Below are 72,089 nucleotides of genomic sequence, written 5' to 3' on the forward strand. Positions count from 1 at the left end.
ATAAATGAATAGGACATAGTGGGACAGAGGACACTTGCCTTCACCAAACTGCTGCTCAGGGACTTCCTCTGCAACTGCTTCGGGAAACACAGACTGCTCGTTGTCTACGCAAAGCAATCATTCACACTATGCACTTGGGGAAAATAACAAACAAAACAATATACCAAACATATGCAGCAGAGAGGGGTCACAAGTTCATAACAGAAAAGGGGTAGGCACTCTAGTGTTCCCTAGGTCTGGGGTAGAGGACTACACAAAGTGATTAACTATCTACTAATCAGGTCTAAGTTAGTGGTGGGATTAAATAATTATCTGGTTTAAGTTCCTAAACTTCAGTGTTTAAGTCTACAAACTTAAGTAATCCAACTTTTATTAAAGTCTACTCATTTCCAATTATCTTAAATAAGGTTTCAATAGCCTTAATTCTATCCTAGTGATTAGCTATTAATTAATACATGGAAACAGCAGGGAAACATTGCATAAACAGATAGATAATAATATTATGAACATTTTGCAATTTGAAGCACCTAATTTGGAGTTCATATGACAAAGTTATGAATTTTACAAGTTTAGGGGTTAAAATTATACCCTAAGGACCTATTTTTAATTAAATAAAAGGGCCAGGGACTTAACTGCGAGAAACCAGGGACGGCGGGCGCAATTTCCAGAAAACAGGGGGGCTCTTTAAGAAAATGCGCGGGCGAAGGGGTATCGGGCGCCTACAGCCGTTGGATCTCAGATCGACGGCTAGGATTAGATCCTGCGGGCGGGCGCTCGGGCGCGCGGCGGCGGGAGCGGCTGACAGGCGGGGCCGGGCGGACAGCGCGGGCGCGAGCGACTGGCAGGCGGGACCGGGCGGGCAGAGCGCACGGGCGGACTGACGGGCGGGGCCGGGCGGACAGCGCGGGCGCGCGGGCGAGCTGACAAGCGGGGCCTAGCGGGCAGAGAGACGGGGTGAGGGGGCAGTGGGCCTGGGCCGCTGGATCGCTGGCGGACGGCCAGGATTGGGTTTGGCCTGATTAAAACGAGGCCGCCCGATCTGGGATGGACGGTGGGGATCGGGTGGCCGGCCTGGGCTTCCCCTACGGCTAGCTGGGGCGGCGGCGCTCGTCCCCGCGGCGGAGGGCTCGCCGGAGACGAGGGGCGCGGGCGACTGGCGGGGCTTTGGGGCAATCCGAGTGGTCAGGGAGGTCGGGAAGGGCGCGGGGAGTTCTCCGGTAGGGTCTGGGTCGGGGCAGAGGCACCGGAGGGGGGCGGTTCACGGCGGGGCGGCTCGACGGCGTGGCTATTCTACTCCGGCGAGCAATCAAGAGCAACAGAGAGCAAAACAAGGGGCGATAGGGGCGGGAGAGGTCCGTTACCTCAAGGCGGGCTCCGGGGACTCCTCGGCGGCGACGGGGACGCGACGGGGACCCGGGGCGACGGTGGCGGCTGCACGGCGGACGACGGGTGAGCGCGGGCAGAGAGAAATAGGGAGGGGGAGAGGGAATTGGGGTGCGTTCCGGGTTGCGGACGCCAGAGCGGAGCTCACCGGGGCTAAGGGCGCGGCGGAGCTCCACCGGCGACGAGAAATCGAGCTCGGGACGGCGGGGTTATGGCGGCGGTGCTCTGCGTGCGCGCAGCGAGGGGGAGAGAGGGTCTACTGGGCGCAAATGGGGGAGGGGGGTGAGGGCGAGTGGGGTTCGGGGCTCAAGTGGCCGAGGGCGAGGTGGGGGCGAGTTCCACGTGTGACGTGGGCGCGAGGGAGGTGGGCGCGAGCAGCTCGGCGGCGGTTACGCGGGGACGACGGGGCTGACAGCCCGGGCCCACGGGCAGAGAGAGAGCGAGGGAGCGGGCGCGCGCGGGGAAGGCGGGCGCCGACGGGTGGGGCCGGGCGAGCAGAGAGAGAGAGAGAGGCGGGTGCGCGGAAGGCGGCCGCGCCGACAGGCCGGGCCCGCTGCGCAGAGAGAGAAGGGGAGGGAGGCGCGCGCGCGAGAGATGGGCCGGCTGGGCCGAAAGGCCAAGGGGGCGGCTGGGTTGGGCCTCTTTACCTTTTTCTTTTATTCTGAATTATTTCTCCCTTTTCTTTTATTTATTCTATTTGATTCAAATTCAAATGAGCCCCAAATTCAAATTAAACCTTTTGAGAATTATGCACCAAACAAAAGTGAAATCTAGGGTTCAACATGATGCAACAATTCATACTCCATTAGGGTTTAACATAATAAACTATAGTTACAAGTAAAATAAGCACTTAGCTCCTATAGAAATGAGAGAGAAAAGAATTAGGAAGGATGAGAAGAGGAAGTAACACCTGAATTTGTGAATATGAGCAAAGAAATTTTATACCCCCAAATTCAGGGTGTTACAACAGCACGGAGTCCTCTGAGCCGCAGGAGGCGGAAGGATGGGTCGCCCGACCCATCACCCGTGACGCCGCTCGCGGTTGTCACTTCCACGACGCACTCGACACCTTGCTGCGCCAGGCTTTCGACCGGCACACCTGGTCGATCGAGTATCGTTGTGTAGTCTACCAGCACAGTCGCGGGAGGTACCCGGACCGCTGGGAGGCTACCTGCCTAGTTCGCCGTCCGGAGGATGATCTCCGGGGTGCGGAGGCCGTTTCGGAGCATTACTCTATCTCCGAGAGGTACACTACAGAGGCGGCTATGCAGGATGCAGCACGGCGTGCACTCTCCCAGTACTGTTCTTTGTTCAGTGGCGTGGCCGACGGTCTTAACCTTCGGTACTACCCCCGCCGTCCTACTGGCAGCACAGAGAGTGTGGTTGTCTCACCTGTTGGTGAGGCTAACCCTAGGTTGAGCAGCACAGTCAACCTAGTCGCGATGCTTAACACTGAGCTGGATCACTCTCTAGACGAGCTAAGCAGGGCTCGAACGGAGATTGCGGAGTTGCGTGCTGAGCTGGCAGAGCGCCATCACCAGGAGGGTGGTTCCCCCGCTCCTGTTGGGACTCAGCACCCATACCGCTCGCCGCCACGTGGTCACCACACTTATGGTTCCCCTGTCTGTAAGACCAGGATAGATCTGGATCCTTAGATCGTTAGCGTCGGAGTTTGTAATAATTCTTAAGTCAGATGTCTCAGTCTTAGGTAGTCAGTTTAGTTTGCTTATCAGTTGTTTCCATTTAGTTTAGTTTGCTTATCAGTTGTTTCCATTTAGTTTAGTTTGCTTATCAGTTGTTTTCATGCTTGTTATGATGAACTTGTGCTGGATTTGAATCTTTGTAATGACTGTTGCCAACCTGTGGGTTTCCCCTGCAGTTTGGCCTAGCTAGTAATGTTAATGGAGTCAGTTGCTTAGTTGGGAAACCATTTACTCCTACTTTCCTTCTTATCTGAGAAGCTGTGTTGAATCATAATGAGGATCAGTGAAGCTCTTTGTTCACTCAGTGTCATGAAGAATTCTGTATTCTCTTTTCTTATGCTGAAGGGTTGTAAGATCAATGCTGATGTATGAATGTCTTCCACAGATGTCTGACAACAGGCGCCGATGCAACAGGCGTGCTCAGCATGAGCAGCATGACCAGCAGGAGGAACAACAGAGGCAGCCTCCCCCACCACCCCCGATGTCAGTGGAGCAGATGTTCTTGATGCAGACCCAGGCAGTGTAGGCCATTGGGCAGACTCTGGCAGCCATGCAGCAGGCTCAACAGCAACCCCAACCCCAATTGCAAGTGCAGATGCCCCAGATGCCACGAGATAAGCGTGGTGAGTTCATGAGAGGGCACCCTCCTACCTTCGCCCATTCTGCCGACCCCATGGATGCAGAAGACTGGCTGCGCGCAGTGGAAAGGGAACTGCGCACCGCCCAATGTGACGACAGGGAGAAGGTTCTGTATGGCCCCCGTCAGCTAAGGGGAGCAGCCCAGTCCTGGTGGGAGTCCTACCTCGCCACCCATGCTGACCCCGAAGCCATCACCTGGGAAGAATTCAGCGAGAGTTTCCGCAGGTACCATGTGCCAGAGGGACTGATGATCGTGAAGAAGGAGGAGTTTCTGGCTCTGAAGCAGGGACCCCTGTCTGTTAGTGAGTACAGAGACAAGTTTCTGCAGCTGTCTCGCTATGCACCCGAGGATGTCAACACTGATGCTAAAAGGCAGTACAGGTTCATGAGGGGTTTGGTGGATCCCCTGCATTACCAGCTGATGAACCACACCTTCCCCACCTTCCAGCACCTGATCGATAGAGCAGTTATGACTGAGAAGAAGCGTAAGGATATGGAAGATCGGAAGCGTAAGATGAGTGGACCCCAGTCCGGAGGCATCAGCCGTCCACGTTTCTCAGGCAGTTCATCTCAGCAAGGCAGGCCTGGCCACCCACAGGGATATCAGAATCAGCGTCCGCATCAGCAGCAGTTTTAGAGGCAGTACCCGCAGCAGCAGCAGCAGTATCATCAGCACAGCCAGCAGGGAGGTAATCAGTATCAGAAGCAAAACAACCAGGCACCTCGCCTTCCCGCCCCAGCAGCAAACCAGAACAACCAAGCAGCCCCAGCGCAAGGAGGAGGCAGAGGATGTTTCCACTGTGGAGAACAAGGCCACTGGGCGATGCAGTGCCCAAAGAAGATGGCTCAGCAGCAGACCAACCCCAATGCTCCAACAAGGCAAGGTGTACTGCAGCCGGCAGCAGGCAATCGTAACCAAGCGTACAACCGTGGAAAGGTGAACCACTTGGAGGCCGAAGCAATCCAGGATGCACCAGATGTGGCAGTAGGTATGTTCTCAGTCGAATCTCATCCCGCAAAAGTGCTATTTGATACTGGTGCAACTCATTCATTTGTCACTGCAACATGGGTAGAATTGCATAACATCTCAGTAGAGGCAATGATGCCGCCCATGAGGATTAATTCGGTTGGTGGCAAGGTGCAAACAGATAAAATATGCTCAAATATAATGGTGGAAATAAGGGGGATAGGATTCCCCAGTGACTTAATAGTAATAGACACCCCCGGGATAGATGTTATTCTAGGGATGAACTGGTTAATGAAGTATGAAGCAAATGTTAGTTGTGACAAGAGGACCGTAACATTGAAGTCCCCGTCAGGAGAACAGGTAGTGGCCGAGCTAAGGATGCCTAAATCAGAAGAGGGAGTCTGCCATCAGATTTCAGTTGATAGTAAGGAGCCCAACCCGCTCGAGGCTATCAAGGTTGTGTCAGACTTTCCGGATGTGTTTCCCGAGGAGCTAACGGGCATGCCACCCGAGAGAAAAGTCGAATTTGCCATAGAGCTTATCCCTGGTACCGCCCCCATTTCCAAAAGAGCCTATCGAGTGTCTGGACCAGAATTGGTGGAACTCAAGAAGCAGATAGATGAGATGTTAGAGAAGGGTTACATCAGGCCAAGCACCTCGCCTTGGGCCGCTCCAGTGTTGTTTGTAGAGAAGAAAGATGGTACCAAAAGGATGTGCATAGATTACAGAGCCTTGAATGAAGTCACTGTCAAGAACAAGTACCCCCTGCCAAGGATAGAAGATTTGTTCAACTAGCTCAGAGGTGCCAGCGTATTCTCGAAGATAGATCTGAGGTCAGGCTACCATCAACTCAGAATCCGACCCTCGGATATACCGAAGACAGCATTCATCACCAAGTATGGGTTATATGAGTTTACAGTTATGTCCTTTGGTTTGACAAATGCGCCAGCCTTCTTTATGTACCTGATGAACAGTGTGTTCATGGATTATCTGGACAAGTTTGTGGTAGTGTTCATCGATGACATTCTCATATACTCTCAAAGTGAGGAAGATCATGTAGAGCATTTGAAGATGGTATTACAAAGGCTTAGAGAGCATCAGTTGTATGCCAAGCTGGGCAAATGCGAGTTCTGGATTCATGAAGTCTTATTTCTGGGTCACATCATAAATCAAGATGGGTTAGCAGTGGATCCAAAGAAAGTAGCAGATATCCTGAACTGGAAAGCACCGAAGGATGTTCGTGGGATCAAGAGCTTCATTGGAATGGCTGGATATTATAGGCGTTTCATTGAAGGCTTCTCAAAGATTGCTAGACCAATGACAGCGTTACTAGCGAAGAAAGTTGAGTTTAAATGGACTCAAAAGTGTCAGGAAGCATTTGAAGAACTGAAGAATAGGTTGACTACAGCTCCTGTGTTAGTCCTGCCTGATGTTCACAAGTCATTCTCAGTGTATTGCGACGCTTCGTACACCGGATTGGGATGTGTGCTAATGCAAGAAGGAAGAGTGGTAGCATACTCATCTCGACAGCTGAAGATCCATGAGAAAAATTATCCCACACATGACCTGGAGTTGGCAGCAGTGGTTCATGCTTTAAAGACCTGGAGACATTACCTGTATGGGCAGAAGTGCGACATCTACACAGATCATAAAAGTCTGAAGTACATATTCACCCAGTCAGAGTTAAACATGAGGCAGCGAAGATGGTTGGAATTGATCAAAGACTATGAGTTGGAGATACATTACCATCCGGGCAAAGCCAATGTTGTTGCAGATGCTCTGAGCAGGAAGAGTCAAGTCAATATGTTGGCCACGTACCCAATGCCGTATGAGTTAGCCAAGGAGTTCGACAGACTGAGCCTCGGTTTCCTGAACAGTACGCAAGGAGTAACAGTGGAATTAGAGCCCACCCTAGAGCGGGAGATCAAAGAAGGGCAGAAGGATGATGAAAGCATCAACAAGATCCGGCAGCTGATCTTAGAAGGAAGAGGCAAAGACTTTCGAGAGGATGAAGAGGGGGTAATATGGTTCAAGGACCGATTGTGTGTTCCCGACCTCAAACCTATTCGGGAACTGATCCTCAAGGAAGCTCATGAGACAGCCTACTCCATACACCCAGGGAGCGAGAAGATGTACCAGGACTTAAAAAGAAGGTTTTGGTGGTATGGAATGAAAAGAGAGATCGCAGAATATGTCGCCATCTGTGATAGCTGTCAAAGAACCAAAGCAGAGCATCAGAGACCCGCCGGATTGTTGCAGCCGTTGCGGATTCCTCAATGGAAGTGGGATGAGATCGGGATGGATTTTATAGTTGGCCTACCTCGTACCCGGGCCAGCTATGATTCCATCTGGGTGGTTGTGGACCGCTTAACAAAGGTGGCCCATTTCATACCTGTGAAGACAACATACACCGGAGCAACGTTAGCTGAGTTATACATGTCACGGATAGTCTGCCTTCATGGTGTGCCGAAGAAGATAGTGTCAGATCGAGGAACGCAGTTCACCTCTCATTTTTGGCAGCAGCTACAAGAAGCTTTGGGCACACATTTGAACTTTAGCTCAGCTTATCACCCGCAGACAGACGGTCAGACGGAAAGAACTAATCAGATCCTAGAAGATATGCTGAGAGCCTGTGCGTTGCAAGACAAGTCAGGATGGGACAAAAGGTTACCTTATGCAGAATTCTCCTACAACAATAGTTACCAGGCCAGCTTGAAGATGTCACCGTTTCAGGCACTATATGGACGGAGTTGTAGGACTCCGCTGCATTGGGACCAGCCTGGAGAGAGACAGGTGTTTGGCCCCGACATCTTGCTTGAAGCCGAAGAGAATATCAAAATGGTTCGAGAGAATCTGAAGATAGCACAGTCAAGACAGCGAAGCTATGCGGACCGAAGGAAAAGAGAACTGAGTTTTGAAGTGGGAGATTACGTCTATCTGAAGGTGTCACCTATCAGGGGAGTCAGAAGGTTCGGAGTTAGAGGCAAGCTAGCACCCCGGTACGTCGGACCATATCAGATTCAAGCAAAGCGTGGAGAAGTGGCCTACCAGCTCAACCTACCAGAGAGCTTGTCAGCAGTGCACAATGTGTTCCACGTATCGCAATTGAAGAAGTGTCTGCGAGTACCAGAAGAACAGTTGCCAGTGGAGGGTTTGGAGGTCCAGGAGGATCTGACATACATAGAAAAGCCAACGCAGATTCTGGAGTTTGCAGACAGAGTCACCCGGAGGAACACCATCAGAATGTGCAAGGTCAGATGGGGTCACCACTCTGAGGAAGAAGCAACCTGGGAACAAGAAGATGACCTGAAGGCCAAATACCCTGAACTCTTTGCTGACCAACCTTGAATCTCGGGGCGAGATTCTTTTAAGGGGGATAGGTTTGTAACACCCTGAATTTGGGGGTATAAAATTTCTTTGCTCATATTCACAAATTCAGGTGTTACTTCCCTTTTCTCATCCTTCCTCATTCTTTTCTTTTTCATTTCTATAGGAGAAAAGTGCTTATTTTATTTGTAATTATAGTTTGATAGGTTAAACCCTAAGGGAGTATGAATTGTTGCATCATGTTGAACCCTAGATTTCACTTTTGCTTGGTGCATAATTCTTGGAAAGTCTAATTTGAATTTGTGGCTTATTTGGATTTGAATCAAATGGAGAAAATAAAAAGAAAAGGGAAAACAATTCCAGAATAAAAAGAAAAGAGAAAGAAGCCCACTCCCCCGCCCCCCTCAGCCTTTCGGCCCAGCTAAGCCCATCCCGCGTGCGCGCACTCTCCCTCCCCCGCTCTCTCTGCCCTGGCGGGCCCGCCCGTCAGCGCGGCCGCCTTCCGCGCGCCCGCCCCCGCTTTCCCCTCTCTCCCTGCTCGCGGGCCCGGCTTGTCAGCCCCGTCGTCCTCGCGTAACCGCCGCCCGAGCTGCGCGCGGCCGCCTTCTCCGCGCCCACGTCGCGCGTGGAGCTCACAACCGCCCCGCCCCTGACCACTTGAGCCCAGAGCCCCACTCGCCCTCTCCCCCTCCCCCATTTGCGCTCCAGCAGACCCCTCTTCCACCTCTCCCTCGCTGCGCACACGCCAGAGCGCCGCCGCCACAAATCCCCGCCGTCCCGAGCTCGTTTCCCGGCCGCCGTTGGAGCTCCGCCGTGTCCGTTGCCACGGTGAGCTTCGCCCCGGCGTCCGCAACCTGGGACGCGCCCCAATTCCCTCTCCCCCTCCCTATTTCTCTCTGCCCGCGCTCACCCGCCGTTCCCCGTGCAGCCGCGGAGGTCCGCCACCGTCGCCCCGGGCCACCGTCGCGCCATTGCCGCCGCCGAGGAGTCCCCGGAGCCCGCCTTGAGGTAAAGAACCTCTCCCGCCCCTATCGACCTGTGTATTGCCTTCTGTTGCGCTTAATTCCTCGCCGGAGTTGTTTCATGTCGCCGCCGAGCCGCTCCGCCGTGAACCGCCCCCCTCCGGTGCCCCTGCCCCGACCCAGACCCCACCAGAGGATTCCCCGTGCCCTCCCCAACCTTCCCGGCCACTCAGGTCGCCCCAGAGACCCGCCAAGCGCCCGCGCCCCTCGTCTCCGGCGAGTCCTCCGCCGCAGGGACGAGCGCCGCCGCCCCAGCTAGCCGTAGGAGAAGCCCAGGCCGGCCACCCGATCCCCACCGTCCGTCCCAGATCGAGCGGTCCCGTTTTAATTAGGCCAAGCCTAATCCCGGCCGTCCGCCGGAGATCCAGCGGCCCAGGCCCGTTTCCCCCACACCCCGCCTCCCTGCCGTTGGGCCCCGCCTGTCAGCCCGCCCGCGCGCTCGCGCTGCCCGCCGGCCCCGCCTGTCAGCCGCGTGCTCGCGCTGCCCGCCCGGCCCCGCCTGTCAGCCTCTCAGGCCGCCGCGCGCTCGCGCGCCCGCCCGCAGGATCTAATCCTGGCCGTTCGCCTTAGATCTGACGGCCGTAGGAGCCCGATACCCCTTCGCCCGCGCGTTTTCTTAAAGAGACCCCCGGTTTTCTGGAATTTGAACCCGCCGTCCCTGGTTTCTCTCAGTTAGGTCCCTGGACCTTTTATTTAATTCAAAATAGGTATTTAGGGCATATTTTTAATCCCTAAACTTGTAAAATTCATAACTTTGTCATATGAACTCCAAATTAGGTGCTTCAAATTGCAAAATGCTCATGATGTTTTTGTCTATCTATTTAAACAATGTTTCCCTGTTGTTTCCATGTACCAATTAATAATTAATCATTAGGATAGGATTAAGGTTATTGGAACCCTATTTGAGATAATTAGAAATTGGTAGACTTTAATAAAAGTTGGAGTACTTAAGATTAGGGACTTAAACACCTAGGTTTAGGAACTTAAAACCATGTAGTGATTTAATCCCACCACTGACTTAAACCTGATTAGTGGATAATGAATTACTTTGTATAGTCCTCTACCCTAGACCTAGGGAACACCAGAGTGCCTATCCCTTTTCTACTATGAACTTGTGATCTCTCTGCTGCATATGTTTGGTATGTTGCTTTTTGTTTGTTATCCTCCCAAGTGCATAGTGTGAATGATTACTTTACGTAGACAACGAGCAGTCTGTGTTTCCCGAGGAGGTTGCAGAGGAAGTCCCTGATCAGCAGTTTGGTGAAGGCAAGTGTCCTCTGTCCCATTATGTCCTATTCATTTATAACTTACTACCCCGCATTACTTACTTGAAACCTAAGGATTGACTAGCTTTACACTTTACTTTATCCTTGATGACCTTATGGGCTGTTATGGTTAGCACTCTGCTATTGCCTTAACTTAATCAATGAACATGATGTGACTATTTATGATACTGTTATCCTGATGATGTTGATGATCTTGTGATGCTCTAGGGGGCTCAGGCTGTTTCCTGAGTACCTCTCCGTAAGGACTTGTTCATTGAGAGACCACCCGGGATAACAGTACAACCATGAGGGTGAAATGGGATGCCCTTAGCTGATTAATTAGATGAACTAGAGGTGTAGTTGCTTAGCCGTCGTGCCGTCAATGGGGTCCAGGCACAGTGCTTGCTCTGCCGAGGCTGAGTGCCGAGGTTCTTTCGTTTTGCTCTTTGTTAGTCACTCTCCTGCGGGGAGGGGTACTGTGTTTATCAAACTGGAGAAACCTAACGGGCAGCTATGATCTCTAGGGAATCTTTGTAAAAGCTACGTAGTGATGCCCTGCCGGACCACCTAGGTAGTGGTCAATGGGGATTAGCTCTCCTCGGGTAGAAAGGGAATCATGGCTCATGGGTAAAGTGTGCAACCTCTGCAGAGGGTAGTGAAACTGGTATATCAGCCGTGCTCACGGTTAAGAGCAGCCTTGGGATCCTCTTTGATTAGAGATACAGATGGTTCGAGATACAAGGATTATGTTATGGTTTTGGTTCGACTATGATGATGTTGTTCCTCGATGAGGAAATGGTTTACGGGTTGGTTAATGCTAAAATCTGGCTTCTACTAATGATAAATACCTGACCAACTAAAAGCAACTGCTTGAGCCTAACCCCACATAAAGCTAGTCCACCTCAGCCAAACGGGACATTTGCTGAGTACGTTGATGTGTACTCATCCTTGCTTTACCACAAAACACCAGGTTGCCCGCATTGTAATCACTGCTCAGGAGAAGGTGAAGCCGTGGAAGGAGACTGCCAGGAGTTCCAAGACTACGACGAATTCTAGGTGTGGGTTGGCGGCAACCCCCAGTCAGCTGCCTGTGGAGGCCTTATCTTTACTACGTTTCGCTAGTACTTTGATTTACCTGTTAAGACGATGACTATGTGGATGTCTATGACTTTGTGATGTAATAAGTTAATACTCCTTTATGTTATTATTCGAGCATTGTGCGATGATGTTCATTTATGTAATCGCTGTGTACGTGAGTTCTGATCCTGGCACGTACATAGTTCGCATCCGGTTCGCCTTCCAAAACCGGGTGTGACAAAACATCGCCGTCAACAAGGGTCTTCTCTTCCCCAACATCGGCCACAAATGTCTCATGGCAAAGGATGGCAAGAATAAGAAGGTAAAATCAAGATCCTCCACTAATTATGCAACTTCTAGTGATGATGAGGACAACTTGCGTATTCTTTTTGCCAACCTTAACATGCAACAAAAGGAAAAAATAAATGAATTGATTAGTGATATTCATGAGAAGGATGAACTCTTGGATAGCCAAGAGGATTTCCTTATTAAGGAAAACAAAAAGCATGTTAAGACTAAAAATGCTTATGCTCAGGAAGTAGACAAATGTGAAAATTTGTCTAGTGAGCAAGCACTTGCCATGATGTTATTTCCAACCTTAGAAATGAAAATGCCAAACTAATTGCTAAGGTTGAGAAGTTAGATATTTGTGATGATTCAATTGTTAGTCTTAGAAATGATAATGCTAGTTTGATTACTAAGATTGACAATTTGAATGCATCGCTCTCTAGCCTTAAAATTGAGAATGAAAAATTAATTGCTAAGGCTAAAGATTTAAATGTTTGCAATGTTTCTATTTCCAATCTTAGAGATGAGAATGCTATTTTACATGCTAAGATTGTTGAATTCAATACTTGCAAATCCTCTACATCTACCGTTGAGCATGTTACTATTTGCACTAGATGTAGAGACATTAATGTTGATGCTATTCATGATCACCTAGCCTTAATTAAACAACAAAATGATCACATAGCTCAACTTAGTGCCAAAATCAATGAGAATGACTTAGAAAATGAAAATTTTAAATTTGCTAGAAGCATGCTCTATAGTGGGAGACGCCCTGGCATTAAGGATGGCATTGGATTCCAACAGGGAGACAATGTCAAGCTTAATGCCCCTCCTAAAAGATTGTCAAACTTTGTTAAGGGCAAAGCTCTCATGCCTCAGGATAACGAGGGTTATATTTTATACCCTGCCGGTTATCTCGAGCACAAAATTAGGAGAACTCATTCTAGGAAGTCTCACTCTGGCTCTCATCATGCTTTTATTTATAAGAGTGAGGCATCTAGTTCTAGGCAATCAACCCATGCTAAATTGTCTAAGAAGAAAACTCCAATTGCATCAAATGAACATAACAATTCATTTAAGACTTTTGATGCATCCTATGTGCTTACTAACAAATTAGGCAAAGTAGTTGCCAAATATGTTGGGGGCAAACACAAGGGGTCAAAGACTTGTGTTTGGGTACCCAAGGTGCTTGTTTCTAATGTCAAAGGACCCAAGACCGTTTGGGTACCTAAGAACAAGGCCTAAATTTGTTTTGTAGGTTTATGCATCCGGGGGCTTGAGTTGGATCATCGATAGCGGGTGCACAAACCACATGACAGGGGAGAAAAGGATGTTCTCCTCCTATGAGAAAAACCAAGATCCCCAAAGAGCTATCACATTCGGGGATGGAAATCAAGGTTTGGTCAAAGAACTTGGTAAAATTGCTATATCTCCTGACCACTCTATTTCCAATGTTTTTCTTGTAGATTCTTTAGATTACAATTTGCTTTCTGTTTCTCAATTGTGTAAAATGGGCTACAACTGTCTTTTTACGGATATAGGTGTTACTGTCTTTGGAAGAAGTGATGATTCAGTAGCATTTAAGGGAGTGTTAGAGGGTCAGCTATACTTGGTAGATTTTGATAGAGCTGAACTCGACACTTGCTTAATTGCTAAGACTAACATGGGTTGGCTCTGGCATCGCCGACTAGCCCACGTTGGGATGAAGAATCTTCATAAGCTTGTAAAGGGAGAGCACATTTTAGGACTAACAAATGTTCATTTTGAGAAAGACAGGGTTTGTAGCGCATGCCAAGCAGGAAAGCAAGTTGGTGTTCATCATCCACACAAGAACATCATGATGACTGACAGGCCGCTTGAGCTACTCCACATGGACCTATTCGGCCCGATAGCTTACATAAGCATCGGCGGGAGTAAGTACTATATAGTTATTGTGGATGATTATTCTCGCTTCACTTGGGTGTTCTTTTTGCAGGATAAATCTCAAACCCAAGAGACCTTAAAGGGATTCTTGAGACAGGCTCAAAATGAGTTCGGCTTAAGGATCAAAAAGATTAGAAGCAACAACGGGACGGAGTTCAAGAACTCACAAATAGAAGGCTTCCTTGAGGATGAGGGTATCAAGCATGAGTTCTCTTCTCCCTACACGCCACAACAAAATGGTGTAGTGGAGAGAAAGAATAGAACTCTACTTGACATGGCGAGGACCATGCTTGATGAGTACAAGACTTCGGATCGGTTTTGGGTGGAAGCAATCAACACCGCTTGCTACGCCATCAACCGACTCTACCTTCACCGAATCCTCAAGAAGACATCGTATGAACTCCTCACTGGTAAAAAGCCCAATGTTTCATATTTTAGAGTCTTTGGTAGCAAATGTTTTATTCTTGTTAAAAGAGGTAGAAAATCTAAATTTGCTCCTAAGGCTGTAGAAGGCTTTTTACTTAGTTATGATTCAAACACAAGGGCATATAGAGTCTTTAACAAGTCCACTGGACTAGTTGAAGTTTCTTGTGACATTGTGTTTGATGAGACTAACGGCTCTCAAGTAGAGCAAGTTGATCTTGATGAGCTAGATGATGAAGAGGCTCCGTGCGTCGCGCTAAGGAAAATGTCCATTGGGGATGTGTGTCCTAAGGAATCCGAAGAGCCTCCACATGCACAAGATCAACCATCTTCCTCAATGCAAGCATCTCCACCAACTCAAGATGAGGATCAAGCTCAAGATGATGATGATGAAGATCAAGAGGAGCCACCTCAAGAGGAGGACAATGATCAAGGGGGAGATGCCAATGATCAAGACAAGGAAGATGATGAGGGTCGAAGACCGCCACACCCAAGGGTCCACCAAGCAATACAACGGGATCACCCTGTGAACTCCATCCTCGGCGATATTCATAAGGGGGTAACCACTCGATCTCGTGTTGAACATTACTCCTTTGTGTCTTCTATTGATCCATACAGGGTAGAAGATGCATTAAGGGATTCGGATTGGGTGTTGTCAATGCAAGAGAAACTCAACAACTTCACAAGAAATGAGGTATGGCATTTAGTTCCACGTCCTAATCAAAATGTTGTAGGAACCAAGTGGGTCTTCCGCAACAAGCAAGATGAGCATGGTGTGGTGACAAGGAACAAAGCTCGACTTGTGGCCAAGGGATATTCACAAGTCGAAGGTTTGGATTTCGGTGAAACCTATGCACCCGTAGCTAGGCTTGAGTCAATTCACATATTACTTGCCTATGTTACTTGCCATGGCTTTAAGCTTTACCAAATGGACGTGAAAAGTGCCTTCCTCAATGGACCAATCAAAGAGGAAGTCTATGTTGAGCAACCTCCTGGCTTTGAAGATAGTGAGTACCCTAATCACGTCTATAAACTCTCTAAGGCACTTTATGGGCTCAAGCAAGCCCCAAGAGCATGGTATGAATGCCTAAGAGATTTCCTTATCGCTAATGGCTTCAAAGTCGGAAAAGCCGATCCTACTCTCTTTACTAAAACAATTGCAAATGATTTGTTTGTATGCTAAATTTATGTTGATGATATCATATTTGGGTCTACTAACAAATCTACTTGTGAAGAGTTTAGTAGGATTATGATTCAAAAATTCGAGATGTCAATGATGGGGGAGTTGAAGTATTTTCTAGGATTTCAAGTGAAGCAACTCCAAGAGGGCACCTTCATTAGCCAAATGAAGTATATTCAAGAGATACTTACCAAGTTTGGGATGAAGGATGCTAAGCCCATCAAGACACCCATGGGAACCAATGGGCATCTCGACCTCGACACGGAAGGTAAATCTGTAGATCAAAAGGTATACCGGTCGATGATAGGTTCTTTACTCTATTTATGTGCTTCACGACCGGATATTATGCTTTCCGTATGCATGTGTGCAAGATTCCAAGCCGATCCTAAGGAAGTTCACCTTAGGGCCGTAAAACGAATCTTGAGATATTTAGTTTATACTCCTAAGTTTGGCCTTTGGTACCCGAGGGGATCCACTTTTGATTTAATTGGATATTCTGATGCTGATTGGGTAGAGTGTAAGATTGATAGAAAGAGCACATCAGGGACTTGCTAGTTCTTGGGAAAATCTCTGGTGTCTTGGGCTTCTAAGAAACAAAATTATGTAGCTCTTTCTACCACCGAAGCCGAGTATATTGCCGCAGGCCATTGTTGCGCGCAATTGCTTTGGATGAGGCAAACCCTTAGGGACTATGGTTACAAATTAACCAAAGTTCCTCTTTTATGTGATAATGAGAGTGCAATCCGCATGGCGGATAATCCCATTGAGCACAGCCGCACTAAACACATAGCCATTCGGTATCACTTTTTGAGGGATCATCAACAACGGGGGGATATCGAGATTGCTTATATTAACACCAAAGAACAATTAGCCGATATATTTACCAAGCCATTAGATGAGAAAACTTTTACCAAACTTAGACATGAGCTAAATATTCTTGATTCTAGGAATTTTGATTGATGTTTTGCACACATAGCTCATATATATACCTTTGATCATCTCTTTCATGTGCTATGACTAATGTGTTCTTCCAAGTGCATTTTATGCTAAGTCATAGATTCAAAGGGGAAATGGAGTCTTCGGCGAAGACAAAGGCTTCCACTCCACTCCATCGAATTATTCATCCTTCGCCGTCGCTCCACACCGCTCTCCAATTTGGTATAATCTTCACTTCTATATTATTTACCAAAGGGGGACAAAGTTTGAAAAAAGTAAAGGGCTTATATTTCACTCAAATATCCATTTTTGGTGATTCATGCCAAAGGGGGAGAAAGTATTAGCCCAAAGCAAAAGGACCGCACCACCACCAATTTCAAAAAATGTAGCTTTCAAGTTTGGGTTAAGAAAAGATTTTTCAATTGGTATCTGTTGATATAATTTCAAATTGGTATACCCTCTTCGAAATTAATATCTAAAACCCTCTTGAACACTAAGAGGAGGATTTCATTAAGGGGGAGTTTTGTTTAGTCAAAGGAAAAGCATTTGAAACAGGGGGAGAAAATTTCAAATCTTGAAAATGTTTTTCAAAATCTTATTCATATACCTTTGACTATTTGCAAAAAGACTTTGAAAAGAATTTCCAAAAGAGTTTGCAAAAACAAAACAAGTGGTGCAAGCGTGGTCCAAAATTTTAAATAAGAAGAAAGTCATCCATGCATATCTAGTAGAAATAATTATTGGTTTCATTCCAAGCAACCTTTGCATTACCTTATGAAAACCAGTTCAATTCTGCACTTTTATATCTGCTTTGGTTTGTGTTGGCATCAATCACCAAAAAGGGGGAGATTGAAAGGGAAATAGGCTTACACCTTTTCCTATATGAATTTTGGTGGTTGAATTGCCCAACACAAATAATTAGACTAACTAGTTTGCTCTAGATTATAAGTTTTACAGGTGCCAAAGGTTCACAACAAACCAATAAAAGGACCAAGAAAGGGTTCAAACAAAGAGAGCAAAAGACAACCCAAAGGCAGCCCTGGTCTGGCGCACCGGACTGTCCGGTGCACCACCGGACAGTGTTCGGTGCACCACCGGAAAGTGTCCGGTGCACCAGGGAACCCAACTCCGAACTTGCCACCTTCGGGAATTCTGGGAGCCGCTCCGCTATAATTCACCGACTGTCCGGTGTGCCAGCGGAGTAACGGCTACACAGCGCCAACGGTCGACTGCAACGCTACAGTGCGCGCCTGCGCGCGCATAAGTCAGAGCAGCGCCAGAAGGCGCACCGGACAGTGAACAGTGACTGTCCGGTGCACCACCGGACTGTCCGGTGGCCTAGTTGTCAGAAGCTCCAACGGTCGGAACCCAATGGCCGGGTGACGTGGCTGGCGCACTGGACAGTGTCTGGTGGCGCACCGGACTGTCCGGTGCGCCATGCGACAGAAGCCCTCACCAACGGTCACTTTGGTGGTTGGAACTATAAATACCCCCAACCACCCACCATTCATTGCATCCAAGTTTTAAGCCATCAAACCTCATACAAGAGCTATAGACTTCATTCAAAGACACAACCAAAGAGATCAAATCCTCTCCCAAGTCCGGAATCACTCCAAAGAAATTAGTGACTAGAGAGAGAGACATTTGTGTTCATTTGAGCTCTTGCGCTTGGATTGCTTCTCTTCTTCCTTTTTTCTTGTGTTTAACTCACTTGGAATCAAAACAAGAGACACCAAGTTGTGGTGGTCCTTGTACTGGACTTAGTGTCCCATTTGATTGAAGAGAAAGGCTCACTCGGTCTAGGTGACCGTTTGAGAGAGGGAAAGGGTTGAAAGAGACCCGGTCTTTGTGACCAACTCAACGGGGAGTAGGTTTGCAAGAACCGAACCTCGGTAAAACAAATCACCGTGTCATCCGCTCTTATTCGCTTGTGATTTGTTTTCGCCCTCTCTTTCGGACTCGTTTATATTTCTAACTCTAACCCCGGCTTGTAGTGTGTGCTTAAGTTTATAAATTTCAGATTTGCCTATTCACCCCCCCCCCCCTCTAGGCGACTTTCAGCAGTCATGGCGAAATCCTTCATCATTGCAGTCAAAAGTGTAGCTCAAACTTGGTATTCGTCTCTCGGACCAGGGACAATCACATCATGGCAGAAGCTCAAGGATATGCTGATCACTAGTTTCCAAGGCTTTTAGACGAAGCCAGTCACTGCTCAGGCTCTATTTCAGTGCACGCAAGACGATGAGGAGTACCTTCAGGCGTATGTCCGAAGGTTCCTGTGTCTGAGAGCACAAGCGCCTATAGTGCCCAATGAAATTGTCATTGAGGCCATGATCAAGGGGCTTCGACCAGGACCTACGACGCAGTATTTTGCCAGGAAACCCCCCACAAACCCTGGAGAAGCTTCTTCAGAAGATGGATGAATGCATCCGGGCTGATAATGATTTCCGCCAAAGAAGAGAAGAAGCATACAGGTTTTCTGAGATGACCAGGGGCTTTGGAGGAAGAATTCACCCTAGGCATGTCAGATCGATTCATAATTCCAACCCAAGTGATGACAAAGGAGGTCAGTCTCAAAGGCATCAACGTAGCTCTCAATCTTTAGGGCCACCAGCCCCAAGGGGTAGAGGCGGCAGAAACTTCGGAGGAAGATACAGAAATCAGCCTAGAAGACTATATTGCTTATTCTGCGGTGAAGACAAGGGTCACACCACAAGAACATGCCAAGTCACAATTCAAAAGCAAAAGGAGATTGCTGAAGCTGAGGCACGACAGAATCAGCCGAAGCAGGTCCTACACACTGCTTTATGCTATTCTCCCTATGTCCCAGAGTATGTAGGTAATCAACAGCCTACAACCTCTATTGCTTCGGTGAGCCATTCTCAAGCTTCTTGGGCTCAGCCTGCACCACCACCACCGCTACTACCTGCTCTGACCCAAGCCAGCAGCTAGAAGGGCACCAGCACGCTCAACAGCAACGTGACTTCCAGGAGGAGTCTGAAGCTTGCACAGTAACAACACTGTGACTGAATCCAAGCACATCCACTAAGAAAATATCCTACTCTTGGTGTATCTTTATCTTTCCTACCATTTTATTTTTTGTATGAAAAACAAGCCACGAAGGATTGAATTTTAATTTCATGTAATAATTGTGCCAGTATCAACGAGTAAGATCTGCCTTCCTAACAGACTTACGAAGTTACAGAAGTCGTTCTTAAGGGAGCGCAGAGTAAGTTCCGAAGCTACAAAAGTCTTTCCTAAGAGAGCGCAGAGTAAGTTCCGAAGCTCAGAAGTCGTTCCTAAGGGAATGCAGAGCCAAAAATTCCACCGAAATAGAAGGTGAAGAAGCTCCAAAGTCGTTCCTAAGGGAATGTAGAGCTTAGATACCACCGAAATAGAAGGTGAAGAAGCTCCAAAGTCGTTCCTAAGGGAATGCAGAGCTTAGATACCACTGAAATAGAAGGTGCAGAAGCTCCAAAGTCATTCCTAAGGGGATGCAGAGCTTAGATACCACCGTAATATAAGGTGAAGAAGCTCCAAAGTCGTTCCTAAGGGGATGCAGAGCTTAAAGACTCCAAATACATCCCCAAGGGGATGCAGAGTCTTGGGTGTTTCAGTGTGGGTGTGTGTTCGACATAACCATCATATTGCATCATATCATCGCATCATTCTGCATAACATTACATCATACATCATATCGCATCAACAACGAAGATCGGGTACGAAGCAAGTCTTCGGCAATAACTTGAACGAAAATGTGCTGAGGCATGAAGGAAAACTTCGGAAAATACAATTTTATCAGATTTACCATAGAAGGGATTTCTTTCTTTACGAAGCATGAAAAGAAGGGAAGGTGTTTTTTTCGCCGAAGGCTCAAAAACGGTATGTACGTAAATTTCATGCATCGCAAAGAAATATATTACAACAATTTACATGTCTGATTAATTATTTTATACATCAAATGTTACATCATATTATTACAATAAAAGCCTAATCTTCCTTAAGGATCTTCTCGGTGGCTTCATTCCGTAGCTTATCGACGACTTCGTCGATGATGGAGTTAGCAACGCTCATTACATCCAACGCATCTTTCATGACGGGATCAGCTTAGGGGTCATACGACTCGGATAGCGGTGAGAGTTTAGCTGTAATAGACAAGTTATTAGTCCGAAGCTAGAAAATAGACACCGAAGCTAAAAATTCAAGAATAATACCTATACGCCTTGCGCGCTCGGCAGCCTCTTCGGCTCGCCTAGCTTCTTCTCGGGCGTTATGGGTTTCTTTTTCATTTTTCTATATGATTTCGTTGGCTAATTCTCAGCCACCGTTCACCCAAACATCGGAGTAAAACTTTCCACCCATCAATGTAGCTTCGCCCGAAGGGTCTCTCGTGTCGTCTGTGGAGAAGGCGGCTTCGGCCTGGGCCGCAGCTTTAACATGGTTGCAACCAGCCTTCTCCAGAATTGCCGCAATCCCTCGAGCACCAGTGAAAGCACAAATGTCCCCGCAATCGCTGAGGATTTCTTCGAAAGCTTCGGCTTCCCCGCTTATCCATTCAACAACACCCTCGGGGTCACCTCGAATAAAATTCTCTTCAGAAGAATAAGCACCTACTCTGGCAAAGTTGTTTTCCAATTTTCTTACGCAATCCATGGATTTCTCGAAGCACCTTTCCTTGGATTTGCGAAGCTCCTCAATATTTTTCTCCAGCCTAGCGTTCGACTATTCACTTATTTCTTGACTAGCTTTTGCAAGTGCCAAATTTTCATTAGTTTCGGCAAGTTTTTTCCGAAGGTCTTCAATTTCGGCTTTATAAGCTTTGAATTGAGTGTTAAATTTAGCTTCGTCTTTTCTCACTTTATCCACCAATGAAAGCAGGATTTTATCTTTTTCCATGGCTTCATTTCTCAGCTTAATAACTTCTGACCGAAGGTTGCCGAGGGTTATCACGTAGCTTTCATCTTCAGCATTCTTTTGCGCCCTCAAAGCGTTGCTAATAATTAAGCCCTACAAGAAGATAGAATCAGCATGAGGATACAAGACAAGATAATCTATTTTTAAGTTCATCACCTTCATACCTTTAGACTGTTGTATGCAAGGCTGTCTGCAAGGTCATCTTTTGACACGGCGGAGAGACCAGCTTCGAGCTTCGGAAATCCCATATTTCTGGCCATCTCCCGGCAGACGGATATTTCTTTGTTGTCCGGGAGACAGTATAGGAAATCATATTCGTCCGTGCCGTTGAACACTAAGGCCCCCTTCAGGTATTTCAGTTCCCGAGCATAGTGTTTGGCTTCTGCATTTCTTCTTCGGATAGCCTTTTTCCCGAAGCATGTCGAACAATAAAGTCAAGATCCTCGGACGGTGCTTCGAGAGCAGGAGATTTAGTCTTTTCGGCCACATCCTTCTCAACAGCCATACTAGTATTTGGAAATTCTTTTTTAGCTCTCTGCTCAGTCGCGACAGGCTCTGCTTCCACGGGCACTGAGGGCCCAGCTTCGGTTTCAGCACGAGCCGTAACAGCTTCGACAACCTTTTTTGCAGGAGCAGGAGTCAATGCCCTTGTTGTCTCCATGACAGCGTCTAACATGCTGGCCATTCTCCTCCTCTTAGGAGTTGTGGCGGGAGCCTTTGCAACCTTCGGCAATTCTGCTTCTGCTGGTGGGCTCAAGATTTCTGGTAGCACTATTACTTCTAGCTCTGGCTTTTTGGCCGGCTCTTCTTTGGCTTCGGCTGTGTCGGAGAGGAAATTCTCCAGCTGGGTGGCGGAGTGCACCCTCCCTAAGTCCTAAGATGTGGAGGGGGCTTAAGCGTTCTGCTTGTTGCGAGATGAAGGGATGAACACAAGAACACACAAGAGTTTAGAGTGGTTCGGGCCATCGGAGCGTAATACCCTACTCCACTATGTGTTGTATTGCTTGAGAGCTTGAGTTGTCTTGGATGACTTGGGTCTAAGCCTAAAGATTGAGCTTGTGTTGTAACGTCGCATGCTTCCCCTTCTATAGCTAAAGGGGGACATGTACAAGAGTACTAAGCCCCGACATGTGAGCCCAGGAACATAGCGGATGTCACTACTAATACTTGCTGCTGGAGTGATCTTCTTGCGCCCTGACACCCAAGATCTGTATAGCCTCGGCGTGCAGGGGGAAGCTTCTCGTACAAGGGATGAGTACAGTGCACCGCGCAGCACGGGCACACTGTTTCGGTAACGGACTGGATAGGTGCGCCGTCTGCAGGGTGGCCCTGGCGCCGCCTGCCAGCGGAATGGACAGGACACAATAAATGCCGTGGGGGCACTTCGCCTGTCAGAAGGGTGGACAGACGGCGTGTCCTTTCCGCAATAAACGCGGAGGCCGTGCGGCCCAGAGCCCTTACATCATGCTCCACCCGCTGGCCTATGTCACGGACAATAAGCCATGTGGCAGCATTAGACCCTCGACCGAGTGGGGAGCGGAGGCGCTCCGGATAGAGCCTAGACACGCGTCAATACCGGACCCATGCCTAGGTCATGGCACTTCCTCTCCCGGGACCTTGTTATGGGTGGTCCGGAACTCACTTGGTGGGGTCTGAACCTTATCCAATGGCTTCGGGCTGCTTTAATTCGGGGGTCCGGGTTGTGCGTATAGGGGTCCTATGCCTTCTGGGTCCGACGGTGTTGTCTCCGAGAACGCCACCTTAACTGCTCACGAGATACTCCTGGGGCTGTTCTCCGTGCGGCTAAGCGTAGCCGCACAGGCATCGTGCCTTCATACCGTAGCACCCCTAATCCAGGGTACCGACAGTGGCCCCCGGGCCCGCCTCAGGGGAAGATGCGAGCCTGCAGGTGGGGCCAGAGTTTGACTGGCGATCGGCTCACTGCTCCTGCGCACCCGTTGATGCAGTTACTGTCGGCCCGCCTATGGTCACGCCGACTGCCACGCCTGTCTCCGCGGCTGACTGGCCCGTGACCTCCGTACTTAATGTCTTTGTTGGGCCATGCGCGGGGTGCCTCGAGTCACTGCATCGATTTTGAAAATTTATCTTCTTAGTCTTCTGCGACGGCCTCGAGGAGGCGCGGTATTGGCACGAGCGGTGGTGCGACTTTCCTGCACATAGGAATCGACGCGCCAGGTGTATGACATGTGGGCCTGGGCCCCCATGCTAGAGGTTGGACCACCGATTGTAGCGAAGCTGAGGGGGCACACAACCGCGGGGCGGTTGCAAGCTCCTTGTGCGGCGGTTCACCTCCTTGACCGCTGGTTGTGGTGAAGATGGAAGGGTGAATAACCGCAGGACGATTGCACGCTCCTTGTGCGGCGGTTTGCCTTCTTGACCACTGGTTGCGGCGAAGGTGGAAGGGCGTGTAACCACAGGGCGGTTGCACGCTCCCTGTGCGATGATAAGCCTTCTTCGCGCTTCGGGCCAGCTTGTACGACGTGTGAGGCATGCCTCCCATGTCATTGAATGGGAACCCTGGTGCACATCGGGGGAGACCTTGCCCGTGACGCTTTGGGGCACGAGCGGGGAAATCTGCCTTTAAAAAGGAGTTCATCCCTCGGGCAGTAGCCATGCCTCGCTCCTCTTGCATTCATCGCGCCCTTCCGCCTTCCGAGCCTCTGGATGGGGCGTGCCGGTGTTTGCTGGGGGGATCCGCATTAGAGCCACCCCCCTGCGGTCTCACCGCCGGGGAGCTCGCGCTCTTCGTTTCCTGCGCGGTGGTGCTGTCGATCTTGTCTTCTTCTTGCTGTTGTTGGAGGAGCGCGACCTCGTGGGGGTTGGCGCTCTTCTGCCATCGCTTGGCTTCAAGGATTTTCATCATGCAGCCCGGCTGCAGTCTCCCGCCAGTGGTCATCTACAAGGATGACCACCAGCCTCGTGGTGGAGAGAAGCGAGCCGGGCTGCGGCCTCCCCCCTGCCCTCAGCTTCAAGGATGTTCATCATCCTCGCTAGGGTGGAAGGCGAGCCGAGTTGGGGTCCTGCCTTCCGCATGGGCTGGTGACCCACTTCTTCCTCCAGCATTTGGAGGAGAAGGATGTTCACCAGCCTTGCGGAGGAGGCGAACTTTGGCTACACGGGGCCTGCCGGCTGCAGGCGCAGTCAGCTGCCGCGTGTCTGGCTCCTTGGCTTGGATGGCTTTGGCCCGCCTCCAACGCTGCCTCCCGCCGCTGACCAAGGCGTGGCTGTCCGTCTACCGCACAGGCGACGGTCGCGCCGTGCGCAGGTCTGCCACATCCATGGCATCTCCCGTGCCGCTGGCCGCACTGTTCCGACACTGTCCGGAGGGTCGTACAAGTCGTCGTACACCGTGGAGGTGGCGGACGCGTTCTTGGATGGTCTTGTCCTCACTCCGTAGGAGGGCGAGAGCGAGGACCTCTCCATGCGCGGTGAGGTGGCCACCGTCGCCGGTAAGCCACCGGTGCGGAGGTGGTTACTATCGTTGGTGCTGAGGTGGTCGCTGCCGCTAGTGAGGCTGCCCGCTGCAAAGGTGGTTGCCTCCACTGGCGAGACCACCAGCGCTACCTGACGCCGAGCCTCCAACTCTTTGGCTTTAATGGCCTCGTTGCCGCCCCCATAGTAGGACGGGGGCGAGGACCTCTTCGCAATGGCGCACGTATTGAGGCGGCCATCACCGTTGTTACGCCGTCCTGGAGGATTCTGCAAGGACAGCGGCCGTGAACTTCCAGCGTGACTCTGCTAGCGTCAGGTAGTTTATACCTGCAGAGTAGAGATGGAACTAGGATTCCGCTTGAAGGCAGATGTAATACTTTTAATTTTTGTAAGGTACTTTTGAGCACTATTTATCAAGCAGTGTTAGCACTTATCTGTGTACCGCATGTTCCTGTTGTGTGTGATGTTATGTTGTTGACTCCTCCCTAGTACATGGCCCCCCGCCTGGGATGCAGGCTTGATGTGTCGAGGTTGGATACCAGCATATCTTAAAGGGTTGTCAACAACTCTCGGGAGGCAGCCTCGCCGGGATCTGGATCTATACACATCTTCAGCTAGGGAGCGTTAGTAGTACACCCATAGGGTCCCCTGTCTGATATTAGCTGTCACACCCGGTTTTAGAAGGCAAACCGAATGCGAACCATGTACGTGCCAGGATCAGCAATTCACGTACACAGCAGTTACATAACTGAAAATCATCACACAGTGCTCAAATGATAACATAAAAGGGTAATAATAGTCGATTACATCATATGTATGAGACATCCACATAGTCTTTACAATAATCAAAGTGTGGAAAAGAAACGTAGATACACGCGGCCTTCACAGGCAGCCGACTGGGGGTTGCCGCTAACCCACGCCTAGAACTCATCGTAATCTTGGAACTCCTGGTGGTCTCCTTCCACAGCTTCATCTTCTCCTGAGCAGGGGTTGCAATGCTGACAACCTGGGGAGGGGGGATTTGTTGTGTAGAGCAAGGGTGAGTACACATCAAAATACTCAGCAAGTATCCTATTTGGCTGTAGTGGACTAGCTTTATGTGGGGGTAAGTCAAGCAGTTGCTTTTAGTTGGTCAGATTATTATTACTAGTAGAGAAAGCCAAGTTTTAGAGTTAACCCACGTTATTAACCCAAACGTACTCCTTTCCAAATGGAAAGAGTACCACTTACCATTACCAGAGTCAATACCAAGAACCATCAATCTCATTGCCACCTGCAATCCGAACATCTCTGATCAAGTACCACTAATCACTGGAGCTCCCTTGGCCGCTCATAACCGCGAGCACGGCTGATATATCAGTTTTCATACACTCTGCAGAGGTTGTGCACTTTACCCACACGATTCCCTTTCTGCTAGGAGATCATGACTCTCCATTGATCACTACCAAGGTGACCCAGCAGGGCATCACTACGTAGCCTTTACAAAGATTCCCCGGGGCTGTAGCCGCCCGTTAGGTTTCCTAAATGCACCGCACTCCTCCCCAAGGGGCGAACCCAAACTTGGCAGAGTGAGCCGCATACACCGAGCCCCATTGACGGCACGACGGCTAAGCGAGCTACACCCTGGTTCCTCTAATTATTCAGCTAAGGGCATCCCATTCCACCCTCATGGTTGCACTGTTTTCCCGGGCGGTCATCCAACAAACAGGTCCTTACGGAGAGGCACTCGAGAAACCGCTCGAGCCCCCTTGAATGCCACAAGTATAACATCATAATAAAGGAGGGGAAAATAGCGTATCATTGATAATTCTCATCATGTTCATTGATTAGAGTCGAGCAATAGCATAAAGCTAAACAATAATAATCCAACCCAAATAGGTAAACAAGGACATGGATAACAAAAGCTAGTCAATCCTTAGGTATAACTGTGAAATGCGGGAGGTGAATTAAAGAATGTATAGGACAGAGATACGTCAAGGGACACTTGCCTCCACCAACCGACTGCTGCTCAGGGGCTTCTCCTGCGAGTTCCTCGGGCTCTTCAACGGATCATTCTCTATACGAGCGCAAACATACATACATCCACACATTTAATATAAAAGAACAGTACACCATATAATAGAATGCAATAAATAAACAGACGTTCCACGCGGGGCTCGCAATTACGGTTAAGAGAGAAAGAGGAAAAGACAGTCGAGAAACGATCACGTTACATTATTATAAATTAAACCACTCGCTTAATAGAAGGGCATTAATTTGGACACTACGTTTAGCATAAAGTAAAGTCAAGTTCCACATTAAATCATTATAAATAATTGAAGATGAATGAAAGGGAGTGGTCGCACGGCAAGACGTACGACACCACATTTAGATTGAATTGAGAAATAAACGACTCGCCGCGCGACAGAGCGTGCAACGAGATTCTTGCATTAATTATAAGTAATACGTTAAGCGTTGCGCGACGAAACGCACGACGGCTTACGTCAACAGAACTGAGTTTCAAACGAATCGCCGCGCGACGAAGCGCGCCACGCGGCACTTTAATAAATATAAATAAAAAGAATCATCGCACGACGAAGCGCGCGACGCAGCACGTCAACTAAACAACAATTAAGATAGATTAAAACGGGGTTAAGCGCAGTGCGACTACGGTCGCACGCGCGAGAGCACGCTGCGCATGCCGAAGGCACGCGAACCATGCAGGCGCGCGGGACGCGAGTCGCCGGGGCACGGGTGCGGGCAGGGGCGCGACCGAGGGCGGGCGACCAGGGCGCGGGGTCGGGGGAGGGGGGCTCGCCGGGGAGGGGTGGCTCGCCGGGGCGGGGAGCAGGGCGCGGCCGAGGGGCGGCACCGGGAGAGGCTCGCCGGGCGCGCGGGGAGGCCGCTGGGGGCACGACTCGCCAGGGCGCGGCTCGCAGGGACAGGGAGGGCGCGGGACCGGGGCCGGGCGCGAGGCCGGGCGCGGGGAGGGCGGGGCACGGTGCGGCCGCGAGGGCTCGCCGGGCGCGGGACGGGGAGGGGAGGGGCTCGCCGGGCGTGGCTCGCCGGGGAGGGGAGGGCACGGCCGTGCCGCCGTCGGGGCATGGGACCAGGGCGGCGCAGGGCGCGCGGGCCGAGGCGACACAGGGCGCGCGGGCAGGAGGGTTGCGCGGGGGAGAAGAAGGGGAGGGGAGGGGAGGAGAGAGAGAAAAGGGAAGGGGAGGGGAAAACTCACCTCCGGGGATCCAAACTCCGGCGATCTCGACTCCAAACCCTAGGGCACCACGGGGAGAGAGAGAGAGAGGTGGAAGAGGGAGAGGGAGGTTACTGCGCGGGAGAAATCAAATGAGACAAACGGATCTGGGGGAGGGGGGCGCGCGGGCCGGACCGGGCCAGGCTGGGCCACACCGCGGTTCGAAACCCATGACACACGCGACCATTAAACGGAATCCAATCGCGAATAGAAATCCGAAACGGAACGACACGAACACGCGACATCAGACAAAGAAATGCGCTTTGGCATGATGGAACACCCATGACACTTAAGTTTTGTTTATACATGACACAGACACGTGTCACTATACTGGTTTGAAATTGGGAAGAAGGAGCGAAACGGGAAGAGAAAAGAGAGTAACGCCCGACTTTGGTGAGTGAAAAGAAGAAAAAATTCTACCCCCAAATTCAGGGCGTTACAAACCTATCCCCTTTAAAAGAATGTCGCCCTCGAGATTCAAGGTTGGCTAGTAAAGAGCTCAGGGTATTTAGCCATCAGATCATCTTCACGCTCCCAGGTTGCTTCTTCCTCAGAGTGGTGATTCCATCTGACCTTGCACATTCTGATGGTCTTCCTTCGGGTGACTCTGTCTGCAGTCTCAAGGATTTGCGTTGGCTTCTCAATGTAGGTCAAGTCCTCCTGGACTTCAAGGCCTTCCACTGGCAATTGCTCTTCTGGCACTCGCAGACACTTCTTCAACTGAGACACATGAAAGACATCATGCACTGCGGACAAACCCTCTGGCAAACTGAGCTGATAGGCCACTTCTCCACGCCTTGCGAGAATCTGATACGGACCAATGTAGCGGGGTGCTAGCTTGCCTTTGACTCCGAATCTTCTGACTCCTCTGATCGGCGAAACCTTCAAATAGACAAAATCTCCAACCTCGAAACTCAGATCTCTTCTTCTTGTGTCTGCATAGCTTCGCAGCCTTGATTGCGCTATCTTCAGATTCTCTCGGACCATCTTGATATTCTCTTCCGCTTCAAGCAGAATGTCTGGCCCGAACACTTGCTTCTCTCCAGGCTGATCCCATTGCAACGGAGTTCTACAACTCCTTCCATAGAGCACCTGAAATGGTGACATCTTCAAGCTGGCCTGATAACTGTTGTTATAGGAGAACTCTGCATAAGGCAACCTCTTGTCCCATCCGGACTGATCCTGCAATGCACAGGCTCTCAACATGCCTTCAAGGATTTGATTGGTCCTTTCGGTCTGACCATCTGTCTGTGGATGATAGGCGGAACTGAAATTCAGATGTGTACCCAAGGCTTCATGCAACTGCTGCCAGAAATGAGAGGTGAACTGCGTTCCTCTGTCTGACACTATCTTCTTTGGCACACCATGAAGACAAACGATCCGAGACATGTACAATTCTGCCAATACTGCACTGCTGTAGTTGGTCTTGACAGGTATGAAGTGGGTTGACTTGGTCAAGCGGTCCACCACTACCCAAATGGAATCGTAGCCGGCTCGAGTGCAAGGCAATCCAACTATGAAGTCCATACCGATTTCATCCCATTTCCACTGAGGAATTTGCAATGGTTGCAACAATCCAGCTGGTCTCTGGTGCTCTGCCTTGATCCTTCGACAACTATCACACATAGCCACATGCTCTACGATTTCCCTCTTCATTCTGTACCACCAGAATTTCTTCTTCAGATCCTGATACATCTTCTCACTTCCAGGGTGAATCGAATAAGCAGTCTCATGAGCTTCCTTGAGGATCAATTCTCGATTAGACTGGACATTGGGAACACACAAGCGATCCTTGAACTATATCACACCTTCTGCATCTTCCCGAAAATCTTTGCCTCTGTCATCTAGAATCAGTCGCCAGATCTCACTGATCTTCTCATCATTCTTCTGTGCTTCTTTGATTTCCCTCTCCAAGGTGGGTTCTAACTCAATTGCGACTCCTCGCGTATTATTCAGAAATCTGAGTCTCAACCTGTCAAACTCTTTGGCCAACTCATAAGGCATCGGACGAGCGACCATCAGATTGACCTGACTCTTTCTGCTCAAAGCGTCTGCCACTACGTTCGCTTTGCCTCGATGGTAATGAATCTCCAACTCATAGTCTTTGATCAACTCTAGCCATCTTTGTTGCCTCATATTCAGCTCTGATTGAGTGAATATGTACTTCAGACTCTTGTGGTCTGTGTAAACATCACATTTCGGCCCATACAGATAGTGCCTCTAGGTCTTCAATGCGTGAACCACTGCTGCCAACTCTAGGTCATGGATTGGGTAATTCTTCTCATGAACTTTCAGCTGTCGGGACGAGTAAGCAACAACTCTTCCCTCTTGCATCAACACACATCCCAAACCTGTATAACAAGCATCGCAATACACCGAGAAGGGCTTGTGCACATCAGGCAAGACTAAGACAGGCGTTGTAGTCAACTTTTCTTTCAGCGTTTCAAAGGCCTCCTGACATTTCTGGGTCCACTTGAACTCAACCTTATTGCATAGCGAAGCTGTCATTGGTTTCACAATCTTCGAAAATCCTTCAATAAATCGTCGATAATATCCGGCCATTCCAATGAAGCTCTTGATTCCTCGAGCATCTGTTGGCGCTTTCCAGTTCAGAATGTCTGCCAATTTCTTCGGATCCACAGCCAATCCTTCTTTATTGATTATATGACCCAAGAATAGGACTTCACTGATCCAGAACTCGCACTTGCTCAACTTTGCATACAACTGGTGCTCTCGCAATCTCTGCAGAACCATCCTCAAATGATCTGCGTGCTCTTCTTCGCTTTGAGAATATATCAGAATGTCATCGATAAATACCACCACAAACTTATCAAGATAATCCATGAATACACTATTCATCAAGTTCATGAAGAAGGCTGGTGCATTTGTCAGACCAAAAGACATCACAGTGAACTCATACAACCCGTATTTGGTAATGAATGTCGTCTTCGGAATGTCTGAAGGTCGAATCCTGAGCTGATGATAACCTGACCTCAGATCTATCTCTGAAAACACGCTGGCTCCTCTCAACTGGTCGAACTGATCTTCTATTCTGGGCAAGGGGTACTTGTTCTTGATGGTGACCTCATTCAGAGCTCGATAATCGATACACATCCTTTTGGTGCCATCTTTCTTCTCCAAGAATAAGACAAGGGCGGCCCAAGGCGAGGTGCTTGGCTGGATGTAACCTTTCTCTGACAGCTCATCAATCTGCTTCTTGAGCTCAACCAACTCTGGTCCAGATACTCTGTAAGCTCTCTTAAAGATGGGGGCGGTTCCAAGAAGAAGCTCTATAGCAAACTCAACTTTCCGCTCTAGTGGCATACCTGGTAAGTCCTTTGGAAACACATCTGGGAACTCGGACACAACCTTGATAGCCTCAATTGGGTCTGCTTCACTGCTATCGACAGCCATCTGATAACAACTTCCTTTCCTCGGCTCAGGCGGGACTAACTCGGTCACCACTTCCTCTCCTAGTGGGGACACCAACTTGATTGCCCTCTTATCACAACTGATAACTGCCTGATACTTATCTAGCCAATTCATCCCTAGGATGACATCTATTCCCTGAGTACCCATTATTATGAGGTTAGCGGGAAACGCTATCCCCCTTATTTTCACACTTACATTCAAACAAATGCTATCGGCTCGAATTCTACCACCGGCTGAGTCAATTTAAATGGGGGTTGACATGGTAGTTATTGGAAGATTACGTGCTTCTACCCATGATGTAGTAATAAATGAATGCGTTGCTCTAGTATCAAATAACACTTCTGCAATATGGGAGTCGACTGGGAACATACCTACTATCATGCCGGGGGTTTCCTGAACTGCTTCAGCCTCCAAGTGATTCAGTCTCCCATGATTATAGCGCGGCTGAGAGCGGTTGCCTGCTCCAGGCTGAGACACATTCTGCTTTGCTGGGGCATTGGAGCCTGACTGCTGCTGGGCTGCCTTCTTCGGACATTGCATCACCCAATGGCCTTGCTCCCCACAGTGGAAACATGCTCTGTTTCCAACCTGAGCTAGGGCTGCTTGACTATTCTGCTGGTTTGCTGGGGCAGGAAGACGAGGTGCCTGCTGATTCTGCCTCTGGAACTGACCTCCTCCTGACCGATTGTTCTGGCGATTCTGATGCTGATGTTGAGGATACTGCCTTTGGAACTGCTGCTGCTGAGGTGGACGCTGGTTTTGCCTGAACTGCTAAGGTTGATTGCCTGAGAAACAAGGACGATTGCTGCTTCCAGGCTGGGGTCTACTGACCTTGCGCTTGCGATCCTCCATCTCCTTACGCTTCCTCTCTGTCATGATTGCCCTATCAATCAGGTGCTGGAACGTCAGGAAGGTATGATTCATCAACTGATACTGCAGAGGGTCAACAAAGCCTCTCAGGAAATGATACTGTCTCTTGGTGTCGGTGTTGACATCTTCAGGAGCATAGCGAGACAACTGCAGAAACTTGTCCCGGTACTCACTGACAGACAATGACCCTTGCTTGAGGGCTAGGAACTCATCCTTCTTCACTGTCATCAGACCTGCAGGAACATGGTACTGACGAAAGCTACCTCTGAATTCTTCCCAGGTGATGGTGTCGGGGTTGGCATGGGTGGCGAGATAAGACTCCCACCAAGACTGAGCTGCTCCTCTCAACAGACGAGGACCATACAGGACTTTCTCCCTGTCATCACACTGAGCGGTATGTAACTCCCGCTCCACTGTACGCAGCCAGTCTTTAGCATCCATGGGGTCAGAAGAGTGAGCAACCGTTGAGGGATGACCTCTCATGAATTCAGCACGCTTGTCCCTGGGCATCTCAGGCTGAGGTGGTGGCTGTTGTTGCTGCTGCTGCTGAATAGCGGCCAGAGTCTGACCAATGGCTTGAACTGCCTGAGTCTGCATCAGGAACATCTGTTCGATGGACATTGAGGGCGGGGGCGGCAGTTGCTGTTGCTTGGGTACCTCATCCTGCTGAGCTGCTTGCTCCTGCTGAGCACGCCTTCCTCCTCTGCGCATGTTTTCTGACATCTGCAGAATGCAACCACATATCAGAACTGTCAGCGTTTCGACCCCGGGGGGTCCCTAGACCGACGAGTAAATTGTCGCTGCGTGTCCCAGCCCAGATGGGTCGGCGCGAGACGAACACAAGGGGGAACAATAAAGGGGAACCGTGGCTCGTGTTGTCCTGCGCCCAGGGCGGATGCGCTTGCAGTAGGGGGTTACAAGCGTTCGCGAGGGAGAGAGTGAGAGCCTATCCGTCAGCCCGTTCTCCCACGCGACCACCTTTTGTACGAGGGCCCTGGACCTTCCTTTTATAGTCGTAAGGAGAGGGCCCAGGTGTACAATGGGGGGTGTAGCAGTGTGCTAACATGTCTAGCAGAGAAGAGCCAGAGCCCTATGTACATGCCTACGTGGCTGTCGGAGAGGTGTTGGAGCCCTGTTCATGTGATGTTGTGGCCGTCAGAGGAGCGCTTAAACCCTGTAGAAGCACAGCTGTCAGGGCTATCGGGTCCTTGCTGACGTCTCCTTGCTTCTGTAGGGCTCTGAGAACCGCCGTCGTCATGGAGCACGTGGGGTGCCATCATTACTTGTTTTACCGGGATGAGCCAGATGGGACGCCGGTCTTGTTCCCCGTAGCCTGAGCTAGCTAGGGGTAGGGTAATGATGTACCCCCCTGCGACGTGGTCGGTCCAAGCCCAAGGTCGGGCAAGGTGGTGACTCCTCCGAGGTCGGGGCTGAGTCCGAGCCCTGGGGTCGGGCGAGGCGGAGAGACCGTCGTCCGAGGTCGAGGTTGAGTCCGAGCCCTGGGGTCGGGCGAGGCGGAGACCGTCTTTCGAGGTCGAGGCGGGGGCCGAGCCCTAGGGTCGGGCGAGGCGGAGCTTCCTATGGCGCCCGAGGCTGGACTTGGTTGCTGTCAGCCTCACCCTGGCGGGTGGCACAGCAGTCGGAGCAGCGCAGGCGGCGCTGTTTTCCTGTCAGGTTAGTCAGTGGAGGGGCGAAGTGACTACGGTCACTTCGGCCTTGTCGACTGAGGAGCGCACGTCAGGATAAGGTGTCATGTGATCCTTGCATTGAATGCTCCTGCGATCCGGTCGGCTGGCGAGGCGATCTGGCCAAGGTTGCTTCTCTGCGAAGCCTGCCCGAGCTGGGCCTCGGGCGAGTCAAAGGTGCGCCCGTTGCTTGAGGAGGCCCTCGGGCGAAGCGTGAATCCACCTTGGTCTACTGTTCCTGCCCGAGGCTGGGCTCGGGCGAGGCGAGATTGTGTCCCTTGAGTGGACGGGGCTTTGACCTGAATTGCGCCCATCAGGCCTTTGCAGCTTTGTGCTGATGGTGGTTACCAGTCGAGTTTAGGAGTCTTGGGGGTACCCCTAATTATGGTCCCCGATAGTAGCCCCCGAGCCTTAAAGGGAGTGTTGGTACTCGCTTGGAGGCTTTGTCGCACTTTTTTGCAAGGGGACCGGCCTTTCTCGGTTGCATCTCGTTCCGGTGGGTGCGCGCGAGCGCACCCGCCAGGTGTAGCCCCCGAGGCCTCGGAGGAGTGGTTTGTCTCCTTCGAGGTCTTAATGCCTTTTGTGATGCCTCGGCTGGTCTGGTTGTTCCCTCATGCGAACTGGTCGTAGCCCGGGTGCATAGTCAGGTTCCGAGTTCTCGGGCTGGTATGTTGACGTTGTCAATGGTTTGGCCGGGGCCGGGTTTGCGAGAGAAGCCCCCGAGCCTCCGCACAGGGCGAGAGGATGGTCAAGGACTGACTTGGCTTTTTTCATACGCCCCTGCGTCGCCTTTCCGTAAGGAGGAGGGGGGGGAAAGCGCCATGTTGCCCTCGGAGGGCGCCGAACATGGTGTCTCCAGTGAGTTGCTAACGGGTGATCCGAGTGGACGCCCGTGCCCCGTTCGATAAGGGTCGGCTAGTGGCCCAAAGGCGCGCTCCAAAAGTACCTGCAGGTGATTTGCCGGACCCGGTCCCGTTTGATAGGGTCCGAGGGCTCGATGCCTCCCTCTGATGGGATTCCGTTACAGAATCGCTCCTGCTGGTCTCGGAAATGTCCTAGGGTACCTCGGGAGCGTAGCCCGAGCCTCGGTCATGTATCGGACGTACCCAGAGTCATCCCTTGCTCTGCGTGTTCTGAGGCGGCTGTCGAACCCTTCGGGGGGCCAGCCTTCGAACCCCTGATCAGTAGTGGGCGCGAAGCCCGAGTGGCCTGAGGCGGCTGTCGAACCCTTCCAAGGGGCCAGCCTTCGAACCTCTGATCAGTAGGAGGGCTCGGAGCCCGAGTGCTCTGAGGCGGCTGTCGAACCCTTCCGAGGGGCCAGCTTCGAACCTCTGATCAGTAGGGGGGCTCGGGGCCCACTTCCTTTGCGGAGAAGGATCCCTTTCGGAGTATCCCCTTTCCCGGTCCCTGTAGCAAGAGAGAGAAAGGGGAAGAGGAAAAGGATACGAAATCGAACGACGTGGAGCACCTTTTTTGACGCTGTCATTATGGCGGAGGTGAAGCGTCGCCCACTTCGCCTGCCAAAGGTGTCGCCTGCCCTGCCACGGAGTTAATGCGACGAGACGAGTGGTTCGCAGGGCAGCCGTTGCGCGAGCCGTTCGAGGAACGGGCGTTTCGCTTTCGAGTTTTGGATTTCGCGGCGGGTTCAGGCGAAGTGTTGAACGGGTCTTGCCCGGGCCTTTATATATTCGGAAGAGGGACCGGTGGTGGTTTTTTACTCTGCTGCTTGCCTCCCGCTTTGGTTTCCGCAACCTGAAGGAATAGCCTGAGAAAGAAAACCGCGCACCTCGTCCGCTCCGCCGCCACCCCCTTCGCTTGGTGATGGCCGACCGGGTAACCGTCGTTCCGCCGCGCGACCCGTGGCCTTTCTCCACTGTCACGGCGGATGATCTGGTGGCCCTTGTTGCCGATGGCTTGCTTCATCCCCTCTCCGGTGACCCACAGCCGGAGTGGATGGTCCCTCCGAGCGGAGCCGCCCCGTCCCCGCCGTCGGGGTATGTGCTGAGTTTCGTCTCTTTCCATGAGCGGGGGTTTGGAGTGCCAGCAAGCCGTTTCATGCGGGCGATTTTGCATTTCTACGGGGTGGAGCTTCACAATCTCAACCCCAACTCTATCGCGCAAGCAGCCATCTTCGCGGCGGTTTGCGAAGGATTTTTGGGGATTGACCCCCACTGGGATCTGTGGACCCATCTCTTCTCCGCGGAGCCTTTTGCCTCGACGATGGGGGAGAAGAGAGTCCATATGGCGGTGTGGGCCGGTGGCTGCATCCTCCAGTTGAGGCAGGCGCGTGCGCAACAGTACATCCCCGCCATCCTTGTGTCTTCGAACAAGGGGTGGCAGCGCCGGTGGTTTTACCTCCAGAACGACGATGGGAGGCTATCATCGTTTTCTCAACGAGTGGTGACCGCCGCCGGCAGCAACTAGCGCTATGGGGCCCCGCGCGAGAGACAGAAGAATCTCCAACCCCTTCTGGAGGCCTTGCAGGAGCTGCGAGACGGAGGGCTCACCGCCGCGGGGGTGGTTGCCGCCATCCATCGCCGGAGGGTGCTCCCCTTGACGGAGCGGCGACTGCTGCTTTTGGAGATGGCGCCGGGGGTCGACTTGGAGGGTTCACAGATGTCCTCGGTCCCCCTCCCCGCTGATGACCTCCACAGGCGGGTAGCCGGCACGGTAGGGAGGCTGGACGCCGGTGCTCTTACCCAGCCCTCGATGTGTCCCGAGCGCGGGTGCATATCCCTGGTGAGTGTCTGCTCCTTCTTCCTTCTTATGTCATATTGCCCTTGGTTCTCACAGCCGAGACTTCCGTCCGTCTCCAGGAGTTGGGGTTTCACAAGCCTTCTCTGCCACCGGTCCCGGAGGACGCGGTGGACCGAGCCGCACGGAGGGTTGTGCGGAGAAGAAGAAGGAGAAGAAGGACGCGAAAAAGGCTCAGGCCCGCGAGCGGATGCAGGCTCGGGACGCCTTGGAGAGGCGTCGTCGGAAGTAGGAGAGGGACGGGCTCCCGAGGGAGCCGTCGCCGGAGACGCCTGACGATGACGACGACGACGATGATTACGAAGACGACGACATGGCGGCCCGCCTTGGCCTCAGCCCAGATCTGCGGCTGGGCCAGGGGTCGTCGAGCCAGCCCCCGAGTGGGCTGGCGCCGTCGGTATCCGGGGCCGGGGCATCAGGGTCCCAGTCTGAAGAACAGGGGCAGGCCGAGGGGGTACTTGACCCCTTGGTCGAGGTAGTTGAGGTGACCCCGGGGAGTCAGGTTGACCCGCTTGTGCCCCCAGAGCCGTTGTCCGTGCCGGCTGCGCAGGAGGTTGATCCTCAGGTCGTCGTGACTGCGCCTAGGGCACCCGAGGCGGGGATGGTGCCGAAGCCGACAGCGGGGCAAACCTTGGTAGTGCCCGCGGGGACCGAGGCTCGAGGGGCCTCCCCGCAGGCACAATTGGTCGTGGTCCGGAGTGGGTAAGTATCTGAGGATACCTCTATCCCGACTCCTTCTTTGTGTGTCTTGATCCTGCTTTTCCTTTTCTTCCCAGCAAACGGAGGCACGGCTCGACCGGTCTGGCTCCCCGGAAGGTCCTCAAGACGGCGCCGGCCTCTGCAGCCAACGCCCCACCGGGCCACGCCGGTCAGCTGGCCTCTTCACGAGATGCCCCCAAGCAGGGGCTCAGGCGGTACGAGTCGCCGTGGGGCGAGCCTCCGAGGCTGACCCCTCCGTCGAGGCGACCGTCGTGCCGAGGGAGACTGCTGGCGCTGCCGCGGCCTCGAGCCCACCTGACGTTTTTCCGGCGCTGGCACCGGCTTCTGCTGAGGATGTTGCCGTTCTGGCCGTGGAGCCTCCCATCGCCGCCGATGCTGAGATGGTCGAGGCGCTGCTACTCAAGGCCGGCGATCGGAAACCTGCTCCCTTAGCCGAGGAGGTACCCGATGCGTCGACTGCAGGGGGTGCCGATGGCTTGGAGGAGGGGGCTGCAGAACCGCGGCCCGTCCTGGGGAGCGGTGCCCTCGTCCTCGCGCGGCACGGTCCCAACGAGCGGCGTGGGCAGGCGCTCCGGTTCTGGACCCGTGGTGCTTCGAAACCCCTCTTCGTTCTTGACGATGAGCGGGAGGAGCAGTCTCGGGATGAGCTTCGTGAGTGTGCCGAGGCAACGATGGGGTCGCTTTGGTCGACCATGGAGGTCCTATCCAGGGACGTTCCCAGGATCCTCCAGGTAAGGATTTCAGGCGTACCTTTCACGCGATCAAGGCATTCTTTGTGACGCCCTGCTTCCCTTCCTCAGGATCTGACGGATCTGAGCACCGCCAAGTCGTCGTTCATCCGCCGCGAGGCCGATGTAACACCCCAGGTGTTGCCATGGCTGGAACACACCTTGGCACTCAAGACCATGATCACATGTGGAAGAACTCAAGGAGCAAAAGTATAAGGGGTTTTGGGAACTAAGTTTTTACCAAGAGTTGGGAATGACCAAAGGCTTTACCCTAATTGTGTGCAACTATCACCTTGGGAGAGGGAGAAAGAACCCTAGGCCTCTCTTAAACCCTATCTCCCAAAGCCATGGATAAGAAGGGCAAGAGAGTGAGCAAAGGTGCAAAACATGGGTAATCTTTACCCAAACCCTAAGCAACTTTGTAATCATCAATTAGGGAGGGGAATAATTGCAAAAAGGCCCCTAGGGAAACCCCATTTCAAATCTCCAAGTGGAGAGAGAGCTAGAGCTCTCTAATTCCCCTTAAGTCCCTTTTTAACCCTAAATCAAAGATCAACCGTGTTCACTTCAAAAATGGCGCCAAAACCACTTGGGTTCTATACCAAATATGTGCAATACCACTTAGGGCACCCACTGGAAAAAGTTGGGCTCGAGACGCGGACGTTTGACATGCCATGGCATGGCTTTTGTCGTGTTATGCTCAGTATGACACACCTGTTTTGGCACCCGAAGATCTTCCTCCCTAGGCCGTATCTGCCCCGGCGTCTCACAGTCGAGTGACAGCCCTAGGTGCCAGGAAGAGGTCTGCGGCGGACTTTTGCAAACATTCGCACGTATGCGACCTCTGGTGACATTTGAACACTGGAAGAAACAAACCGCCACGTGTTCGACGCCGTCTGCCGCGCCAGAGCACGCCCGCGCGCGCGCCCGCGCCGCGCCCAAGCTGAGCCAGCGCCCTGGTCCGCGTCCGCGGCTATAAAACGCCCAGGAGCCTCGGCCGTACCCCTCCGCACGCACTCAAGCCTCACCGGAGCTCAGCTCGCCGCCGGTTGCCCATACGCGACGCGCCCGCGGCCACCCGAGCCCCCTGCCACCGTAGACCGGGCAGCCCAGCCCTTCCTAGCCCCGTCTAGCCCTCGGAGAAGATTGTGCGTGTCTCCGTGAAGCTCCCCGAGCGAGGAATCGGGCTCTGCTTCACCGGAGAGGCCGGCCCAAGGTCACCGGACTTCAACCGACCGCCGGCAACCGTGGACCGAGGTACACCGTGCACCTCTCTTCGATTCCTTGCACGGTTAGACTCCTTAGACCTCCACGAAGCTCCCTATGCCCTTGGATTAAACTATGACGCCGTGGATAGGCCGGAGCACACGCCGCCGACGAGCTCGCCCGCCTGCTCACGTGGACCGGGCGATTCCGGCCATCCCCGACGACGAGCCGTACCTCGACGTGATCGCCAGACCCTCCCCGAGCCAACCCTACACTTCGCCGGAACTCCCTCGCCGCCGGTAAGCCGCGCCGCCCTTTCTTTTTCCGCGGCTACTGTTTCAGTTGAGGGAGGGACTGCGGGTGAGAGGGAGAGAAACCCAGGGGGTTAAGTGAAAGGTCAGAGACTCAAGTGAATAGTGCCTTAAGGGTAGATCTGTGAGGTTTGATTTGTTTTAAACCCAGGGACCTCGGCGCAAACTGTTTTTCCAGGAAAACTTAATTAAAATCTGTTTTAAATTCAACAGAAACTTTAAAAACCCATAACTTCTGTTTGGTTTATCCAAATTTGGTCAAACCAATTTTGCTAGACTCAAATTAATATAACCTACTTAAGAAAAATATAAAACCCCATAAGCACTAGAGAAAAATATAAGGTTCTGATTTAATGTTAGTTTTGGCCAAAAGCTAAATAATAGTCAGAAAAATAGTTAGGCTATTTGACTAAGGTTAGGAAAATGTGGAGAAGTTTATATTCACCTACTAACCTGTTTAAAAATGTTAAACCCCTCTGTCCATCACTTTAAGTTAGTTTTAAACCCCTTATTCCAAATATGCTTAAGTTTAAGAAAAATAGGAAAGGTGACAAAAATATTGAACCAGAGGGCACCCCTATTTTTGTAAAGATACTTAGTTAATGTAGTTCACTAGAAAAATATATCATGCCCTGTTTTAGTGTAAAATAATTAAGATCTCTTTTAAATTAATAAAACAAGGATAACTTAGAAAAACTCCACAAAATTAACCCCAAGGTGAAAACACCCCCACCCTTGGGATAACTATTGTTTTATCAGAAAGAACCTAAGAAAAATAGGAAATCTGCTGTTTGACTTTTTTCAAATAAAAAGGTAGTAGAAAGTGCCTTTTTGACATTAAACTTGGGAAAATCATAGCTAATTAACCACCCTTTAGTTTCCTGTGATTTTTAGCACAAAGACCTATTATCACCAGAGGATGTCAACAAAAATAACCTTTAGGACAGAGCCTACCCCTAACTAGGAGGTATAGTGTAAAGTGCCCCTTTTTACCTAACTTTTGTTATTTTTGTTTAAGGCCTAACTGTTATACCTTAAGCCTCAAATTCTTAAAACAAGCTAAAATAGCCAGTAACAACCCACTGCAATATTTATAAAATTTTTGGAAATTATTAAAACCCTGTTGTAGTTCAAATCCACCCTAGAAAACCTAAAGGGAAATTAAGGGAAGAGAAATAAAAGATATGAATAAAGGTTGTCCCTAAAAACTTTATTTGCTGTCCACAAAAATATATCAAAACAATACCAAACCAATATTGTTGTCCTAAAGGAAAACCTAAGTCCAAAGAGTAATAAGTCTATCTATGCACCACTAGAAGCCCCGCACAATTAAGAAAAACCTTAAGTTACTTCTCAACTTAGTTTCTTTTGCATAATGTTATTAAATCATGCATAATCATGACATACATATTCATTGCATTTCGATAGACTGTAATCTTGCTGACGGAGAGTACATCCTCGTGCCGGAGCAAGGAGCTGCTCAGGAGGTAGCCCCAGATCCAGCACCAGAGCCAGCTCAGGAGGACCTGCCTGCCACTGCTTTGGAAGGCAAGCCCCGGTTTTATGCATAACCTGTTATTTATGCTATTTTACTTCACTTAATGATTGTAGGATTGATTGTGCACTTAAGTGTAGGAATTTCTTGAAACCCTAGTTGCATGATCTCAGGAATCCTATTGAGATGAATACTAGTATGCTAAGTCGAGTAGCTGCTTTATAAAGTAGGATCTCGGTAGAAGTCGAGTGATTTTTCTAGCACTCGCGCGAGGTCAGGACATTGATTGTACCCACTTTCATATCATACTGATGCTGGTTTGTGACAACAATCCATGGGGATTGGTTGTTCACGGGATGAAAATTTGAATAAGGATTAAGGTGTGGTACCGTGAGTCAAGCGTTTGAACGTACTAAGCACATGCCGAGAAATATGGTAAATCGGTAAGCCTAGTACCTGAGTGAACCTGCCCGCAGACTTTGCCCCTCACGCGACCTGAGACGAGGTCTCCCATTCCGGTTATGGTGGGTACAAGTGCGGCCACTGCACGACGACCAGTCGGGGTCAGTGGGGCATTGTACGCCAAGGCGGTGAGCCATGTTCTGTTGCCAGGGAATCGATGGGAACGGTTGATATGTGTGGGGACGGAGTGCCCCTGCATATCGTGTGTTTAGGTTTACCTTGCAAGGATAAAAACTCGATTCGAATCGTCTGCTTCTCGCAGTTAATGAGACTGCTTGATCCATGCTGCTACATTGAGTAATAAGTGGAAGTATGATGAGTTGAGATAAGATGTTGATTGTTAATAATGCTTGTTACCATGTATGAGTAGATAGTTCACTTTTAGCCTTAAGAGAGTCACACTTAACTTTGACTAAGTTAAAATCTTGATTTAGAAACTCAGCTAGTGCTTTTGGCAACCAAACCCCACAGCCAAACAGCTGCATGTCTAGAGGTAGAGGAGTAGACTCCTCACACCGGGTAAGTCTAGCTGAGTATTAGTATACTCAGCCTTGCTTGTGGCATAATTTTTACAGGTTCTCTGGAGGAGATGGTTGCTGGGATAACTTGGTCGACCACCCTGCCACCGGGTTGGACTGTCGAGTGGGACCCTGCCTCGGCTGAGGAGGAGCATGAGGAGTGATGGGACAGGCTTCCCCATCTCTCTGTTTAATTACCGTTAGTTTTATTCCGCTGCACTTCAAACAATGATGGATACTTTTGCAAAAACTCCGATGATGATGATGGTGATGTAATAACTTAACCTTGTGACATGAATGGTTTTATACTTTATTGTATTTGCTCTGTGACTCACCTTCGAGTGAGATTGTGGTACTTGATCCTGTCCGTGGCCGTGTCGGACTAGATCCGAGGGATTGACGGGTTATTCCCATTTAAGTGTGGTCTAGCCTCTAAGGTGGGACTTGGGCACTTAAGTTGGAATAATTCGGGCAGTTCCGCCACAGCTGGTATCGGAGCTTGTACCACCACAGAGGAATCAATAAAATGTAAATACCATCAATTTTCTAAATAAAACTTGATAGAAACAAGTTGGATAGATAGTAGGACGAGCAGGATAGACCTAGGACGCGAAGCCTTAGGTTAATAGAAGGGTAGCTAGGTGGCTAAGTAACTAGGCCCCACAGGCCACTTTTACAGGATGGGAGTTCCTCCCTATTCCTTCTATCTTGTTGTGAGGACGTTCAGGGCGAGCATGCATGCATTCATAATTAAGCAATGGATAACTAAGTAAGGACTTAAAAGCAAGATAACAACCAGCTAGGTCCTTAGTGCCTTTTTACTTAACTAGAGAAGGGTTGAGTTTTATTTTCCTTGTTCCTTTTTACTTTCTTTTTCTTTTACTTACGCTCAAACGTACACAGATGACTTCCCATGGATCCTCCGATGACGGAAATGCACTGACCCACACGGACGGACTTGCACGAGAGGGTTTTCCCCGCATTCTGTGGGAGGTACTTCAGGGGGCTGGATACACGACACCCCCTCAGTACGCGGTGCAACAGTTCGAGAAGCACCGAGTGCCCCGCTGTAGGGTGAGGATGACCTTGTAGCCTCATCCCCTGCAGCCAGGCTGGCGCTCCTTGGACTCCGAGTCCTTCGGATACCGTGCGGAGGACACGATCGAGGCGATCGCGCTGCATGGATTGACTACCTTCTGCGGGTTCCATCCCTTGGAGCTGGCTACCCATCCCATTGGCTTGTTCCCCGCTGAAAAGGAGGACGACCCAATGTGGAAGGATCGGGTGGAACATGCCAAGGACATCTGGGCCATCTACCCAGGACAGACTGCGCACTTGACAGTACGGTGCATGAATGCTCTGTACCGTCTGCAGGTGATGCGCGGTGAGGCCATGTCCCATCTGATGGCACTGCTGGAGGCCACCAAGATCACGTTGGATAACCGAGAAGAGCTTGTGGTCGACTTGTCTCAAGAAATGGTAGAGAAAGATTTGCAAGTGGAGCAGCTGACTGATGAGATTCATGAGTTGGAGGAGCTAGTGGGCACCCGGGAGAACACCATTGAGGTCCTAGAGGACCAGCTCCTCAACACTCAGCAGCAGCTGGCAGAAGCAAATGAGCACCTAGACATGCATCACCAAGAGATCCAGGACCAAGAGGACGACGAGGACGTCGACATTGAGGGAGGAGATGAGCCTGCCTCCAGTGTGGACACTGCTGGCTCGGGAAGACCACCTTCCCCCGAGTCCAGTGTTGCTTCGTTCGCTCACTAGGTGTCCAGGGTAGGCTTAGAAGTCGGACAGTCGGACTCCTCGCCACTAGCTTAGCTTTTGCACCCTTGGGGTACTAGGCTAGGTAGAGTTGAGTCATTTTGGAACATTTTGATGTAATCGTATTAAACTCTCTTGGGAGCTTGATGGATGGATGCTGTTATTAGCTTAATCTTGGAAGGAAGGAAAATTTATGCTTCTTAATTCCCGCTGTTTAACTTTTTTTCCCCGTGATAAAATTTTGAATTTCGGAACTATGGTGTTAAGTATGTATGTGGTTTTTCAGATGGCTGGGAGGCAGCGTCGTGGCCAGAACGAGCACGTTCCGCCACCACCCCCACCTCCCACTCTGCAGGAGCTCATGGCTCAGCAGAATGAGATCCTGAGGCAGCTGGCTCAACGTCAGCCACCACCCCAGCATTATGGTGGTGGAGACCACCAGCGTCACCCCGCGGTGGCCACCTATCAGGAATTCCTCAGCACCCAGCCTCCACTGTTCACAAGGGCAGAAGACCCACTTGACGCAGATGTGTGGCTGCGAGTGGTGGAGTCCAAATTTCCACTGCTCCATGGAGTTTGCTCAGAGGTCACCAAGGTCAGGTTCGCCACCCAGCAGCTTCGCGGACCTGCAAGGACTTGGTGGGATCACTTTCTGGCTATGCAGCCAGAGGACCGAGAGGTGGAGTGGAGGGAGTTTAAGGCAGCTTTTAGAGGACACCATATACCAGCCGGGATCATGGACAGGAAACTCAATGAGTTCTTGGCACTCACTCAGGGCAACAGGACAGTGTTGCAGTATGCCCAAGCCTTTAATGACTTGTGCCAATATGCGGGATATCATGCGGATACAGATGAGAAGAAGAGGGACAGATTCAGAAGGGGGCTCAGCACTAAGCTCCGGGATCGTCTCAACACCGTCAGGGCCAACAGCTACAATGAGTTGGTCAACATGGCCATCTCCCAAGAGGACTGCATTACCGCTAGGCAGGCAGAGAAAAAGAGGAAGACCCCCGTGGCAGGACCCTCAGCTCAGCCACAGCGTTTCCGGATTGTGTCCGACACCCAGGGTAGGGGACCCCAGCAGCAGCAAGGGCGATGGGTAATCCGACCTCAGCAGCAGCAGCAGCAGCAGGCACCCAACCGCAACCAGTTTCCAGCACAGCGGAATAATCAGCAGCAGCAGTACCGCCAAGCCAATGATAACAGATGTTTCACTTGTGGCAACACTGGGCATTATGCCAAGAATTGCCCCAGGAACCAGCAGAGGCAGGGGCAGAATGCAAATCAGAACCAAGGCAAGAGACAGAAGGTGCAAGTGAGGCAGGGCAGGCTGAACTTCACCACCATGGTTGATATCCCAGAGGGAGCACCCGTCTTGACTGGTATCTTTACAGTATTAAATTTTCCTGCTATTGTTCTTTTTGATTCCGGTGCTTCACATAGTTTTATCAGTACCAAATTTTGTTCCAAGTGCCAATTGCCTTTCCACCACACCAATGGGGGTATCACAATCTCAACACCAGGAGGCAGGGTTGCCTCCTATCAGATCTGTAGGCACGTACCAATTAAGCTGGGTAGCCTCTTTTTCAAAACTACCCTAATGATAATGGGATTGGATAGTGTGGATATCATCTTAGGGACTGATTGGTTGTCACGACACCACGCAGTAATTGATGTCGCAGCCAGAGCCATAGAACTCCGCTCCCCTGTCGATGGTGAGATTACCTTATATCTACCCGACCAGGGATGCACCCGTTCTTGTGCTTTTGCTATGATAGAATCCCCAGTGGAAAAGATCCCAGTGGTCTGTGACTATCCAGATGTTTTTCCGGATGAATTGCCAGGAATGCCACCTGACCGAGACATTGAGTTCGCAATTGAATTGCAACCCGGGACTGCTCCGATCTCCAAGAGACCGTATCGGATGCCTCCCGCGGAATTGGCAGAATTGAAGAAGCAATTGCAAGAGTTGTTGGACAAGGGGTTTATTCGTCCCAGCACTTCACCATGGGGATGTCCAGCCTTATTTGTGAAGAAAAAGGATGAGAGTTTGAGGATGTGTGTTGACTACCGTCCTCTCAATGCGGTGACCATAAAGAACAAATACCCGTTGCCTCGCATTGATGTTCTGTTTGATCAGTTGGTTGGAGCCAAGGTATTCTCCAAGATAGACCTTCGCTCAGGATACCATCAGATCAAGATCCGTGCTAGCGATATTCCCAAGACGGCTTTCTCTACCAGATATGGACTGTATGAATTTCTGGTGATGTCTTTTGGGCTGACCAATGCCCCGGCTTATTTTATGTACTTGATGAACTCAGTATTCATGCCAGAGTTAGACAAGTTTGTGGTCGTTTTCATTGATGATATACTGATTTATTCCAAGAACGAAGCCGAGCACACCAAACACTTACATACTGTACTTCAGAGACTGCGTGATCATCAGTTGTATGCTAAGCTGAGTAAGTGTGAGTTCTGGCTGAAGGAAATCAAATTCTTGGGTCATACAATTTCTCAAGATGGGGTATCAGTTGATCCTGAGAAGGTGCAAGAAGTGATGGATTGGAAACCCCCGACCACAGTAAAGCAAATTCGGAGTTTTCTGGGATTGGCAGGGTATTATCGACGATTTATTCCGGATTTCTCCAGAATTGCCAAACCAATGACTGAACTGTTGAAGAAGGGAGTCAAATTTGAGTGGAGCCAAAGGTGTGAAGATGCCTTCCATACCTTGAGGCAGCATTTGACAACAGCCCCGGTGTTAGCTCAACCGGACAACACCAAGCCTTTTGAAGTTTATTGTGATGCTTCTGGTACTGGTTTGGGATGTGTCTTGATGCAAGAGAGCAGAGTGATTGCTTATGCTTCCCGGGCACTCAGGCCCCATGAGCAGAACTACCCTACACATGATCTAGAGTTGGCAGCTGTAGTTCATGCTCTTAAGATTTGGAGGCACTACCTGATGGGAGCTCACTGTAACATCTACACTGATCACAAGAGCCTCAAATACATCTTCACCCAGGCAGATCTGAACATGAGACAAAGGAGATGGTTAGAGTTGATCAAAGACTATGATCTGGAGGTGCATTACCACCCTGGTAAGGCCAATGTTGTGGCAGATGCCTTAAGCAGAAAGGGCCAGTGTAATTGCATGAGCATGGATGTGGGAGTTACCACCCTGTGTGATGAATTGTGCAAACTGAACCTAGAAGTTGTTTCTTCGGGTAACCTAAGCTATATCTCGGTGGAGCCCACATTGCAAGAACAGATAGTAAGGGCTCAGGTTGAGGATAAGGGTGTTCAGGTTATCAAGGATATGATCAAGCAAAAGGCAGAAAAATACAAGTGTTTCCGACAGGACAGCAAGGGAATTCTATGGTTTGGAGATCGATTGGTTGTTCCTAAGGACCCTGAGCTCAGAAAGAAGATACTGGACGAAGCTCACCTTTCCAAATTCTCCATGCACCCTGGTAGCAATAAGATGTATCATGATCTCAGATCTTTATATTGGTGGACTAGAATGAAAAGAGAAATTGCCAAGTACATATCCGAGTGTGATACTTGTCAGAGGATAAAGGCTAGTCACTTGAAGGCAGCAGGCCCTCTGCAACCCCTTCCCATACCATCTTGGAAATGGGAGGACATTTGTATGGACTTTATAGTGGGATTACCCAATACCTCCAGGCACCATGATTCTATTTGGGTTATCGTGGACAGGTTGACCAAGACTGCTCATTTCTTGCCAGTACATACCACCCACAGGGCAGAGAGGTACGCTGAGATTTATATTGATTAGATAGTAAGGTTGCATGGTATTCCCAAGACCATTGTATCTGACAGAGGAGCACCTTTTGTGGCACGATTTTGGGAGCAATTGCAAGATTCACTTGGGACCCATGTCATCCGAAGCTCAGCATACCACCCCCAAACCGATGGGCAGACAGAAAGGGTGAATCAGATTTTGGAAGATATGTTGCGAGCCTGTGCACTACATTATGGAAAGGATTGGGATAAGTGTCTGTCTTTGGCAGAATTCTCTTACAACAATAGCTATCAATCCAGTCTGAAGATGGCACCTTTTGAGGCATTGTATGGGAGAAGGTGTAGGACCCCACTGAATTGGTCTCAAGCAGGAGAAAGGGAAATTTTTGGGCCAGACTTAGTACTCGAGGCAGAGGCAAAGGTCAGGGTCATTACCAAGAACTTGGAAGCTGCTCAGGCTAGGCAAAGGAGCTATCATGATAAGAGGCGGAAGCCCCTACAGTTTGAGGTGGGAGAGCATGTCTATCTTAAGGTATCACCCACCAAGGGAGTTCAGAGATTCGGGATCAAGGGCAAGTTAGCTCCTCGCTACATTGGACCCTATGAGATCAAGGAAGCTTGTGGACCCGTAGCCTATCAAGTGGAATTGCCACCTCACATGTCGGCAGTTCATAATGTGTTCCATGTATCTCAGCTGCGGAAATGCGTTCGTCTACCCACTGAAGTACTCCCGGAACCAGACCTTGAGATAGAACCAGACTTGTCCTATCAAGAGTACGCCGTCAAGGTGTTAGATCAAAAAGAGAGATCAACTCGGGCAAGGTCGGTCAGAATGTATAAAGTTCAGTGGAGTCACCATTCAGCAGAAGAAGCTACATGGGAGACTGAGGATTTTCTACGCTCTCGCTTCCCCGACTTTCTACCCAAAGGAGTCGGTATGTAACCCCAGAAACCCCCCCCCCACCTGCCCTTTGAATCCAATTATAAGAAAAACTTAGATAATAAGAATAGTCTAAGTAGTGGATTTAACTTAAGAAGGGCTTCCTTCTGAAGTTGCAAAGAGAATGACATTCGAAGAGCAGTTAACAAGAGAAACTTGAGTATAAAGAAAGAGTAGCACCAACACACCTTCCAGCACCCTCCAAAGGACTCTACCTAAAAATCTCGGGACGAGATTCCTTTAAGGGGGGAGGGCTGTAACACCCCAGGTGTTGCCATGGCTGGAACACACCTTGGCACTCAAGACCATGATCACATGTGGAAGAACTCAAGGAGCAAAAGTATAAGGGGTTTTGGGAACTAAGTTTTTACCAAGAGTTGGGAATGACCAAAGGCTTTACCCTAATTGTGTGCAACTATCACCTTGGGAGAGGGAGAAAGAACCCTAGGCCTCTCTTAAACCCTATCTCCCAAAGCCATGGATAAGAAGGGCAAGAGAGTGAGCAAAGGTGCAAAACATGGGTAATCTTTACCCAAACCCTAAGCAACTTTGTAATCATCAATTAGGGAGGGGAATAATTGCAAAAAGGCCCCTAGGGAAACCCCATTTCAAATCTCCAAGTGGAGAGAGAGCTAGAGCTCTCTAATTCCCCTTAAGTCCCTTTTTAACCCTAAATCAAAGATCAACCGTGTTCACTTCAAAAATGGCGCCAAAACCACTTGGGTTCTATACCAAATATGTGCAATACCACTTAGGGCACCCACTGGAAAAAGTTGGGCTCGAGACGCGGACGTTTGACATGCCATGGCATGGCTTTTGTCGTGTTATGCTCAGTATGACACACCTGTTTTGGCACCCGAAGATCTTCCTCCCTAGGCCGTATCTGCCCCGGCGTCTCACAGTCGAGTGACAGCCCTAGGTGCCAGGAAGAGGTCTGCGGTGGACTTGTGCAAAGATTCGCACGTATGCGACCTCTGGCGACATTTGAACACTGGAAGAAACAAACCGCCACGTGTTCGACGCCGTCTGCCGCGCCAGAGCACGCCCGCGCGCGCGCCCGCGCCGCGCCCAAGCTGAGCCAGCGCCCTGGTCCGCGTTCGCGGCTATAAAACGCCCAGGAGCCTCGGCCGTACCCCTCCGCACGCACTCAAGCCTCACCGGAGCTCAGCTCGCCGCCGGTTGCCCATACGCGACGCGCCCGCGGCCACCCGAGCCCCCTGCCACCGTAGACCGGGCAGCCCAGCCCTTCCTAGCCCCATCCAGCCCTCGGAGAAGATTGTGCGTGTCTCCGTGAAGCTCCCCGAGCGAGGAATCGGGCTCTGCTTCACCGGAGAGGCCGGCCCAAGGTCACCGGACTTCAACCGACCGCCGGCAACCGTGGACCGAGGTACACCGTGCACCTCTCTTCGATTCCTTGCACGGTTAGACTCCTTAGACCTCCACGAAGCTCCCTATGCCCTTGGATTAAACTATGACGCCGTGGATAGGCCGGAGCACACGCCGCCGACGAGCTCGCCCGCCTGCTCACGTGGACCGGGCGATTCCGGCCATCCCCGACGACGAGCCGTACCTCGACGTGATCGCCAGACCCTCCCCGAGCCAACCCTACACTTCGCCGGAACTCCCTCGCCGCCGGTAAGCCGCGCCGCCCTTTCTTTTTCCGCGGCTACTGTTTCAGTTGAGGGAGGGACTGCGGGTGAGAGGGAGAGAAACCCAGGGGGTTAAGTGAAAGGTCAGAGACTCAAGTGAATAGTGCCTTAAGGGTAGATCTGTGAGGTTTGATTTGTTTTAAACCCAGGGACCTCGGCGCAAACTGTTTTTTCCAGGAAAACTTAATTAAAATCTGTTTTAAATTCAACAGAAACTTTAAAAACCCATAACTTCTGTTTGGTTTATCCAAATTTGGTCAAACCAATTTTGCTAGACTCAAATTAATATAACCTACTTAAGAAAAATATAAAACCCCATAAGCACTAGAGAAAAATATAAGGTTCTGATTTAATGTTAGTTTTGGCCAAAAGCTAAATAATAGTCAGAAAAATAGTTAGGCTATTTGACTAAGGTTAGGAAAATGTGGAGAAGTTTATATTCACCTACTAACCTGTTTAAAAATGTTAAACCCCTCTGTCCATCACTTTAAGTTAGTTTTAAACCCCTTATTCCAAATATGCTTAAGTTTAAGAAAAATAGGAAAGGTGACAAAAATATTGAACCAGAGGGCACCCCTATTTTTGTAAAGATACTTAGTTAATGTAGTTCACTAGAAAAATATATCATGCCCTGTTTTAGTGTAAAATAATTAAGATCTCTTTTAAATTAATAAAACAAGGATAACTTAGAAAAACTCCACAAAATTAACCCCAAGGTGAAAACACCCCCACCCTTGGGATAACTATTGTTTTATCAGAAAGAACCTAAGAAAAATAGGAAATCTGCTGTTTGACTTTTTTCAAATAAAAAGGTAGTAGAAAGTGCCTTTTTGACATTAAACTTGGGAAAATCATAGCTAATTAACCACCCTTTAGTTTCCTGTGATTTTTAGCACAAAGACCTATTATCACCAGAGGATGTCAACAAAAATAACCTTTAGGACAGAGCCTACCCCTAACTAGGAGGTATAGTGTAAAGTGCCCCTTTTTACCTAACTTTTGTTATTTTTGTTTAAGGCCTAACTGTTATACCTTAAGCCTCAAATTCTTAAAACAAGCTAAAATAGCCAGTAACAACCCACTGCAATATTTATAAAATTTTTGGAAATTATTAAAACCCTGTTGTAGTTCAAATCCACCCTAGAAAACCTAAAGGGAAATTAAGGGAAGAGAAATAAAAGATATGAATAAAGGTTGTCCCTAAAAACTTTATTTGCTGTCCACAAAAATATATCAAAACAATACCAAACCAATATTGTTGTCCTAAAGGAAAACCTAAGTCCAAAGAGTAATAAGTCTATCTATGCACCACTAGAAGCCCCGCACAATTAAGAAAAACCTTAAGTTACTTCTCAACTTAGTTTCTTTTGCATAATGTTATTAAATCATGCATAATCATGACATACATATTCATTGCATTTCGATAGACTGTAATCTTGCTGACGGAGAGTACATCCTCGTGCCGGAGCAAGGAGCTGCTCAGGAGGTAGCCCCAGATCCAGCACCAGAGCCAGCTCAGGAGGACCTGCCTGCCACTGCTTTGGAAGGCAAGCCCCGGTTTTATGCATAACCTGTTATTTATGCTATTTTACTTCACTTAATGATTGTAGGATTGATTGTGCACTTAAGTGTAGGAATTTCTTGAAACCCTAGTTGCATGATCTCAGGAATCCTATTGAGATGAATACTAGTATGCTAAGTCGAGTAGCTGCTTTATAAAGTAGGATCTCGGTAGAAGTCGAGTGATTTTTCTAGCACTCGCGCGAGGTCAGGACATTGATTGTACCCACTTTCATATCATACTGATGCTGGTTTGTGACAACAATCCATGGGGATTGGTTGTTCACGGGATGAAAATTTGAATAAGGATTAAGGTGTGGTACCGTGAGTCAAGCGTTTGAACGTACTAAGCACATGCCGAGAAATATGGTAAATCGGTAAGCCTAGTACCTGAGTGAACCTGCCCGCAGACTTTGCCCCTCACGCGACCTGAGACGAGGTCTCCCATTCCGGTTATGGTGGGTACAAGTGCGGCCACTGCACGACGGCCAGTCGGGGTCAGTGGGGCATTGTACGCCAAGGCGGTGAGCCCTGTTCTGTTGCCAGGGAATCGATGGGGACGGTTGATATGTGTGGGGACGGAGTGCCCCTGCATATCGTGTGTTTAGGTTTACCTTGCAAGGATAAAAACTCGATTCGAATCGTCTGCTTCTCGCAGTTAATGAGACTGCTTGATCCATGCTGCTACATTGAGTAATAAGTGGAAGTATGATGAGTTGAGATAAGATGTTGATTGTTAATAATGCTTGTTACCATGTATGAGTAGATAGTTCACTTTTAGCCTTAAGAGAGTCACACTTAACTTTGACTAAGTTAAAATCTTGATTTAGAAACTCAGCTAGTGCTTTTGGCAACCAAACCCCACAGCCAAACAGCTGCATGTCTAGAGGTAGAGGAGTAGACTCCTCACACCGGGTAAGTCTAGCTGAGTATTAGTATACTCAGCCTTGCTTGTGGCATAATTTTTACAGGTTCTCTGGAGGAGATGGTTGCTGGGATAACTTGGCCGACCACCCTGCCACCGGGTTGGACTGTCGAGTGGGACCCTGCCTCGGCTGAGGAGGAGCATGAGGAGTGATGGGACAGGCTTCCCCATCTCTCTGTTTAATTACCGTTAGTTTTATTCCGCTGCACTTCGAACAATGATGGATACTTTTGCAAAAACTCCGATGATGATGATGGTGATGTAATAACTTAACCTTGTGACATGAATGGTTTTATACTTTATTGTATTTGCTCTGTGACTCACCTTCGAGTGAGATTGTGGTACTTGATCCTGTCCGTGGCCGTGTCGGACTAGATCCGAGGGATTGACGGGTTATTCCCATTTAAGTGTGGTCTAGCCTCTAAGGTGGGACTTGGGCACTTAAGTTGGAATAATTCGGGCAGTTCCGCCACAGCCGACGTCTGGGGTTCGCTGCGGTTCCTGAGGACCGCGCTTGCCGAGGCTACCGAGCGCCTCTCCCAACGGAGCATCGAGGCGGCCGACCTTCGGTTGCTCTGTGACGAGCTAGGGGCAGAGGCAGAGGCAGCGGCGGCACGCGCAGAGGCGCAGCGGCGGCAGTTGGAGCTTGGCCAGGTCATCGGTGAGCGGGACCAATCTCGGAGCCAGGCCGCCGAGGCTGAAAGCCGGGCTGAGGCCCTTGGAGGCCAGCTAGCCGAGGCGTCTGCTCGGGCCGGAGCCCTTGCGGCGGACCTGGCTGTGGTCGTCGGGTCTGCTCAGTCCGCCCAAGCCGCAGCCTCGGAGCAGCGTGCCCGGGCTGAAGGTATGTCTTTGCTGTTTTGAGATTTTGATTCAGCTTCACTCTTCAACTCATGTTTGAAGAATTCTGTTTTGGCTGTTTGCAGAGTTCGAGTCTGCCCTCAACGAGTCTGCCAAGGCACTTGCCCAGGCGGTTGAGCAGAAGGAGGCCGACCGCGTGGCCAAGTCCGAGGCTATCTCGGCCTTCTGCCAGGTCTTTGGTCTTGACGACGTCCCCTCGGGAAGCTCCCCCAGAGTTGCCTGTAGGCCTTAGGTGACCACGCGCGCGGCAGACTCCGCGAGGCGCTGCATCACGGCGTTAGGCGGGCCTTTGCCGTGCTTGCTTCCCACTACGATGTGGATCTGGAGCGGGTCAGCGACGGGTACTGCCTTCCCGATGAAGATGAAGCCACCCTGGCCGAGGTTCAGAGGCTTGACGCGGCCGCCGCGGGCCCAAGCGCGGTGCTGGCGTCCTCCTTCGAGGTGGAAATCCTTCCGCTTGCGCCGTCGTCCAAGGACGGGGCGGATCTCGCCGAGGGTGCAGCTCCTCCCCCGGGCGATGCCTGATTCTGCCGGAGCAGTTTATTTTTGATATGTATGTGTCTTTCGTGGCCGCTGAGGCCTGAACACTTTGTCGTCGTGATATAAAGCTGTGTCTCTTTTCCTCCTGTTTCACGTATCCGGATTTGTTCGTCAGTAGCAGGATCGCTTACCCAAGTAAGAGTTATTTTTCGCGGTAGGTGACGAGTGAGGTATCCGTATCCCGGAGGCGTAGGAGTCCCTCGGCTCGATCGGCCTTGCTGCTTACATGCACTCTTATTCGTTTCTCAGGGTTCTGTTACTGATATAGCCGGGAAACACGAAAGTCGTTTTGGTGGAAGACTTTTTCCGAGGAAAATTTTGACGCACAGGGGGTTCCCCCCTTCTAGCCCCCGAGGGAGGGTCGGGCTTTGCCGAGGCAAGGCTGACCCTTCCTTGATGGTTAGACTTTATTTGCGTATGTAAACGAGGTATATGAACGACTTGAAAACATCTTAAGGGTAGAAGCGACATAGCTGTCGGATGTTCCAAGCGTTGTTGTAGACCTCGCCTTGACTGTTGGCCAGCTTGTATGTTCCGGGCTTCAAATTCTTGGCGATGACGAACGGCCCTTCCCAGAGTGGAGTGAGCTGTGGCGCCCTCGGGCGTCTTGTCATAGCCGAAGCACCAAGTCGCCCACCTGGAGGTCTCGGGATCGAACCCCTCGGGCGTGGTAGCATCGCAGGGACTGCTGATACCGCGCCGAGTGTAGTAAGGCCATGTCCCGAACCTCTTCCAGCTGGTCCAGTGAGTGTTCTTGGCTGGTCTGGTTGCTTTGGTCGTCATACACCCTCGTCCTCGGGGAACCGTATTCTAAGTCTATGGGCAAGATAGCCTCGGCCCCATAGACTAGAAAAACGGCGTGAAGCCCGTGGCTCGGCTTAGCGTCGTCCTCAGACTCCAGACCACCGAGGGGAGTTCCTTCATCCATTGCCTGCCGAACTTGTTGAGGTCGTTGTAGATCCTCGGCTTGAGCCCCTGTAGAATCATGCTGTTGGCACGCTCTACCTGCCCATTCGTCATGGGGTGAGCTACGGCGGCCCAGTCCACCCGGATGTGGTGGTCCTCGCAGAAGTCCAGGAACTTCCTGCCGGTGAACTGGGTGCCGTTGTCGGTGATGATGGAGTTCGGGACCCTAAAGCGATGGATGATGTTGGTGAAGAACGCCACCGCCTGTTCGGACCTGATGCTGTTTAGGGGTCGGACCTCAATCCACTTGGAGAATTTGTCGATAGCGACCAGCAGGTGCGTGAAGCCCCCGAGTGCCTTCTGCAAGGGACCGACGAGGTCCAGACCCCACACAGCAAACGGCCAGGTGATGGGTATTGTTTGCAAGGCCTGAGCAGGCAGGTGTGTCTGCCTTGCGTAGAATTGACACCCTTGGCAGGTGCGTACAATTCTAGTGGCGTCGGCCACCGCGGTTGGCCAGTAGAAACCTTGTCAGAAGGCGTTTCCAACGAGGGCTCGAGGTGCTACGTGGTGACCGCAAGCCCCCGAGTGTATTTCTTGCAATAGCCCCTGACCTTCGGCGATGGATATGCATCGCTGGAGGATGCCTGAGGGGCTGCGGTGGTAGAGCTCCTTTCCGTCACCCAGCAAGACGAACGACTTGGCGCACCGCACCAGTCGCCGAGCTTCGGCTCTGTCGAGGGGTAGCTCTCCTTGGTGGAGATATTGCAGGTACGGGGTCTACCAGTTTCGATTAGGCGGGACCCCATTCCGCTCTTCCTCGACGCGTAAAGCCTCACCCTCGGGGGCTGAGGGTGCCTCGGGCTGAGCTGAGGGCGCCTCGGGCTGAGGCGAGGGCACCTCGGGCAGAGCCGAGGCCTTCTCAGGCTCGGGCGTGTCGTCGGTCTTGACAGAGGGTTGGTGTAGGTCTCGGGAGAAGACATCCGGGGGAACCATTGTCCGCCCCGAAGCTATTTTAGCCAGCTCGTCCGCAGTCTCATTGTATCATCGGGCGACGTGGTTGAGCTCGAGCCCGTAGAACTTGTCTTCTAGGCGCCGAACCTCGTCACAGTAGGCTTCCATCTTCGGGTCACGGCAGTGTGAGTTCTTCATGACTTGGTCGATGACAAGCTGCGAGTCGCCACGAGCGTCGAGGCGCCGAACCCCTAGCTCGATGGCGATGCGCAACCCATTAACCAGAGCCTCGTACTCGGCCACGTTGTTGGACGCCGGGAAATGGAGGTGCAACACGTAGTGGAGGTGCTTCCCGAGGGGTGAGATGAAGAGCAGGCCCGCGCCCGCTCCTGTTTTCATCAGCGACCCGTCGAAAAACATGGTCCAGAGTTCCGGTTGGATCGGAGCTGCTGGAAGCTAGGTGTCGACCCATTCAGCCACAAAGTCCGCCAAGACTTGGGACTTGATGGCCTTCCGAGGAGCGAACGAGATTGTCTCGCCCATGATCTCCACCGCCCACTTTGCAATCCTACCCGAGGCCTCTCGGCACTGGATGATCTCCCCCAGGGGGAAGGATGATACCACAATCACCGGATGAGACTCGAAGTAGTGTCGCAACTTTCGCCGCGTCAGAATCACCGTGTACAGTAGCTTCTGAATCTGCGGGTAGCGTATTTTGGTCTCGGACAGTACCTCACTGTTGAAGTAGACCGGCCTCTGGACGAGCAATGCATGCCCTTCTCGTCTCTCGACTACGATCGCGGCACTGACCACCTGAGTTGTTGCGGCTACGTAGATTAAGAGGGTTTCTCCCGCAGTGGGGGGCACCAAGATGGGCGCGCTTGTAAGGAGCGCCTTTAAGTTCCCGAGGGCTTCCTCGGCCTCGGGGGTCCAAGTGAAGCGCTCGGTCTTCCTTAAGAGGCGGTACAGAGGCAGGCCTCTTTCGCCGAGGCGCGAGATGAAGCGGCTCAGAGCCGCAAGGCATCCCATGACCCTCTGTACTCCTTTCAAGTCCTTGATGGGCCCCATGTTGGTGATGGCCGCGATTTTCTCCGGGTTGGCCTCGATGCCCCGCTTGGAGACGATGAACACCAGGAGCATGCCTCGGGGGACTCTGAAGACACACTTCTCAGGATTAAGTTTTATGCCTTTCGCCTTGAGACACTTGAATGTCGTTTCAAGGTCCGTGAGGAGGTCGGAGGCTTTCCTCGTCTTGACTACGATGTCATCGACGTAAGCCTCGACCGTTCGACCAGTGTGCTCTCCGAACACGTGGTTCATGCACCTTTGGTATGTCGCGCCTGCATTCCTCAAACCAAATGGCGTAGTGATGTAGTAGTACATGCCAAAAGGTGTGATGAAAGAAGTCGCGAGCTGGTCGGACTCTTTCATCCTGATTTGGTGATACCCTGAGTAGGCATCAAGGAATGACAGGGTTTCACACCCAGTAGTGGAATCCATGATTTGATCGATGCGAGGCAGAGGGTAGGGAACTTTTGGACATGCTTTGTTTAGACCAGTGTAGTCTACACACATCCGCCATTTCCCACCTTTCTTTTTCACAAGAACAGGGTTGGCTAGCCATTCGGGATGGAATACCTCTTTGATGAACCATGTAGCCATCAGCTTGTGGATCTCCTCGCCTATGGCTCTGCGCTTTTCTTCGTCGAATCGGCGCAGAGGCTGCTTCACGGGTCGGGCTCCAGCTCGGATATCCAGCGAGTGCTCGGCGACATCCCTCGGTATGCCAGGCATGTCCGAGGGACTCCACGCAAAAATCTCGGCGTTCGCGCAGAGAAAGTCGACGAGCACTGCTTCCTATTTGGGGTCGAGCTCGGAGCCGATCCAGACTTGCTTGGAGGCGTCGTTGCTGGGGTCGAGAGGGACGGACTTAACCGCCTCTGCTGGCTCAAAGTTGCCGGCGTGGCGCTTCGCATCTAGCACCTCCTTGGAGAGGCTCTCCAGGTCGGCGATGAGGGCCTCGGATTCGGCGAGGGCCTCGGCGTATTCCACACACTCCACGTCGCATTCGTACACGTGTCGGTACGTGGAGCCGACGGTGATGACCCCATTGGGGCTTGGCATCTTGAGCTTGAGGTAGGTGTAGTTGGGGACGGCCATGAACTTGGCGTAGCATGGTCTCCCCAGCACTGCGTGGTAGGTTCCTCGGAACCCAACCACCTCGAACGTGAGGGTTTCTTTTCGGAAGTTAGAGGGAGTCCCGAAGCAGACGAGCAGATCGTGTTGCCCAAGGGGTTGGACGCGCTTCCCGGGGATGATCCCGTGAAAGGGCGCCACGCTGGCCCGGATCGTGGACAGATCGATCTGCAAGAGCCCGAGGGTCTCGGCGTAGATGATGTTGAGGCTGCTGCCTCTGTCCATGAGGACCTTGGTAAGCCTGACGTTGCCGATGACGGGATCGACAACGAGCGGGTACTTCCCCGAGCTCGGCACGCGGTCGGGGTGGTCGCCTTGGTCGAAGGTGATGGGCTTGTCGGACCAGTCTAGGTAGACTGGCGCCGCCACCTTCACCGAGCAGACCTCCTGGCACTCTTGCTTGTGGTGTCGAGCCGAGGCGTTCGCCACCTGCCCACCGTAGATCATGAAGCAGTCATGGACCTCGGGGAACTCCTCTGTCTTGTGGCCCTCCTTCTTGTCGTTGTCGTGGGCTTTGCCACCTTCCGCCGGTGGCCCGGCCTTGTGGAAGTAGCGCTGAAGCATGACGCACTCCTCAAGGGTGTGCTTGACGGGACCCTGATGATAGGGGCACGACTCCTTGAGCATCTTGTCGAACAGGTTGGCGCCTCCGGGAGGCTTCCGAGGGTTCCTGTGCTCGGCAACGGCGACAAGATCTGCGTCGGCGGTGTCGCGTTTCGTTTGCGACTTCTTCTTGCCCTTCTTCTTGGTGCCGCACTGAGCGGACGCCTCGGGGACGTCTTCCGGCTGGCGCCCCTGAGGCTGCTTGTCCTTCCGAAAGATGGCCTCGACCACCTCCTGGCCAGAGGCAAACTTGGTGGCGATGTCCATCAGCTCGCTCGCCCTAGTGGGAGTCTTGCGACCCAGCTTGCTCACTAGGTCGTGGCAAGTGGTGCCGGCGAGGAACGCGCCGATGACGTCTGAGTCGGTGATGTTGGGCAGCTCGGTGCGCTGCTTCGAAAATCGTCGGATGTAGTCCCGTAGGGATTCTCCCGGCTGCTGGCGGCAGCTTCGGAGATCCCAGGAGTTCCCAGGGCGCACGTATGTGCCCTAGAAGTTGTCGGCGAAGGCTTTGGCCAGGTCGTCCCAGTTGGAGATCTGCGCAGGAGGCAGATGCTCCAGCCAGGCTCGAGCGGCGTCGGAGAGGAACAGAGGGAGGTTGCGGATGATGAGGTTGTCATCATCCGTTCCACCCAGCTGGCAGGCCAGCTGGTAGTCCGCGAGCCACAGTTCCGGCCTTGTCTCCCCTGAGTACTTGGTGATGGTAGTCGGGGTTCGAAACCGGGTCGAGAACGGCGCCCGTCGTATGGACTGGCTGAAAGCCTGCGGACCGGGCGGTTCGGGCGAAGGGCTCCGATCCTCCCCGCTGTCGTAGCGTCCCCCACACCTGGGCTGGTAGCCTCAGCGCACCTTCTCGTTGAGGTGGGCTCGACGGTTGCGGCGGTGGTGCTCGTTGCCGAGGTGACCCGGGGCTGCAGGCACTGTGTCCCGCGTGCGCCCGGTGTGGACCGAGGCTTCCCACATGAATCGGGAAGTCGCGACGCGATGCTCCGAGGGGTACCCCTGCCTTCGGGAGGCAGAGCTTTCGGCCCGTCGGACCGCAGCATCCTCCAGGAGATTCTTGAGCTCTCCCTGGATACGTCGCCCCTCGGTGGTGGATGGTTCCGGCATCGCTCGGAGTAGTATTGCCGCTGCAGCCAGGTTCTGGCCGACCCCACTGGAAGCCGGGGGCAGCCTTGCCTTGGCATCGTTGGCGATGCGGTGCTGGACATCCTGGGCTAGATGACGCGCTTCTCCGGCCGGAGCTCGGCCTGTCCACTCCTGCCCGATGTTCTGCCGGAGCTGCACAAGTTGTCCTGCTTCCTCGTCGAGCCTGGCCTACATCTCGCGGATTTGCTCGAGCTATGTGTCCTGACCCCCTACAGGGACTGGGACCACAGCTAGCTCCCGAAGGATGTCAACGCGAGGCGGAGGCCTAGGGGGATCGCCGTCCTCCGGCATACCAAGATGGTTGCCTTCGTCGAGACCCCCTAGATCGACGTGGAAACATTCGCGACTTGGGCCACAGTCCTCGTCGTCAAGGCTGTGGCCATCATCGGAGCAATCGGAGAGGCAGTAGTCACATGCGGCCATGAAGTCTCGCATGGCACTGGGGTTACCGAGCCCGGAGAAATCCCAACCAGAGTCGGGCTCGTCATCTTCCTCAGAACCCGGGGGCCCGTAGGTCGAGACGGCCGTCAGTCGGTCCCAGGTTGACCGCATATGGTACCCCGGAAGGTTTGGGTATGCCTTTATGAAAGCGTCCACCGAAGCGGGGTCGCTTGGTGGGTCGAAGCTGAATCTAAAAGGCACAGGGTGGAAAAAGGACGGTACCTCTTGATCGACGGATGGTGACGAAGTCGCGTCGAGGACGGACTGCACCGTTATCTCAGGTACGAGGCTAACGCCCAGCAGTCCTTCGCGAGCGTGCTGGCGTCATCCGCCCGCTTGGGGTTGGCGTGTTGCGGGGAAACGACGCTCGTCTTCGTCTCAGACGCGAGGTCAACGTCCACCGTGTCCCCCACTGGGGCGCCGGCGTCGTCGACTCTCTCGACAGCCAACGAGGTGTCGCCTCCTGCTTGGCCATGGTTGCCCCGCCTCCTCCTCCGTCGGCGGGGAAGGTGACGGGACAGACCGGACGCTGCTCTTCCGCCATGGGGGGAAGACGTCGTTGATTCCGCCGGCAGCGGGCGGGCTGACGGTCGCCATTATCGTTGTCGCGCGGCGGAGGAAGGAGTACCATGACGTAGCTGCCGTCGATGGACATGAACTCGAGACTCCCGAAACGGAGCATCGTCCCGGGCTGGAAAGGTTGTTGGAGACTACCCATTTGGAGCTTGACGGGAAGCTATTCGTCAACACGCAGTAGGCCCCTACCTGGCGCGCCAACTGTCGGCGTTTCGACCCTGGGGGGTCCCTGTACCGACGAGTAAATTGTCGCTGCGTGTCCCAGCCCAGATGGGTCGGCGCGAGACGGAACACAAGGGGGAACAATAAAGGGGAACCGCGGCTCATGTTGTCCTGCGCCCAGGGCGGATGCGCTTGCAGTAGGGGGTTACAAGCATTCGCGAGGGAGAGAGTGAGAGCCTATCCGTCAGCCCGTTCTCCCGCGCGGCCACCTTTTCGTACGAGGGCTCTGGACCTTCCTTTTATAGTCGTAAGGAGAGGGCCCAGGTGTACAATGGGGGGTGTAGCAGTGTGCTAACGTGTCTAGCAGAGAAGAGCCAGAGCCCTATGTACATGCCTACGTGGTTGTCAAGAGGTGTTGGAGCCCTGTTCATGTGATGTCATGGCCGTCGGAGGAGCGCTTAAACCCTGTAGAAGCACAGCTGTCGGGGCTGTCGGGTCCTTGCTGACGTCTCCTTGCTTCCGTAGGGGGCTGAGAACCACCGTCGTCATGGAGCACGCGGGGTGCCATCATTACTTGTTTTACTGGGACGAGCCAGATGGGACGCCGGTCTTGTTCCCCGTAGCCTGAGCTAGCTAGGGGTAGGGTAATGATGTACCCCCTGCGACGTGGTCGGTCCGAGCCCAAGGTCGGGCAAGGTGGTGACTCCTCCGAGGTCGGGGCTGAGTCCGAGCCCTGGGGTCAGGCGAGGCGGAGAGACTGTCGTCCGAGGTCGAGGTTGAGTCCGAGCCCTGGGGTCGGGCGAGGCGGAGACCATCTTTCGAGGTCGAGGCGGGGGCCGAGCCCTAGGGTCGGGCGAGGCGGAGCTTCCTATGGCGCCCGAGGCTGGACTTGGCTGCTGTCAGCCTCACCCTGGCGGGTGGCACAGCAGTCGGAGCAGCGCAAGCGGCATTGTTTTCCTGTCAGGTCTGTCAGTGGAGGGGCGAAGTGACTGCGGTCACTTCGGCCTTGTCGACTGAGGAGCGCGCGTCAGGATAAGGTGTTAGGCGATCCTTGCATTGAATGCTCCTGCGATCCGGTCGGCTGGCGAGGCGATCTGGCCAAGGTTGCTTCTCCGCGAAGCCTGCCCGAGCTAGGCCCTCGGGCGAGTCGAAGGTGCGCCCGTTGCTTGAGGAGGCCCTCGGGCGAAGCGTGAATCCACCTTGGTCTACTGTTCCTGCCCGAGGCTGGGCTCGGGCGAGGCGAGATCGTGTCCCTTGAGTGGATGGGGCTTTGACCTGAATTGCGTCCATCAGGCCTTTGCAGCTTTGTGCTGATGGTGGTTACTAGCCGAGTTTAGGAGTCTTGGGGGTACCCCTAATTATGGTCCCCGACAAGAACTGATCTGGAAAATCTTGCAGCATAAGAAAAGAGTATAGAATTCTCCACAACACTGAACAGATGAGCATCTTCACTGATCTCCAACACAGACCAACACAGCTTCTCAGATAGAGAGGTAAGTGGAATAAAAGGCTTCCCAACTAGATAACTAACTTCATTAACATATAACAGGTAAACCAAAATGCAGGGGATACCCACACTCTGGTGACAGTCATTACAAAGATCCAAATCAAACATAGTTCCTCATGACAAACATAAATGCACAGGATAAGCAAACTACCCTGTCTAACTAAGACTGACTAAGAGCGAGACTAACGCTAAGACTATAACTTCTATGTATATATTTTCGTATTAATTACAAGATCCGACTTTGATGATCTATGGTTCTAAATTTATCTTGGTCTTGCAGTCGGGGTTGCCATAAGACTGGTGTCCACGCCGAGGTGAGCGGTACGGGTGCTAAGTCCCGACGGGAGCGGGGGAACCATCATCCAGGTGACGACGCTCTGCTCACTCAGCTCGCAGCTAGGCGATCTCAGCACGAGCCCTACTCAGCTCGTCTAATGCATGGTCTAGCTTCGTGTTTAGCACGTCGGCTAGGTTGACTGTGCTGCTCAACCTAGGATTGTTCTCACCAACAGGTGAGACAATCACGCCTCCTGTGCTGCCAGATGGACGGCGGGGTAATACTTCAGGTTGAGACCATTAGCTACCCCGCCGAGAACTGAGCAGTAGTGCGAAAGCGCACGCCGTGCGGCATCTTGCATGGCCGCCTCAGCTGAGTCCCGTTAAGAGATGTAATAGTGCTCTGAGCAGACCTCAGCACCCCAGAGACTGTTCTCCGGACGGCGCACCAAGTAGATCGCCTCCCAGCGGTCCGGGTAGACCCCGCGACTGTGCTGGAAGACCACACAGTGATACTCGATAGACCAAGTATGCCGGTCAAGTGCCCGACGTAGATGGGTGTCGAGCGCATCGTGGAAGTGACACCCGCGAGCAGCGTCGCGAGTGATGGGTCGAGCAACCCATTCTTCTAGCTCCTGGTCAGCAGAAAAGTCGGTGTCGTGGCTCGAGCTGCTGTCGCCACCTCCGTCGTCTGGGTCTCCTCCAGTAGCTACTCCAGCGGCTGGGGTGCTCAGTGGTGGTGCAGGGGGCGCCTCCAGGGGAAGCACAGGGGAGCATCTCCTCACGGACTCTATCTCCTGCTGGAGCGAGAAGGAGGAGCTCTACTGCTCCTGCTCCTGTCGTCGACGCTCCTGCTCCTCATGCAGGCGGTGGTGCAGCCTCTCCAAGTGGCTAGACTGGCCGGTCATGGGACGGCGAAGCGGACGCTCCGCGAGACGAGAGGGTAAGAAGGGGATGACAGACTTCCGTGCGGTGTGTCTAAGACAAGCCATCTACAAAAGACACCGCAAGCACAAGAGTGAGAACAGAACTAGTATGACCAGCAAGTAATGAACCATAAATAAATGAAGGATTAGAATAAAACACATTTTTAGCAAGGTATAATATATAGTAGAACATAGGTTTGGTCGATATGACCAACTTTTGAAGGGATACCAAAGTCAAGGCAGGGACAGAGGTCTATAATCCTTAGAACGACCATTCTACTCTAGGTTAGCGGTCCTACAGTCAGCACGGCTTTGATACCACCTATGTCACACCCGGTTTTAGAAGGCAAACCGAATGTGAACAATGTACGTGCCAGGATCAGCAATTCACGTACACAGCAGTTACATAACTGGAAATAATCACACAGTGCTCAAATGATAACATAAAAGGGTAATAATAGTCGATTACATCATATGTCTGAGACATCCACATAGTCTTTACAATAATCAAAGTGCGGAAAAGAAACGTAGATACACGCGGCCTTCACAGGCAACCGACTGGGGGTTGCCGCTAACCCACGCCTAGAACTCATCGTAATCTTGGAACTCCTGGTGGTCTCCTTCCATAGCTTCATCTTCTCCTGAGCAGGGGTTTCAATGCTGACAACCTGGGGAGGGGGGTTTGGTGTGTAGAGCAAGGGTGAGTACACATCAACATACTCAGCAAGTATCCTGTTTGGCCGTAGTGGACTAGCTTTATGTGGGGGTAAGTCAAGCAGTTGCTTTTAGTTGGTCAGATTATTATTACTAGTAGAGAAAGCCAAGTTTTAGAGTTAACCCATGTTATTAACCCAAACGTACTCCTTTCCAAACAGAAAGAGTACCACTTACCATTACTAGAGTCAATACCAAGAACCATCAATCTCATTGCCACCTGCAATCTGAACATCTCTAATCAAGTACCACTAATCACTGGAGCTCCCTTGGCCGCTCATAACCGCGAGCACGACTGATATATCAGTTTTCATACACTCTGCAGAGGTTGTGCACTTTACCCACACGATTCCCTTTCTGCCCGGAGATCATGACTCCATTGATCACTACCAAGGTGACCCAGCAGGGCATCACTACGTAGCCTTTACAAAGATTCCCCGGGGCTGTAGCCTGTTAGGTTTCCTAAATGCACCACACTCCTCCCCAAGGGGCGAACCCAAACTTGGCAGAGCGAGACGCATACACCGAGCCCCATTGACGGCACGACTGAAAGGGAAATGTGCCCTTGGGCCATTTCTAAGTATTTTGGTGATTGAGTGCAAACACTAGTGCTTAAATGTGAATCTATGCCTATGGATGAACAAAGTGCAAATCACAAGTAAAGGTATGTTTCTAAGCCTTAGTACATTGGTTTTGTGTACTAATATACTTATCTAAGTGTTAGAAACAGAGAGAAGGAGAAAAGAAGAGAGTTGGCTGTGTACAGCCAAAAGGCTGCTTCGGTCTGGGGCACCGGACTGTCCGGTGCGCCAGGCTGCCTCGGGCGAAGAGGCCGCTCTCGGGAAATTGCCGACGGCGTACGGCTATAATTCACCGGACTGTCCGGTGTGCACCGGACTATCCGGTGAGTCAACGGTCGGCCGGGCCAACGGTCGGCCGCGCAATCTGCGCGAGACACGTGGCCGAGCCAACGGTCGGAAGGGGGCACCGGACTGTCCGGTGTGCACCGGACTGTCCGGTGTGCACCGGACATGTCCGGTGCGCCAACGGCTCCCAGATCTGCAACGGTCAACTGCGCTGTTTATGGAAATAAATCGGGCACCGGACAGTGTCCGGTGTGCACCGGACTGTCCGGTGCGCCCGACGATAGAAGGCAAGGATGGCCTTCCAGATTTGTTCTCAACGGCTCCTAGCTGCCTTGGGGCTATAAAAGGGACCCCTAGGCGCATGGAGGAGTACACCAAGCATTCCTACAACATTCCTAAGCACCAAGACATCGATCTCGCGCATTTGTTTCATTGTGATAGCATATAGAGCTCTTGTGGAGTTGTGAACTCTTTGAGTTGTGTTGCGAGCTCTTATTGCTGCTTGTGTGCGTGTTGTTGCTCTGATCTTTTGAAGTCTTGTGTGCGTTGCTCATTCCCTCCCTTACTCCGTATTTCTTTGTGAATCTCAAGTGTAAGGCGAGAGACTCCAAGTTGTGGAGATTGCTCGCAAACGGGATATTGAAAGGCAAAGCAAAACACCGTGGTATTCAAGTTGGTCTTTGGACCGCTTGAGAGGGGTTGATTGCAACCCTCGTCTGTTGGGACGCCACAACGTGGAGTAGGCAAGCGTTGGTCTTGGCCGAACCACGGGATAAACCACTGTGTCAACTCTGTGTTTGATCTCTTGTGGTATTGTGTTTTGTTGAGACTCCTCTCTAGCCACTTGGCAATAATTGTGCTAACACTTAACAAGTTTTTGTGGCTATTAGTTTAAGTTTTACTGGATCACCTATTCACCCCCCCCCCCTCTAGGTGCTCTCAATTGGTATCAAAGTCGTTCTCTTCAAGAAAGGGACTAATCGCCCGAAGATATGGATCCTAAGGGAAAGGGGATGGTGGTCGACAACAACAAGAAGGAGTCTATCTTCAACGAGCCGAAGAATGACAAGTCTACCGACTTGGGTTCAAGCCACAAGCGCAAAGATGGGAAGAAGAAGAAGACAAGGCGCATCAAGGAGATCGTCTACTACGACAGCGACGAATCCTCTTCTTCCCAAAAGGACGACGACCACAACGACTACGAGAAAAGGAAACCGGTTAATTCGAACTTTTCTTTTGACTACTCTCGTATTCCGCAAAGTTCAAATTCGCATTTGCTTCCCATTCCACTTGGCAAGCCCCCTCACTTTGATGGAGAGGACTACGGATTTTGGAGCCACAAAATGCGTACTCACTTGTTCTCTCTCCATCCTAGCATATGGGAGATTGTAGAAAGTGGAATGCAATTTGATAGCTCGGATAGCCCTATGTTTATCAATGAACAGATTCATAAAAATGCACAAGCTACTACTGTGTTGCTAGCCTCTTTGTGCAGGGACGAGTACAATAAAGTGAGCGGCTTGGACAATGCCAAGCAGATATGGGACACCCTAAAGATTTCTCACGAAGGGAACGACATCACCATGCTCACTAAAATGGAGTTGGTGGAGGGCGAGCTTGGAAGGTTTGCGATGATAAGGGGCGAGGAGCCAACCCAAACATACAACCGGCTCAAGACCCTTATCAACAAAATAAGGAGCTATGGAAGCACGAGATGGACGGACCATGACGTCGTCCGACTATTACTAAGGTCCTTTACCATTCTTGATCCTCATTTGGTGAATAATATTCGTGAGAATCCCAGGTACACCAAAATGTCGCCCGAAGAAGTCCTAGGAAAATTCGTCAGCGGGCGAATGATGATCAAGGAAGCAAGGTACGTGGATGACGCCTTGAATGGACCGATCAACGAGCCGCAACCTTTTGCTCTCAAAGCAACAAGAAGCAAGGAGGCGCTACCTAGCAAGGTGGCACAAATTGAGGCGGCCGGACTTAATGATGAAGAGATGGCTCTCATCATTAAACGCTTCAAGACGGTACTAAAGGGTCACAAGGGGCAGCCAAGCAAGACCAAGACAAAGGGGAAGCGCTCATGCTTCAAGTGCGGTAAGATTGGTCATTTTATCGCTAACTGTCCCGATAATGATAGTGACCAGGAACAGGGAAATAAGAGGGAAAAGAAGAAGAATTACAAGAAGGCAAAGGGCGAGGCGCATCTAGGCAAGGAGTGGGACTCGGACTGCTCCTCTTCCGACACCGACAATGAAGGACTCGCCGCCACCGCCTTCAACAAATCAACCTTCTTCCCAAACGAGCGTCACACATGCCTTATGGCAAGGGAAAAGAAGGTATGTACTCGAAACCCTACCTATGCTTCTTCAAGTGAGGACGAATCTAGTGATGAGGATGAAGTAGATTACTCGTGTTTGTTTAAGGGCCTAGATAGAACCAAGGTAGACAAAATTAATGAATTGATTGATGCCTTGAATGATAAGAACATACTTTTAGAAAAGCAAGAGGATTTGTTGTATGAAGAACATGATAAATTTGTAGAAGCTCAAAGATCTCATGCTCTAGAAGTTAAAAGAAATGAAATGCTTTCTTGTGAATTATCTTCTTGCCATGATACAATTTCTAAATTAAGGAGCATTAATGATGATTTGAATGCTAAGTTAGAGATTGCTAGTAAATCCACCTCTTGTGTAGAAAATGTTGTAGCATGCACTAGGTGTAAAGATATTAACATTGATGCTTATAGTGAACACCTAGCTTGCATTTCTAAATTAAATGAAGAGGTAGCTAGTCTTAATGCCCAACTTAAGACTAGCAAAAGTGATTTTGAGAAACTAAAATTTGCTAGGGATGCCTACACGGTTGGTAGACACCCCTCAATTAAGGATGGGCTTGGCTTCAAGAGGGAAGCCAAGAACTTAACAAGCCATAAGGCTCCCATCTCCGCCAGGGAGAAAGGGAAGGCCCCTATGGCAAGTAGCACTAAAAGGAATCATGCTTTTATATATCATGATAGGAGACAAACTAGAAATGCTTATAAGAGTTATAATGCATATGATGATTTTAACTCTCATGCCATGTTTGCTTCTAGTTCTTCCTTTATGCATGGTAGAAATATGTCTAGGAAAAATGCTATGCCTAGAAAGAATATTATTCATGCTCCCAGGAAAGTAGTGAATGAACCTTCTATAATTTATTGTGCCTTAAATGCTTCCTTTGCTATTTGTAGAAAGGATAAGAAAATTGTTGCTAGGAAGTTAGGGGCAAAATGCAAGGGAGACAAAACTTGCATTTGGGTCCCTAAGGATATTTGCACTAACCTTGTAGGACCCAACATGAGTTGGGTACCTAAGTCCCAAGCCTAAATTTGCCTTGCAGGTTTATGCATCCGGGGGTTCAAGCTGGATTATTGATAGCGGATGCACAAACCATATGACGGGGGAGAAGAAGATGTTCACCTCCTACGTCAAGAATAAGGATTCCCAAGATTCAATTGTATTCGGTGATGGGAATCAAGGCAAGGTAAAAGGGTTAGGTAAAATTGCAATTTCTAATGAACACTCTATCTCTAATGTGTTTTTAGTAGAGTCTCTTGGATATAATTTGCTATCTGTTAGTCAATTATGCAACATGGGGTATAACTGTCTATTTACAAATGTAGATGTGTCTGTCTTTAGAAGAAGTGATGGTTCACTAGCTTTTAAGGGTGTATTAGACGGCAAACTTTACTTAGTTGATTTTGCAAAAGAAGAGGCTGGTCTAGATGCATGCTTAATAGCTAAGACTAGCAAGGGCTGGCTGTGGCATCGCCGCTTAGCACATGTGGGGATGAAGAACCTTCACAAGCTTCTAAAGGGAGAACACGTGATAGGTTTGACTAACGTGCAATTCGAAAAGGATAGACCTTGTGCAGCTTGTCAAGCAGGTAAACAAGTGGGAGGAGCACATCATAGCAAGAACGTGATGACCACATCAAGACCCCTGGAGCTGCTGCATATGGACCTCTTCGGACCCGTCGCCTATCTGAGCATAGGAGGGAGTAAGTATGGTCTAGTTATTGTTGATGACTTTTCCCGCTTCACTTGGGTGTTCTTTTTGCAGGATAAGTCTGAAACCCAAAGGACCCTCAAGCGCTTCCTCAGGAGAGCTCAAAATGAGTTTGAGCTCAAGGTGAAGAAGATAAGGAGCGACAACGGGTCCGAGTTCAAGAACCTTCAAGTGGAAGAGTTCCTTGAGGAGGAAGGGATCAAGCACGAGTTCTCCGCTCCCTACACACCACAGCAAAATGGTGTGGTAGAGAGGAAGAACAGGACGCTAATCGATATGGCAAGGACGATGCTTGGAGAATTCAAGACCCCCGAGCTTTTTTGGTCGGAAGCCGTGAACACGGCCTGCCATGCCATCAACAGGGTCTACCTTCACCGCCTCCTCAAGAAGACTTCGTATGAGCTGCTAACCGGTAACAAACCCAATGTATCTTACTTTCGTGTATTTGGGAGCAAGTGCTACATTCTAGTGAAGAAAGGTAGAAATTCTAAGTTTGCTCCCAAGGCAGTAGAAGGGTTTTTATTAGGTTATGACTCAAATACAAAGGCGTATAGAGTCTTCAACAAATCATCGGGTTTGGTTGAAGTCTCTAGCGACGTTGTATTTGATGAGACTAATGGCTCTCCAAGAGAGCAAGTTGTTGATCTTGATGATGTAGATGAAGAAGGTGTTCCAACGGCCGCTATGCGCACCATGGCGATTGGTGATGTGCGACCACAGGAACACTTGGAGCAAGATCAACCTTCTTCCTCAACTATGGTGCAACCCCCAACTCAAGACGATGAACAGGTTCATCAACAGGAGGCGTGTGATCAAGGGGGAGCACAAGATGATCATGTGATGGAGGAAGAAGCGCTACAGGCACCTCCAACCCAAGTTCGAGCGATGATTCAAAGGGATCATCCCGTCGACCAAATTCTGGGTGACATTAGCAAGGGAGTAACTACTCGATCTCGATTAGTTAATTTTTGTGAGCATTACTCCTTTGTCTCTTCTATTGAGCCTTTCAGGGTAGAGGATGCCTTGCTAGATCCAGACTGGGTGTTGGCCATGCAGGAGGAGCTCAACAACTTCAAGAGGAATGAAGTTTGGACACTGGTGCCTCGTCCGAAGCAAAATGTTGTGGGAACCAAGTGGGTGTTCCGCAACAAACAGGACGAGCACGGGGTGGTGACGAGAAACAAGGCTCGACTTGTGGCAAAAGGTTATGCCCAAGTCGCAGGTTTGGATTTCGAGGAGACTTTTGCTCCTGTGGCTAGGCTAGAATCAATTCGTATCTTGCTAGCATATGCCGCTCATCATTCTTTCAGGTTGTACCAAATGGATGTGAAGAGCGCTTTCCTCAACGGGCCAATCAAGGAGGAGGTGTACGTGGAGCAACCCCCTGGCTTCGAGGATGAACGGTACCCCGACCATGTGTGTAAGCTCTCTAAGGCGCTCTATGGACTTAAGCAAGCCCCAAGAGCATGGTATGAATGCCTTAGAGACTTTTTAATTGTTAATGCTTTCAAGGTTGGGAAAGCCGATCCAACTCTTTTTACAAAGACATGTGATGGTGATTTGTTTGTGTGCCAAATTTATGTCGATGACATAATATTTGGTTCTACTAACCAAAAGTCTTGTGAAGAGTTTAGCAGGGTGATGACGCAAAAATTCGAGATGTCGATGATGGGCGAGTTGAACTACTTCCTTGGGTTCCAAGTGAAGCAACTCAAGGAAGGCACCTTCATCTCCCAAACGAAGTACACGCAAGATCTGCTAAAGCGGTTTGGGATGAAGGACGCCAAGCCCGCAAAGACTCCGATGGGAACCGACGGACACACTGACCTCAACAAAGGAGGTAAGTCCGTTGATCAAAAAGCATACCGGTCCATGATAGGTTCTTTGCTTTATTTATGTGCTAGTAGACCGGATATTATGCTTAGTGTATGCATGTGTGCTAGATTTCAATCCGATCCTAAGGAATGTCACTTAGTGGCGGTGAAGCGAATCCTTAGATATTTAGTTGCTACGCCTTGCTTCGGGCTCTGGTATCCAAAGGGGTCTACCTTTGACTTGGTTGGATACTCAGACTCCGACTATGCTGGATGTAAGGTCGATAGGAAGAGTACATCGGGGACGTGCCAATTCTTAGGAAGGTCCCTGGTGTCGTGGAACTCTAAGAAACAAACTTCCGTTGCCCTATCCACCGCTGAGGCCGAGTACGTTGCCGCAGGACAGTGTTGCGTGCAACTACTTTGGATGAGGCAAACCATCCGGGACTTTGGCTACAATCTGAGCAAAGTCCCACTCCTATGTGATAATGAGAGTGCTATCCGCATGGCGGAAAATCCTGTTGAGCACAGCCGCACAAAGCACATAGACATCCGGCATCACTTTTTGAGAGACCACCAGCAAAAGGGAGATATCGAAGTGTTTCATGTTAGCACCGAGAACCAGCTAGCCGATATCTTTACCAAGCCTCTAGATGAGAAGACCTTTTGCAGGCTGCGTAGTGAGCTAAATGTCTTAGATTCGCGGAACTTGGATTGAATTATACATGTGTTTATGCTCTTGATCATGTTCATTCTGCATTTTGTTGCTTATTGTGGTGCTCAAGTTGTACAAACACTCCCTGGACCTCACAAGTCCGTTGCAAAGTGATGCACATGTTTAGGGGGAGATGTGTTACAACTTGACCCTTTGAGACTAACTATGTAGTTGAGTTTGCTTGATTTAGTCTCGAAGGAGAATTGAAAGGGAAAAGGTGGACTTGGACCATGAAAGACTTCCACTGCACTCCGATGAGAGGGTAACTTATTCCAAGTCCATCTCATGAACTCTTATTGCCATTTGCTCTT

The sequence above is a fragment of the Zea mays genome, chromosome 2, assembly GCF_902167145.1.
Source record: "Zea mays cultivar B73 chromosome 2, Zm-B73-REFERENCE-NAM-5.0, whole genome shotgun sequence".
Lineage (NCBI taxonomy): Eukaryota > Viridiplantae > Streptophyta > Magnoliopsida > Poales > Poaceae > Zea > Zea mays.